Genomic DNA, 53433 nt, shown 5'->3' with positions numbered 1-53433 from the left:
CATACTGAAGCTCTGTGCCCTATGACACTCCCCAGTCCCTGGCAGCCACCAATCCACTTTCTGTCTCTGTGACTGTGGTCATTCCAGGTATGGACGTGTGATGGGGAGCCGACTGGCTGTTACCCTGAACACTAGGCACCTCACCGCTCTGGTCTCTTTATACTTGGTATAATTTAATTAGTGTGCAGCTGTGTGATGCCAGTCCCCAGCCAGCTGTGGTGCATTCAGGGCCGCTCCTGTGGATTTTCCATTACCTGTCACCACTGGGAGACGCTGCTAGTCAACTGGTATTCAGACGCCCACCATGGTCCGGGGCATGTGGAATGGGAACTGCCAACTTCGTAGCGAACTTTGTGCATCACAGTAGCAAGTGGACCGCATGGGGCGGGGTTCTGCTCAGTGAGCCCGGCCTCTCAGGCATGAAAGCTGTGTTCAGAGCTGCCGCCGCCTCTGCCAGTGATGGTTCTGGAATCTTTCCTCTTCTTCTTTTTCCATCGGCTCTGAAAGATCTCTTCTTCTTCTTCTTCTTCTTCTTCTTCTTCTTCTTCTTCTTCTTCTTCTTCTTCTTCTTCTTCTTCTTCTTCTCTCTCTCTCCTCACGTGCCACAGCATGGTGTTGAAGGCAGCTGACAACTTCTGGAACCCACTAGTTATCAGGCTCCTTTACCTGCTTAGCCATCTCGCTGGCCCTTCTCTGAAAGATTTCTTTCCAAATTGGTAGGCCTTATACCCAAACATGTGCTTATTTAAAAGAAAAAATAGTGTTGGAGGCTGGAGAGATAGCTCAGTGGTTAGGAGTGCTTGCTGTCTCCAGCAGCCTGAGGAGTTCCTTTATCCTCTAGAGACTTTCTTCACTCAGGTAAAGCTGGATCCTTTGCCAAAAAGGTGAGCTGATGTGAATCAGGATTGGAGTTCATTAAAAGATTTAAAAACAGGGCTTAATGGAAAGAGGCACTTGGAAGCCGGGCCACGGTTCCATATGCTTTTGATCCCAGCACTCAGGAGGCAGAGGCAGGTGGATCTCTGTGAATTCCAGGCCAGTCTGGTCTGCAGAGTGAGTTCCAGGACAACCTGGGTTAGCTACACAGAGTAAATCTGTCTCGAAAAACAAAAGCAAACAAACAAACAAAGCCCTATGACTGGAAAGACGACTCAGTCGTTACGAGTGCTTGCTGCTCTTCTAGAGGACAGGAGTTCTGTTCTGAGCATCATAACTGCCTGGAACTCCAGTTCCAGGGGATCTGGTGCCCCCTTCTGATTCTTATGGGTGCAGACACTTGCATACACACACACACACACACACACACACACACACACACACACACACTCAGTACATTAATTAAAAAAGAAAGAAATACTGTCTCTATGTCAGCAACCTTCCCAGCAAATCTTTATGACGTTGTAGTTGATTCCCAGCTCGTGAGAGGCTCCAACCAGACTCCTTTCCCTTCCCACGGCCCCTTCATTTCTTCTTTCTGCCCTGCCTCAGATGGGATCTATGTTCTCAACTCCCCAGCTTGGGCTTTTCCCGTGGGACTCTGAGTCACAGCCCAGAGGGAAGTGACACTGTGACATTTTTCAGAAAGTCGAATCATCAGGCATTGTCTCGCTCACCTCCTGCCTTAGAACACCCTTCCTTGGGCAGCTGCTGCTCCCAGGAGAGCGAAACAAATCCAGGAAGCAATCCTGAGCCTGAGCTGTGCCCAGCATCCGGGCCACCTGACAGGCACTCACTGATCTCCAGAGTCATGAATGAGGAAATCCCATGCTGGCTATTGTAGGCAGTTGAGTCTGGGAGCTGTTTGTTATGCAGCATTATTATGGCCAAAGCTGACTAATACACGGAACCAATGACAGGAGCCAGGGGTAAAGGGTAAGGGAAGCATATGCTGGTGTGTGAGGCAAACAGGAAGTGACGGTTGATGGTGCAGTTCCTTCAGAGCTGAGCAGCAGGAAAAGGACACACACACACACACACACACACACACACACACACACACACACACACAGAGTCATTTGTGAACACTGTACCTGTCTGGTGTCTTTGACCAGTACTGCCAGTGACTGAGAGGTTTCCAAAGAGTTTGATTCCTATGGTGGCCCAGATTTCTCCTTAAAAATAAGAGTAAGGGGAAGATGCTGGGTTTTCTCTGTCTAGACACTGAACAACAGCCCAAGTCTGATGTAATGGGGGCAACACCCTCTGAATTCATCAGCGCCCCCCCATTTTGTTCCCTCAGCTTCTCATTGGCCAGCCCACTGGCCTTAGTTTTCTCTTTTCTTTTCCCAGGGAAACTCTATTCTCACGCTTGTGTAGAAGGTGAATTGGATCGCAGAGCTCAGCAGGTCACTCCATCCTATGACCAACCTGGGCTGGGGCACACTCTCTTACACTCTTTCAGGGTGGCTGGCGACCACACCACGCACGGCACGTGTGTTTGTGACCTTTAGTCGTAGCACGAGCTGGAGCGTTTTCAGCTGGACTGATGCCTTTACACTGACATGCCGCCTTTCCTGCTCTCTTGGACTGTCGTCCTCTGGTTCAGCTTTGCACTCTTCTTTTCAGGCCGAGGATATCCCACACCGAGGTCCCTGTCCAACCCAGTCTGCATTTTTTCTTAGAGTTTGTGTGCAGAAGCCCATCTGTCCCAAGAAGGAATCTTCTTCCTCACCTCCTTTCTAAAGCCAACTCTACTGGATGGAAGCTCTTTGTCCCTGGTTCTGATCAAAGGTCAGCAGAGAGGCAACCAGGCTGGATTAGGAACTTTTCTCTTTGCTGTGACCAAATCTCTCGCAAGAAGCAACATCAGAGAGGAGGGATTTATTTTAGACACAGGTTTGAGGGGATTTAATCCATTATGGCAAGGGTAGACATGATATCATTATTTTAGATACAGGTTGAGGGGATTTTATCCATTATGGAAGGGAAGACATGATGTCAGTGTGACAGGTGAGATAATACAGAGGTTCCTTCATCTTGTATTCTTTCTGAGGCCATGTTAGATTTAACTAGGATTAGATCTCCTTGATGAGAAGCTCCGTGGATTGGTTTAATAAAAAGCTGAACAGCAAATAGCTAGGCAGGATTTCCCGGGCAGAGAGAATGCTGGGAAGAAGAAAGGGAGATGCCAGGGGACACAGAGAACAAGCAGGATGGGCAATACAGAGATGAGGTAATAAAGCCACAAGGCAGAAAGTAAATGAATAGAAATGGGTTAATTTAAGTTATAAGAGCCAGTTAGAAAAAAGCCTAGCTATCAGCCAAATTTTCATAATTAAGAAGTCTTTGTGTCATTATTGGGGAGCTGATGGTCCTGATGAAAAAGTCAGACTACAAATGGTGTCCAATGTGGGACCTCAAATATCCAAACATAGGACCTGAAAAAGCATAAATAAATAAATAAATAACTACATAAATAAATAAATAAATAAATAAATAAATAAATAAAAATTCTGAACGAAGAGCCAGATGTTGCTTCCTAGTCCTGCAGTCTCAGGTGGGCTGGTTTTGGTGGGCTGGAGCCGGCTGCCAACACCGTGTGCTAAGCTAAGCTGCATGGTGGCTTAGGTTTTGCTCATGCAGTCAGAAAGGGTTACAGGTATGTAGTAAAGACAGATCCAGATGGAAAAAAACCCTCTAAACAGGTTACAGCGTGTTTAAAAAAAATGTTCATAGGCTTAAAGAAGAAAAGAAAATAGGTATAGGCATAGAAAAAATAGTTTATAAATAATAAGATAAAGTCTTTAAAGAGAAAATTAAGTAATATAAAAAGGACAAGACATGTAGAGATGGGAAATACACAGGGAGTCTGGATCCTGTAGGGTGTTGTGTTGACTTTAAATTTTTTGATTGGTGATAGGCAAACAATAGCTGCTGAGAGACACTGGATTATGAAAACTCCTAAATTAAACCAACCTATATATTTTAAAAATGTTTTAACTTCAAAATGGAAGTCAAAAAATATGTTACTTTGGGGAAGAGGTTATGCTCTGATGATATAAATCAGATTTGATCAGGGGAGACCTCCTGAAAATCTTGGCTACAGACATAAAGAAATAAACCTAGAAAAACTCAAGACAGGTGACATATATTTTACCTGCTCAAACAAAGAACAAAAATTCATCTTTGGCTGGCTTGTGCACACTGCAGAATCCATACTTGTGTTAATGCAGATATGCATATTACCTTTGAAAGTTTATGTGTTTTCATAGCCAGGAGACCAGACATCAATAAAAATGGGTGGCCCAGGTGATCCAGCCTCCCAGAGTGCCTCTGTTCAGAGTTCTGTATCCAGAACAGCTTCAAGGCTGCTGGCTGAGAAGGTCCAACCTCACAGACTTGATTATTATTCTAATTTCCTCAGGGTCCCCCAAAGATGCCAGCATCCCCAGACAACAGGAAGCAGTCTAGAGAACACAACACCCACATTCCCAAGGGGTGGGGTGGGTGGTTTTGGTTGTTTGGTGGGTTATGGATATTTGTCATCATTTAGGGGGGTTGGTTACAAATTGTTACTGGTCATGGTCAGGGAGAAGGCTAAACAAAGATTAGATTCAGGGATTTTTTTCTGAAGGAAAAAGAGGAATGTAATATAGAAATGATGAGATAAAATGGTAGATTGCTGAGTCTACTTTTGAACAACCACTAGTCTCAAATATTTTACATTGGTATGGATTTTTGCATACTGATACACTTTTTTTTTGAGACAGGGTTTCTCTGTGTAGCTTTTGGAGCCCTTCCTGGATCTCGCTCTGTAGACCAGGCTGGCCTCGAACTCACAAAGATCCACCTGCCTTTGCCTCCCAAGTGCTGGGATTAAAGGCGTGTGCCACCACTGCCTGGCACTAATACACATTTAAGGTTATTTTTCTTATACTGTATATATGTTTCTTGTTTAAGATATTGTACCTATACAGTTCATTTAAAAAAAAATGTAATGTACTTGAAAGCTATTTAGGATAATAAAGAAATACAGGTTAATAGTTAGTCATCTATTACAATTAAGTTTATAATCATGTTACATATGTTTTCAAAGTCATACAAAGATATATTTTAGATAGATAGGCCATCTTCAAAGACTTCAGAGTCCTGCAGAATATGGCATTTAAAATGTTTTAGTAATAGAAGGCTTTTCATGACAGTGAGACACATCTGCTCCTGGCAGCACCAATTTACTTCAAAAAAGGATGATGGGCATCGAAGAACCTCCATATGGTGTTTGTGGAACACCATTCAGTTCCACATAATAGCCACAGATTCCCCTGCTTTTTTTGTGGCAATAGCTAGCCATTTGGGCAAGAAAATGGCCTTGCCTGGATGGCTGACAGCATGCTGTTCAAACTGGACAAGCAGGACACAAAAGAAGGCAACTGCCAAGACGAGGCAGGACAGTCCTTCCGAAATTCCTGCTTCACAGAAAAGTCTGTCAGATATTCTAGATCTGTAGGCCAGAGTTGGATGCCCCAACATTACAGAGGAAACTTGAGTGACTGTCCATGCAGCCAGAGGTTTCTGTCATTTCTATAGTTTTGGAAGTTGCTTGTTCTGCACTTCCTGTTTACTCAGATAATATTATATCCTTCTCGGGTCTTTGATGCAGTTGAAGATTAGATAGTTATAGAGTTTTCCTTAGTCATGATAGAAAGTAAATTAGGTACAAAACTCTGGACTCCTCAAGAAAGGATAGTTAATGGAGTATTTTCTCTGAATTTGCCAAATACAAATGGACTGGACATTGCGAATGTAATTCTTACTTGATAATTGTTTCTATTGTATGTAGTTTTATTATGTTAGAGCTAAAACTTTTCCTTTTCATTTAGACAAAAAGGGGGAAATGTAGCTGAAAGTTTTCCTGTGTCCTGCCTGGCCAGTGGTTGGGACAAATCTCTTCTACTTGAGCCTCCCAAGTGAGCACACAGAGGCTTATATTAATTACAAACTGTATGGCCATTAGCTCAGGCTTATTACTGACTAGCTCTTACACTTAAATTAACCCATAATTCTTTTTTTTAAGATTATTTATTTATTTATTTATTTATTTATTTATTTATTATGTATACAGTATTCTGTCTGCACATATGGCTATAGGCCAGAAGAGGGCACAAGATCTCATTACAGATGGTTGTGAGCCACCATGTGGTTGCTGGGAATTGAACTCAGGACCTCTGGAAGAACAGCCAGTGCTCTTAACCGCTGAGCCATCTCTCCAGCCCAAATTAACCCATAATTCTTATCTATGTTTAGCCACGTGGCTTGGTATCTTTTCTCAGTTCTGCCTAGTCATCTTGCTTCCTCTGTGTCTGGCCGGCGACTCCTGACTCAGCCTTCCTCTTCCCAGAATTCTCCTCATCTGCCTGCCTTACCTATACTTCCTGCCTGGCTACTGGCCAATCAATGTTTTATTTATCAATCAAATCAGAGCAACACATATTCACAGCATACAGAATGACATCCCACAGTAGGGAAATGTTGTAGAAGAATCTATTTGTAGCTGGGCAGTGGTGGCACATGCCTTTAATTCCAGCACTCAGGAGGCAGATGTAGGCCTGGTCTACAGAGCGAGATCCAGGACAAACACCAAAACTACACAGAGACACCCTGTCTTGAAAAAAAAAAAAAAAAATCTATTTGTACACTGTGAAGATATGTCACTTGGATAGCTTTAATAAAAAGCTGAACAGCCAATAGCTAGGCAGGATTTGGGGGGCAGAGAGGATGCTGGGAAGAAGAAAAGGAGATGTCAGGGTACACAGAGAGCAAGCAGGATGGGCAATACAGAGATGAAGTAATAAAGCCACAAAGCAGAAAGCAAATTAATGGGTTAATTTAAATTATAAGAGCTAGTTAGAAACAAGCCTAAGCTATGAGCCAAGCTTTTATAATTAATAAGTAGTCTTTGTGTCATTACTGGGGAGCTGACCGTCTCTGTGGGAAAAGTCAGAATACACTTACTCTTAACACTCCAAGTGAGGTTACACTTGGGTCCCAAATACCAGAGTGTAGTTCCGTTGGCTGGAATAAAGACTTTCAGTTGACTATAGACTGTCTGAGTGGTCTTCTCCGGTGGGTACCTCATAGCAGCAGGAGAGTGAGGGGTTAATCGCATTACTTCTGAGGCAGAGAGCAGACAGGAAGTGGGGCCATAGAACTTTAAACCTCATCCTCAGTGACCTACTTCCTCCAGTGAGGCTCTGCCTCCTAAATTTGACAAACTTTCCCAAACAGCACTATTAGTTGGAGACCGAATGTCTAAACATACTTACCTACTGAGGAAATGGAAATGGGGGCATGGGGTGTGGGCAGGCTGTCCGCTGACAGGTCCAGTCCACAAGGATCTAGCACCCCTCCTCACAGCAGGCCTGCTGAGCACGGTTAGAGGGTAGCCCAAGGTTGTGAACCTTCCCGGGGGAGGCACTGCCCACAAGTAAGGGGCCTAGGCTCGGGGAGGGTTCTGCAGGAGTCAGCGTCAGGCATCCATGTTACCATGTTGATTTTCACAGTACTGGCTGGTTTGATGGCTCAATAAAACACACACACACACACACACACACACACACACACACACACACACACCTTTTTGGAAAAGGTACAGAAGTTTTGCAGCGTTTAGCTGTTTACAGTTTTTTTTATTAGGCCCCAGGAAGAGTCTGCCCCCTGCTGGCAGATGTTCTCTTTAGAAATGTGGATCACTTCTGTGGGATGTGGTAAGGCACATCTGTCTTCCAGTACTTGGAAAGCTGGGGCAGGAGGAACTCAAGTTTGAGGTTAGCCTGGGCTAACAGTCTCAGAATCAAATCAAAACAAAAACAAGAACAATAACAAAACAATATGGATTACGTAATGCTTCTGTTCCCAATTCGGAGGGCCAAGTACCAATTTCAGGCAACAGAAAAAGCCTGCTCAACTATCCATAAATCTGTGACATCTATCCTCAGCCTGCCTGAATCCAACTTCATGACCCCTATGACCTCACTTTCCTTTCTAGCTTGTACAGAGATGAATGCACCATCAGGTCCATTTTAAAGACATTTCTTTCTCAGGTCCCAGGTCTCGATGTTGTCTTTGCTGCCTAGGGCTATTTTCTCGTGTCTAGCAGGTCCTTACTGGCCTGCTCTCTTCTGAGCATCATTTCTAACTGCCTTTCCGTCTTATCAGATGGATCTCCCTCTTGGGTCTCAGTAGGAGAGAGATGGCACACTTGACTCAATGGGGTGGCTGCGGATTGTAGTAAATGGCTATTTACGAAGGCGCAGCTTTAAGGGATGGGGCGGTGCCCAGGGCTGGAACAGCAAAAGCATATTCCTACTTCCAGGCCTGCGGGGGTCCATGAAGGAAGCAGTTACAGGGCATTTCTCTGTCTGTCTGTCTGTCTGTTTGTGCATCCATCCATCCATCCATCCATCCATCCACCCACCCACCCACCCACCCACCCACCCATCTATCTATCTATCTATCTATCTATCTATCTATCTATCTATCATCTATCTGTCTGTCTATATGTCTGTCTGTTCATCCATCTGTCCATCTATCTATCTATCCATCTGTCTATCTGTGTCTCTCTGTGTGCGTGGACAGCGGCCTCAAGGAGAGGACATGGACAAGACAGACCACCATGGGGAGCTGGGGGAAGAAGTACCCCACATTTGCTTCCCTCCCCTTCTCTCCTTTCTTCTGTGGGAGCTGGGGGTTGGGGATGTAAGCACCTGTAGGTCAGTTTCCCAGACACAAAACAGCATGGGGGCTGTGGGGAGTGGATTCAGAGGGCAAAGGAAGCCTGAGGATGTGCACAGGTTTCATTACCCGCCGATCATCCCTCTAACGGCACAGCAGAGGCTTTCTAGTCCCTATTGGGTTAATTTTAGTACTCAAGGAATCCCACGGCAGCCCCACCCACTTCAGGCTTCTCCCTCCCCACCCCAAAGAGCACAGGCACTCCACTCGCCCGAGTGGATACCCTGATCCGCTTGTCTGGGTGGATACCCTGATCTGCTTTACGTATTGCACATGTTAAATATGCTTTAGCATCGTGGGTACTGATTTACATTACCCTGGCATCCTAGAATAAAGGTACTTCCCCTTCTTTCTCTCTTTCTTTTCTTTCTTTTTTGGCACTTCTGGGAACACTCATCATCTCAGATCTCTCCTGGGCAAGCTGTCAGTCAGTAATGGGAGTGACGATGGCCTGGCTGGTACCGAGATGACAAGTGGACTCCATCATTGCAGAGAGCACACACGTGACGGCCTGGGATACGGGGCTGAAGTGAGGACCCAGGCTCACTACGAAAACCAGAGCAAGGAAGTCGGGTTCTGAAGTCCCGGTACTAACTGGACTGGCTACTCCACTGCCCCCCATCCCCGTCTGTCTCTTTATGAAGTGAGAAAATGAAGGTCTGGCTCTTTTACGCGGGTACTGGGAATTGAACTCTGGTCCTTGCGCTTAGGGAGTAAGCACTTTCTGCCGGAACCTTCTCGCCAGCTCCCAAGGCTGTGTTGTATTCACCTGGGAGTCTCTGCACTGAACTGTTCGTGGAACTCGGAAGATAGGTGATTACGGGTCCTTCCTGACCTGAGTTGATAGTAAATCTGGAGATGAACTGTCCTCCGCTGTAGATCTGGAGGCTGGATCTGGGGTCAGTCGTACTTTCTCTTTCTCACCCCGTTTTTTGTAACTCAGCCTGCCACTCAACACGCCACCCACCCCGCCCCGGTGAGGCCCCAGCCTTGCCGTGACAGAGCGGGCATCCTCTTCCCCATGCCTGGGGTTACACTGCCCTCTGGTGGACACCGATGGTCCAAACGGGAGCCGAGACTTGCGGTGGGTGACCTTTTTCTGACATTGAGGAAGAAGGGCTTCTGTGGGAGGTTTGGCAGTGCTGCTGGGCCTCCAACCCCCGCTTTAGCTTGCAGCTCTCGGGCCTGAACAAACACACGGCCTTCTTACCAATGTATGCGACGCCTCAGCCATCAGATAAAGCCCGACTCAAGTTTCTGTTCACGGCATCACTTCCTGTTTTGCCAAGACCCATGCGGGAAGAGGGAGAGTTTATCTGATACCTTTCTCCTCGGCTGCTGGTTTTCTCTTATCCCCAGACATCTAGATTTTGCTCCTGCTGCAGCGTCTCTCAAGGATGGGGTTGCAGGAGGTGTGGGAAACCAACCACCAGCTGCTCTCCCTGTCCAGGGTCTGCAGCTGTGCACGCGCAGCCCGCAGCTCCTGCTTCCCTGCCTGGAGCCAAACTCCAGGTCACTGAACTGAGGAAGCTGGGCCCGGTAAGAGTGAAGGTCAGGGACGTGCAGGCTTAAGTCAGTTCCTCTCTCTGCCCCCGATCAGATGGCAGGAACCCTATAGGGATCACAGAATGTTGAGGACAAGATCTTCTAGGCCTGGCAAACTGAGCTGAGTGCCCAAGTGCCAGAGGTTTAGCGTTCTAAGTCCTTTTGAAGCCAGAGACTTACAGCTCTCAGGTTGGAGGCTAGCACTCAGCAGTTTTGGGAATCCTCCGCTTCTGGAGGGGGTGGCAGCAAATGGCACCTTCTGTGGTTACAGTTCTTGTTCAGGTCTCAGGTTCCGGGACCCTTACTCACGCAGCAACTAATGTCACGCGTGTTGTGCTCAGGATGTTGGAATCTTAGTGCTCCACAGCTTTCTGGAACTTTCTCTCCAGCTTTCTTTTGTGGTCTATTGCTGTTATCTCCACTGTGGCCTGCTTCACCGATGTATCCTTCCTTCTTCCCGTTACTAGATGAGTCCACTCGGCTAAGGGAGGAGGCATGAAGGCCTAGGGAGACGGCTCCGTCTGTGGAGAGCTCTAAAGCCTGAGTTTGATCCTCAGAACCTGTCTTGAAAAGCTTGGAGAAACCGGCCTGTGATCCCAGCACTAGGGAGGCAGAGATGAACGGATCCTTCCGGGTTTGCTGGCCAGATAATCTAGCCGGATAGGTAAACTATTCAGTGAGAGACCCTCTATCAAAAAATAACGGGGAAAGCTGGCCAGTGGCGGTACACATCTTTAATCCCAGCACTCAGGAGGCAGAGGCAGGCAGATCTGGTCTACAGAGTGAGATCCAGGACAGCCAGGGCTACACAGAGAAACCCTGTCTGGGAAAAACAAGAACAAAGGGAAATAAGGTTGAGAGTGACTGAAGAAAACACTTGCCATCGGCCACCGTCTCCATGAATGTGCACGCACACGCACACACACACACACACACACACACACCACACACACACACACACACACACACACGCACATACACACACACATACACACACACCACACACACACACACCACACACACACACACCACATACACACACACATACACACACACACACCACATACACACACACATACACACACACACACCACATACACACACACATACACACACACACACCACATACACACACACATACACACACATACCACACACACACACACCACATACACACACACACACACCACACACCACACACCACACACACACATACACACACACACATACACACACACCACACACACACACACACATACACACACATCACACACACCACACACACACACATCACACACACACACACCACACACACACACACACCACACACACACACACACACACACACACACACACACATCACTTGAGGGAAGCCTTTTTATTGGGCCTACCACTGTAATCCAAAGGCAGCACACAAGAATGTCTCCCACCTGTCTGTTCACAAAGGGAGCTGAACACTTGCATCCACAGCCACACATGCGCCAACCACAGCCGACTCTCATGCAATGAAGGACTATGCTTGTGTTGTGGACGCGTCTCGAGACCCCCCAAGCAAGACCACCACAGAGCCAAGATCCGATGCAAAACACACAGGGGTTTCTTGATAACAAGCAAGCTTGGGCTCGGTCCGTGTCCAACATCTGACACAGCGGGTGGAGGAGGACGGCCCTGAGCTCTCAGGGTGAGGGGTTTTCAAAGGGAAAAACCGCAAGCAGGGTGGCACAAGCCTTGGCGTCATATGGTTGGGTGAGGGTATGTAAACTTTGAATTTACTGGTTGGGGGTTACAGTTATCATTTTGGGGGCAGGCCTGGACAAGTCCCAGGCTCTGTCCTCGAGCTGCCATGGAGGCTGGCTGGCCTTGCACGTTCACATTGACCCATGCACATAGTTCTAAGTTGCTGAGGGGTCCCAGACAGTAAACAACTGGCTGAACCTTGAGCAGTCAGAGTATGTGCAGAAAGGGAGCTAGCGCAAGGACTATGTCTTTTGTTCATGGCTCTCCAGAGACTGCTTGCTCAAGTCTCCGGAAACTGAAATTGAGGCCTGATCTCCGAGAGAGGACTGAGCAGTCTGTTATGGCATCTGCTTGGTCCCTTCACTTGCACCAGTTACAGGTTCTCGGCTGGGCCCCCGGGAAAGCGTCCCTCTTCTGGTCTTGGTGGGAAAGGCAAGATCCTTTGAGTTTACCAGAGCTTTTGATGAGAGTGAGTTCAGGGCAAGCTGTTGGGAGCAGTCATGGGCGGGGCAGCGCCTCCAACAGCCAGAGAGCTTCAGCAGCCAGCGGCTGTGGTTGTGGGTAGCTGCACAACTTCCTCAAGCCCCTGGAGTGTCAGAGTGGCCACTGCCACCACCGGGGTGGCCCGCCGGACTGTGGATGACAGTCCTGCCCAGCAGTCAGGGCTCCTGGGAGAGAGCTAACACAGTCAGTGGAGAGAGAGTCAGACCACCTGATCCCAGCACTCAGGACACAGTGCTCTACACAGAGAGGTCCAGCCTAGCTGGGGCTACCTAGTGAGACCGTCTCAATAAAATAAAACAAAAATCAGGCTACTCTGGCCCCCAGAAGGGATGCTTACAGTAAAGACTTACCATTAATGTGAAAAGTACTTCAGCTGTAATGAACAGTACCTTAGTAATGCTCCACTTCCGCTCCGGGGAGAGCTGGGGCCTTCTAATCTGTCTCTTGCCTGGGACCTTGTGGACCCTGCTAGGAATTCTAAAATTTTATTACATGTTAACATTTATTAAAATCCAGTCCTGTGAAACTCACACTATTCAACCGTGTTTGACCTCACAGGTGGCCCTTCCGTCTTTTTTTATAACCCCAGCCGCCGGGGCTCCTCAGCGAGGGGTGTGGCCTGGAGAGCACCTCCCCCACCTACGCACAGTTCCAAGAGTTCCAGTCTGTCGTTGCTTTTTACAGTCAATGAAAATATTAAAAATAAACCACCCTGTGGAGATGGCTCAGTGCTTGCTCCATGAAGGTGAGGCCCTGAGTTCAGATCCACAGCCCGCTAAGGGCCATGTGCCCTCTTAGGAGGGGCAGAGATAGGTAGATCCCCTGGGACTCCGGGACTGCCCGGCTGTCACAGAGGGTGAGCTCCAGGGTCAGTGAGGAGCCCTGTTTCAAAAAATAAGGTGGAGAGCAATGGAGGATGACACATGACCTCTGGCCGCTGCATGCACGTGCATGGGCTAGTGTGCGGCACACACACGTGCACACACACATGCATGCAGCACACGCACAAATGAGTATTTAAATTAATTAAAACATTCGTATTTTTTCCCACTTAACCATAGGAGAAAGTAGGTCTCAATATAAATTTAGAAACTAAGCTTGAGTTGGAGAAAAAAAAATCCCCAAATCCAACAACTTTCTATGTAAGATATACTAGGGGAAAGGGTTAGAAAGATAAATTTCAATCTATACCATGGAAAGAATGATGGGTTTGTGAGGGTGACTCCGTTTTCTGGGTGACCTTGAATGAGCCTTTGCTCAAAGTCAGTTTTCTATTTTGAAAAGCGCAGCTGGCTGTTGAAGGATCCAGCAGCGAGCCTGGCCCAGAAAAAGGCGCTGTGAATGGTGGGTGAGCCCTGCCTAATCAGGGCCGATTCTAAACCCGCATCTGCAAGCTTTGCGAAGGATGCGTCGCTCACGGCCACTAGAGGTTACAGGAGCAGCGGAGACGGTTGCTAGGAAAAGACCCACAAGTTGAAACAAAATCCCGAGGTTCTGCAGCCCTTAGGCCTGAGACCCCCATCTTCAAGCCAGGCCAGGGCGCGGGGTGCAGGGAGAGAGGCACCAAGAGTAGCGGGTTGGGGCGGGTTGTCCTGGCAACCCTGGACCGAGCCTTGCAGGCGGTGGCATGCGCCCATGCTTTCGCTTCGCATCCTGGCATTCGGTAGTTCGGCTGCCGGTTGGAGCGTTGATCGGGGCCATATCCTCCATGGAGTCCTCCAAGGGTAGATCAAGGGCTCCCCCAGGGCAGTGGGTGTAGGGCCGGGAGGTGGAAAGGAGACTCTGGGGCTGGGCGGGACGAGGACTCTCTGGAGCCCTGAGTCGGGAGGGAGGGAGGGCGGGGTGGTGGGGGTAGGGAGAGTTGGTATCCAAACCCAGGAACACCACGAGGCCCCTGCTCTGCCTCATGACGATCAAAGGCTCAAGGGGTATGTTGGCTTTGAAAGACAGCCTTTCTAACAAGACGCTTTGTCTGTCTCCGGTTGCTTTTCATGTTTAAAATCACCACGCGCGCAGGGGAACCCATGAGTGCTGGAAACGGCAAACCCGGCTGCCAGCTTCCTTCCATTTCAAGAGCGGCCTGTGCTAGAGAGCTGGAGAAGGTTCCAGAGAAAAGTGACTTGGGCGTGACCAAGGTGGAAAGGAGATACAGTTGAGTCCTGGGTGGGCTTATAACCTCATAGCCTGTGGCTTTATAGTCTCCCCGCCTCCCCACTCAAAAACTGCTACCCCCTTATGTAGCCCAGGCTACCCTGGAATTCTCCATCTTCTTGTCTCAACTCCCCAAGTGCTGGGATCGTCATCAGCCTCTGTCGTTCCAGGCTTGGCTCATAGCTTTAGAGTTTCTGTTCATGCCCCTGTTACTTTGGACCTCTTGGTGGCGTATCATGTGGTGACGGCACATGTCAGATCAAAGCATCTCCTCTCTTGGTCAAGAAACGGTGATCCCCCAGTGGCCTCTTACAATTGTTTTTTTAAGACGGTCTTTATTTTATATGTGTGTTTTGCCTGCGTGTTTGCGTGGATGTCTACCTGCTTATGCGCCCGGTGCCAGCAGGCGTTAGGGGGGGGGGGGCGCTGGATCCACTGGGACTGCAGTTATGGATGGGTGGGAACCACCACGTGGGTACTGAGGATAGAAATCCAGTCCTCTGCAAGGGCAACAGCAGTCTGAACTGCTGAGCCGTCTCTCCACCTCCGCGATCTCCCAACAGTGTGACTTAAGGGAACTAAGTCTTTAAAACACAGGCTTCTGGAGAACATTCCAGATCCGAGCTAGCGGGAGCTAGTTAGGGGACATACACAATCAACTCACGTCTATATTCAAGATCTGATCAGGCAGAGAATAGTGCAAAAGGAGGAGCCACAGCTGGCGTGCTCACACCTGCCATGCCCACACTCAGGAGGTGGAGGCAGGTGGATTAATTCAAGGTCATCCTCAGTTACATAGCAACTTCAAGGCCAGTCTCGGCTACCTGAGACCCTGTCTGAACAACAAAGACAAAGCAGAGATTTGAACGTGTTGTTGACTGGAACTCCAAACAGCTGGGAAGTAAAGGGAGTCAGAGGTTTGAGCTGCCCGGGCTTTGGTTAATAAATACCGAGGCTGGTCTTCGGCCTGGTTCTGCTTGCCTCCAGCACCTGTCCACATCCATTTTTTTTCTTGCTCAGATATTAGTAGATATATGGTACTGCTTATTGGCTGGGGCACTTAAGGTGGAAACTGTGAGCACTCTGAGGCAGGTTTAAATTAAATAATGGCTCTTACTCTGTAATTGGCTCTTAAGGCGGAAGAGGAACAGTGGAAACAAGGTTCTCTTGAGGGCGCAGAGGCTAGAGGGCCGCCACAGTTTCCCAAAAACCCGTTCAGGGTGAGTCCAGGCTCAAGCCAGGGTGCTGCAAAAGGAGCTGGAGAAGCCTCGTCTTGGCCCAGCGGAGCCTTGTCCCCGGTCTCCTAGGTCCCAGGGCTTCGTTATCTGATTCTCCTTCATAACCTAGAGAGAGGTGGGAGGGATCCCTAGCCTCAACTATAAACTGGGCTGAAGGAGCTGGAGGATTTCGAACCATCAACTGCCCAACACGGCAAGGATAGCAAGGAAGAAAGAGGGCTGGGATCCTGCCTTTCCTCCCTGCACCCCGTTTCCTCCTCCCTTCCCAGTCTCAGGTAGTTCATATTAGCAGAGGGTGCCCCTGAACCCCTGCCCCACCTCCTGAGGGCTGGGATCACAGGCGTGCTCCGCCATTATCTGGTCCTGTGCGGTGTTGAGCCCAGGGCTTCATGTATGTCAGGCAAGTGCTCTGCCAGCAGAGCTACCTGGGAACTTAACTTTAAGCTTCCAGAACTTTGTTTTTCCAATTTGGTTTGGAATAAGGAGGAAGCCACTTTGAGGGTGAGCTAGCGAGGACCTGTGCTTTTTAACTGGATGTTCTACTCTCAATACATCCTTTCAGAAGACACGTCTAAGGTTCAGCTTAACAGGTAGTCCAGGGCTGGGTGGTGGCCCACACCTTTAATCCCAGCACTAGGGAGGCAGAGGCAGGCAGATCTCTGTGAGATCGAGGCCAGCCTGGTCTACAGAGCAAGATCCAGGACAGGCACCAAAGCTACACAGAGAAACCCTGTCTCAAAACAAACAAACAAACAAACAAACAAACAAACAAACAAACAGAAAACCAGGGAGTCCAGGTCTTGTGGAATGGAGGGGCCAAGCTAGCCACTTGTACAGTGAGTGGGTATGTGCCTTTTTCCAGCAGGGAGGGCCCGTGACTTCCCTTACTACTGTAGATCTTTAGCTTGCTTGTTGAGCAGAAGAAGCAGGAAGTAGGAAGCTTTTTTTTTTTTAATTAAAAACACTCCATATTAAGCCAACATAGTTTGCTGAATTATTCTTCCCCTGCCAGACAGAGGGATTTGAGTTAGCCAAGAAGAGAAGCGTGAGGAGCAGACTTCATCTATGTAAGGTGTTGTTCCTGCCCAAAGATGTGGAAACTCCATGAGTTTCACAGATGGCACCAAAGACATAGACTTTCTTCCAAATTCCCTTTCCCCCTAAATTCCTTTCTGGTTTCCAAAACCTTCTTTTGGTCTTTAAAAAGAAGAATTTCCACTTAAAAAATTATTGTGGCAGCGGGGCGGTGGTGGCGCACGCCTTTAATCCCAGCACTCGGGAGGCAGAGCCAGGCGGATCTCTGTGAGTTCGAGGCCAGCCTGGGCTACCAAGTGAGTTCCAGGAAAGGCGCAAAGCTACACAGAGAAACCCTGTCTCGAAAAACGGGGAAAAAAAAAAATTATTGTGGCTGGGCAGTGGTGGCACATGCCTTTAATCCCAGCACTCAGGAGGCAGAGGCAGGAGGATCTCTGAGTTCGAGGCCAGCCTGGTCTACTGAGTAAGTTCCAGGATGGCCAGGGCTACACAGAGAGACCTTGTCTTGAAAACCAAACCAACCAAACCAAACCAAGCCAAAAATGTGTTGGTAGTCACAAAAATGAGTGTAGTCACACATGGGTGCCAGCAGAGGGAGCTAGAGTTACCGATGGTTGGGAGCCTCCTGAAGAGGGAGCTGGAAACCGAACTCAGGTCCTCCACAGGAGCAGCAAGGGCTCTTAACCCCGGGGCTATTTCTCCAACCCCCACTTTGCTTTTTTAGATAGTGTCATCTTTTCTCGTGCTACAGGCTACAGTGTTTTAGAGTCATGGCTTCCTTGGCATTCATTACGGCAGGTTTCCTGAGGAATGGTGAACTTCTGGAGGAGCGTATGAATCCCGAGTTTATTATTCCTCACCACAGCCTTTGAGCTAGGCAGCAAAAGGTGGCGGGAGCTGGGAGCTGGGAGCTGGGCGTGGGGAGGTCTGCCAACACTAGTAATGGAAGGCACTCTGCCTGTGCCTGGCCAGGGGAGGCATCTTGAGGCTGTGTTCAATGCTCCAGCCCACTTTTGAGATCCTGTAGTCAGCTTGAAATGGGGACCATGACAGTTAGCAGAGACATGGCTCTGACCACCTTGCATCAGACAAGCTTTCCCATCCCAGAAGCTTTGGATCACTGTTTCATTAGAGTGTTGCTACTGTAAAACTTACTAAGAAAGCTAGGAAGTACCCTAACTTTTAGGTGTAACTCACTGTTCACTGGTGTGGGGGATGTAGGACTTTTAAAATCTCCCTGAATCCTGCTGGTCATGGTGGTGCACACCTTTAATCCTAGCACTTGGAAGGCAGAGGCAGGAGGACCTCAGTGAGTTAGAGGCCAGCCTGGTCTACAAAGGGATTTTTAGGATAGCCAGGGCTCTGTTACACAGAGAAACCCTGTCTCCAACCACTCCCCCACCAAGAAAAAAACCCTCCCCAAATCCCAACACAGACAAAATACTTGTGAAGGGACAAGACCTTCTGACGTTATTCACAGGGGTCAATTACTTCTGTGTGAGTGAGTGAGAGAGAGAGAGAGAGAGAGAGAGAGAGAGAGAGAGAGAGAGAGAGTGTGTGTGTGTGTGTGTGTGTGTGTGTGTGTGTGGTGGAGGTCAATGGACAACTTTTAGACCTTGCCGAGGCAGGGTCTTTCCTTTCTTTGTACTCCAGACTACCTGGCCTGTGAGTATATGGACAATTCTCCGGTCTCTGTCTTCCATCTTACTGAAGGAGTTCTAGAACTAAAAATGTATGCATGCCACCACATCTGGCTTTAAACTATATAACTGTATAATTATTGTTATTGTGTGTATATATTTGTGTGTGTGTGTGTGTATGGGTGTGGGTGTAGGTGTTTGTGTGTGTGTGTGTGTGTGTGTGTGTGTGTCTCACAATGCGTGTGAGGAAGGCAGATGACAACTCTGTGGTGTGAGTTCTCTGCTTCCTAGTTGACGAGGATTCCGGGGTTGGAACTCAAGTCCCTGGGCTTACAGGACACATGCTCGTCCCCGCTGAGCCACCTTGCATTTCTGAGTTAGAGCTAGCACCACCAGCTCTTCAGGTAGTGAGAGGTGTGGTGCAGTGGTCATCCATGTCCTTCCTGTGTGGGCACTGAAGCTTGAAAAACGCCTCCATAGCTTGGAAGAACATTCTGGAGACAAGGGAGAAGCATCCATGTTTTCACTGCACTGAGGTCACTATTAGGTAGAAAATGTGGACATCAATGGCTGAGATGGAAAATGACTTAGAAGCCAGATTTTTGAATAAGGTGTAACATACCATAACCAATTATTCTTTGTATGTGCACATGTGACAGTGTGATTAAAACCTATATCCAAGTCTAAAAGAATACCTCAATAGGGATAAAGTAAAAATTCCAGGTCAGTGGTCAGGGGCATTTGCTACTCTTGCCGAGGAGCTGAGTTCAATTTCCAGCACCCACATGGTGGCTCAGAACCACCTGTAACTCCAGTTCCAGGGGATCTGATGCCTTCTTTTGGCCTCCTCAGCAACCTGCATTCACATGGCACATATACACACTCTGCTATGTTATGCCTAGATCTCAGGGACCCCTAAAAGACCTCAGGGACCCCCAAAAGACCACCATGGAGACCGAATCCTGTATGTAAAAGCAAAGAGCTTTTATTCTTTTCAAGCTCCGAGCTTGGTCTCTCTGTCTGTCGGACGCAGTGGTGGGAGCAGAGAGCTCTGAGCTCAGGTGGGGCAGAGTTTTTATCATAGCAGAGGTTGGGGTGAGGGGATTTCCAGGGTCCAGGACCCTGATTGGCTGACAGTTGTCTAGGGTATCTGTAAAACAAAAACAGGTGTGTGCTAGATTCCTGGACATCTGGCCACCTTATCTAATGGTTGGAATGTTTGGGATGTCAGGTACTTTCCCATCCCTGGGTGGATCCCTGGATGGTGTCAGCTTAAGGTTTTTCCTGGATCTGGGTGTTGCCTGCCAGTAGACCTGTCACAGAAGCTGTGTCTAGGCCCTTAAGCCTGTCGTGGCAGCTGTGTGGTCAAGCTGTTTTGCCCCCCACCCCCATTCTACACGTACATACAGATAAAATAAAACAAAATGAAAAAAGGTTCAACTCCAGGCCATGAAGCATCGTGTCTTAATTGACAGCCCTTGTTCTTTGTGGTTCATAAAACAATGTTGTTAAAATTGATGGTGCCGGACAGATCTCTGTGAGTTCGAGGCCAGCCTGATCTACAGAGAGAGTTCCAGGACAGGCACCAAAACTACATGGAGAAACCCTGTCTCGGAAAACCAAAAAACAAACAAACAACAACAAAAGATGGTGTCTTATACTCAGTGAAATATAGTATTTGCATGTAAGAATCCAAGTTTCTAATTACTGTTTTAGTTGAATCCCACAGGTTTTGATGTGTAGGACCAAAGTTCATTGAAAGTTAATGTGGTTTCCATTATGATTTCTTTCTGATGAATTATTCAGCAATGTGGTTTGAGCTCCCAGGCTTACGGTGGGGTTTTGGCTTGGGGCTGTCTCTATTATTGATTTCTGATTGTGTTGCTTTGAGGTCTGAGTGGAGTCTATATGCTATTTTGTTGGCTCTTTCGTGGCCTAGTATAAAGGTGGTTCCTTCTCTGGTTGCTGGAGACTGTCTTGCCCTCCTCATGGCTCTGTCCCTTTCCTAGGCCTTGACTATGGCAGCTATTCAGCCCTCTGGCCACCATTGGCCTCGCTGTACTAAGGCTACTCTGGGTTCTGGAGCTCTGGGAGTCTATAACTACCGCAGGCCTCAGGCCTGTGCCACACCCCAGAAAACCTGAAGATGGGGTGGAGGATTTTGAAGAGAGGAAGTAGCTCAGCTGACCTTTGATGTTTGTATTCACAAGTAAAATGCTGGGAAGGGTGTGGTGTGTGTGTGTGTGTGTGTGTGTGTGTGTGTGTGTGTGTGTGTGTGTGTGTCCACCCTATCTCAATCACCAGTGTGATCTGGGAAGGGTGTGGTGTGTGTCCGCTCCTTTCACTTATCCTCCCTTCCCCTCCCTTTCCATCTTCTCCTCTTCCTCATCCTCCTTCCTCTCCATCTCTGTCTTTCTGTCTTTTCTTTTCCCTTCCTTCCTTCCTTCCTTCCTTCCTTCCTTCCTTCCTTCCTTCCTTCCTTCCTTCCTTCCTTCCTTCCTTCCTTCCTTCCTTCCTTCCTTCCTTCATTCTTGCCTTCCTTCCTTAATTCTTTCTTTTTTCTTCTTCTTCTACTTTTTTTTTTAAATTTTTCAAGACAGAGTTTCTCTATGTAGCCCTGGCTGTCCTGGAACTCACTTTGTTGACCAGGTTGTCCTCAAACTCACAGGGATCCTCCTGCCTCTGCCTCCCAAGCATTGGGATTAAGAGTGTACACCACCACAGCCTGGCCTGTATGATTTTCTTACCACGAGCGATTACACTGTGTTATTGAGTTTCTGTGCTCTATGAAGTTATGTACAAAGAAATCCAGTGTCTACTCATTTGACTTTTAAAAAAATTGATTGAGGGGTAGAGAAGTGTCTGAGCCAGGCAGAGGACTTACTGCTTTTGCAGAAGAGTCCACATCAGGCGGCTCACGACCATCTGTAACTCTAGCTCCGTGGGATCTGATGCCCTCTTGTGGCCTCCATGAGCAGCAGCACACATGTAGTGCACATACAGACATGCAGGTGTGCACATGTACACATAATTAACAACAATAAAAATAAATCTTAAAAAAGTAATTAAACAGGGCACATGCTGATGTAAAATGGTAAAGAACAAATTGACTTTTATAAAATATAAATCATACAGCAAAATAAAAAGAATGGTTCATCTTTCCATATGACAGCCACAGACTTAAAGGACTCTTTTGTCATTATGGGTGGCTAGGAGGGTTAGAATTATTTCCCTTCTTTTTCTTCTCCCTCCTCCTGGAACTCTTTATGTAGCTGAGGGCAACCTTGAACTTTTGATTTTCATGTCCCTACCTCCCAAGTGCTGGGATCACAGCATGGAGCACCATGCCTGCTTTCTTCAGTGCTGGGGATGGAACCCAGGGCTTCCTGCACACCAAGCAACCGACCTACAGCCCCAGCCCATGTAATTCTTTTCATTTATTCACTCAGATGCTGCTTGAGATCTGAGTCACCTTTGCCAGGCGCTATTCTAGATGCCACGGGGGGGGGGGGGGAGGCGACAAAGTTACGTTTGTGAGTGAGTGGTTAATAATGGGAGGTGACTTGTGGAAGTTTCGGAAGGCACTTCTTCAGGTCATGAGCCAACTTCCGGAGAACGTGCCAAGGTGTCCACACAGTGAACAGCGAAACCCAGCTGCTTCAGAGTTCTCCTCCACTCAGTTTAGAGCAGGTGAGCTGTGTGGAGGCACAAGCAGTCTGGATTAATGCCCCGGATTTCAGACTCTGGCACCACAGTATTGTTGTCAACCTTGGGTCTAGATTAGTTTTTTCCTGAATGTAGGCATGTGCATAATCTTTTGAACCTGTTTCCTCCTCAGTGTGTGTGTGTGTGTGTGTGTGTGAATGTGAGTGCTTATGAGAGCTAGATGAGATAATGTGTTAACACGACCCCAGGACACAATAAATACTAAATACTAGCTGCTTTAAAATTGTACTTAGCGTATGTGTGAGTACAGGTGTGCTTCTGCCTGGTGCCCATGTGGAGGTTAGAGGACAACCCTCAGGAGTCACTGGTGAGATCTGGGGATTGAACTCAGGTTGTCAGGCCTGGCCGCAAGCCCCTTTACCCACTAAGCCCCCTCACCAGATACCCCTCCCCCATTTTTCAAATATAATTTAGGAAATAAAACAGACTGTCAGGTATTTCATCAATATACTTAAATGGAGACCCTGTGTTACAGATGCCAAGCACGGTGATGTTCTAGAATCCAAGAGTTCCTTGACCAACAAGATGGCCTCTGACAGAAGGGCCAGTCTTTCCTCTTCTGATGAAGCAGGTCTGAGAGTCACTGAGCCTCCAGGACCCACTGGGGTGGTGATTCACTCTGAGTAAGTAAGGGTGTGTGTGTGTGTGTGTGTGTGTGTGTGTGTGTGTGTGTGTGTGTGTGTATGTGTATGGGGGTGTCTGTTGAGATTTTGACACTATTGGGGTGAACTATAGCAAGAAGTGGATAGTCTGAGATCAGTGTGCCCTTCTAGGCAAGAACTCTAGAGCTAGGCTACCCAGGTTCAAATCCCAACTCTTCCACTAATGGTCTGTGTGAATTCGAGCAAACTGCATCGTTCTCTAGGCCTTCGGTTTTTTTGAATCATTTATTTATGTACCCCTCCCCCATATGTGTGCCTGCATGCCATTATGAACATGTGGGGGGTCAAAGGGACAACTTGAGAGAGTTACACACACACGCAAACATACAAAAGAATGAAAGAAAATGAAGAATGAGCATCCTAAGAGATACAATCAAGACTATAATTACCGGGGCTGGAGAGATGGCTCGGTGGTTATGAGCACCAGCTACTCTTCCAGAGGTCCTGAGTTCAATTCCCAGCAACCACACAGCAGCTCACAAACAGCTATAGTGGGATCTGATGCCCTCTTCTGGCATACATGCAGATAGATCACTTATATACATAAAATAAATAAATCTTAAACAAACAGACACCCCTGCCCACCAAGAACAACAAACTTCTTAAGGCTGAGGATATAGCTCAGCATAGAACACATACTTGCCAGAATGCCAAGGCCCTGGGTCCAACCTGGGTCCTTTGTAAAAATGATAAAAGAAAAAAATCAGAGTGATAGAGAGATGTGCACACTTCTTATGAAGACCACAGACTTTCCAGTGCTGTACCTCCCGTCACTCCTTCAAGCAATACAGGAAGACAGGAAAAAGGAAGAGGACATAAGTGGACACGGGAAGAGAACGGAGCCCTCACCTGCACTCTGGTTGAAGTCTCTCACTGGCTGAGAGCCAAGAATTCCAGCGCAGAGGCCTGGAGAGGTGCCTCACCTGGCTTTGGTTCCCAGAACCCACAAGGTGGCTCACAAACAACAGGAACTCCAGTTCCAGGGGGTCTGATGCCCTCTTCTGGCCACATGGGCACTGTGTGTACATGGTACCTTACATTGCAGGTAAAACACTCATACACAAAAAATAAATCTTTAAAATACATATAACAAAACAAAGGAATTTTATCCCTATCTATCTATCTATCTATCTATCTATCTATCTATCTATCTATCTATCTATCTACCTACCTACCTACCTACCTATTTATTTTTGTTTTTCGAGACAGGGTTTCTCTGTGTAGCTTTGCGCCTTTCCTGGAACTCACTCTATAGCCCAGGCTGTCCTCGAACTCACAGAGATCTGCTTGGCTCTGCCTCCCGAGTGCTAAGATTAAGGGCAAGCGCCACCACTGCCCCACCTTATCCCCTTTTAACTGCACAGTGAAGTAGCATTAATTACATTCATAGTGTCTTACAACCATTGCCACTGCCTATATATTTTTTTAATTATTTGTTTTTATTTTATGTACATTGATGTTTTGCCTGCTTGTATGTCTGTGTGAGGGTGTCAGATCCCCTGAAACTGGAGTTACAGACAGTTGTGAGCTGCCATGTTGGTGCTGGGAATTGAACCTGGGTCCTCTGGAAGAGCAGTCAGTGCTCTCAACTGCTGAGCCATCTCTCCACCCCACCACTGTCTATTTTCAAAACAATTCACCAATCCAAACACAAACTCTGTGTCCATTGAGCAGTGTTCTTTCCTCGTCCACTCCTAGAAACTTCTCAGCTACCCTCTGTCCTTGTATTAGTAGAGTCGTATTGATTTGTTCTATGTCTGGCTAATTTTTACTTCAGATAATTGTTTCAAGGCTCACCCATGTGGTAGCATGTTGCAGAACTCCACTCTTTGTAAGGCTGAGTTTTATTCTTACGTGTAAGCTGAACTTCATCTGTTCACCTACCTGTTGCTGGATACTTGGAGTTATTTTCTGCAATGCACAGCCATAGACCAGTGCCTTCCTGAGTTTTTGTTGTCTGTTCTTGTGAGTACATACACAGGGGTAGAGTTGCTGGGTCATGGAGCAATTCCATGTTTTACTGTATGAGGAGCTAGTACTTTGATTGCTTTTTAAAAAATGTTGGTTTAAATATGTATGTATGTGTACCATATGCATGCCTGGTGCCTGTGGAGGCCAGAAGAGGGCATCAGATTCCTTAGAATTGGAGGTATAGGTGGTTGTGAGCTACCATGTGGGTGCTGGAAATTGAACCCAGGTTCTCTATAAAAACAGCAAGTGCTCCTAACTGAGTAGAAATCTCTCCAGCCTGTTAATTTTAAAAATTACATTTAATTTATTAATTAATTTGGTGTGTGGCTGGGTGTATGCCTGGAGGCTAGAGGACCACTAACAAGAGTTGGTTCTTACCTCCTGGAAACATGGGTTACCAGGGATCAAACTCAGGTCCTCAGGCAGCAAGCAGCTTTACCTGCTGTTGGTTGTTTTCACTCTTTACTCTTTGGTGGTCCACCACCCAGCTGCCAGATAAATCACACGGAGTCTTATTATTACTTATGAATGCCTGGCCTTAGCTTGGCTTGTTTCTAGCCAGTTTTTCTTAAATTATCCTGTCTACCTTTTGCCTCTGGGCTTTTATCTTTCTCTATTCTATATTCCTTTCTCTCCTTCTTACTCCGTGGCTTGCTATGTAGCTGGGTGGCTGGCCCCTGGAATCCTCTCTCCTTTTCTCATTCCTTCATTTCTATTCCCAGATTTCTCCTCCTATTTATTCTCTCTACCTGCCAGCCCTGCTTATCTTCTCTCCTCCCTTGCTATTGACTGGTCAGCTCTTTATTAAACCCATCAGGTGTTTTAGACAGGCACAGTAACACAGCTTCACAGAGTTAAACAAATGCAACATAAAGGAATGCAATACATCTTTGCATCATTAAACAAATGTTCCACAGCATAAACAAATGTAACACATCTTCAAATAACATTCTACAACATTTACCCAATTGTTTGTTCTTTCTATCTCTATGTATGCATGTATGTATGTATGTATGTATGTATGTATGTATGTATGTATCTATCTATCTATCTATCTATCTATCTATCTATATTTATCTATATATTTGGTTTTTCCAGACAGGGTTCTCTGTATGTCCCTGGCTTTCCTGGAACTCACTCTGTAGACCAGGCTGGCCTTGAACTCAGAGATCCACCTGCTTCTGTCTCCTGAGTGCTGGGAGGCATAAGCCACCACTGCCCAGCTAACCTGATTGTTTTAAAGCATGGATATTTTGAGTAAGTTTTAGTACCTTCAAGTTGTGAGTCAGTAAAACTGCTCAGGGACTTTATAGAGAGTGAGGCCAGTCCTGTTGCTGAGAACTCATGTGCTGCTAATACAGGATTAGTTTGATTCTTCAGTTTGAGCAGAGAGGCCATTCTAACCCTGCCACTTGCCTTCCAGCAGAGCTGTGGAGATGGGTCAGAAGTCCTCCTCCTCCTCCTCCTCCTCTTCCTCCTCCCCTTCCTCTGCACAGTCTCATCGCTCCTCTGAGTTTTCACTGCCTGGATTCCAGAAGGAAAAATATCCTGAGGAATTCAGCCTACTTAAGTCACAGACAAGTGAGTAGGCCCCAGGCCTTCCTCCATAGGCCTCTGCTTCTGGGGCCTTTTCAGAAATCTGTCATATTATGGGCCAAGTCACGGAAGACCTCCCCTGCCCAGTGCCAGCTCTGGCATGTTTCCTCTTGGGTCCTCATGATGGCTGTGTGTGTGGGAGGTATGTATAGTCATATGGTTTTCACAGGTGAAAGGACTTAGTGTAAGTGCCACAAAAAGTATTAAAGCAATATAGAAGTGTATGGACTACAAACCCCTCTTACTCAGTATTCTCCAACCATATTCTTCCTCATAGCCGTGAAGAGCTGACTTTTGAAATATCTACACTGTGTATGTATGTATGCACATAATCCAAAAGCAGCCATATGTTGTATAATGCAGCTTTGGCCAGCAGTGGCCTGCATACATGACAGCGTTCCACCAAAATATGATGTGGCTGAAAGCTTCCCATTGTCTGGTGATGCCATAACTCTCCTAACATGGTAACACACACGAGACTTGAGTCTGTGGTGATACTGGTGGTGATACTGGCCAGTTATATTAAGGCACAGCACACACATCATACCTGATCATGATAAATAACTATACCACTGGCTTAGATATTTAGTGTGCTGCACTATACCATCATTATAAAGTGTACTCTCTCTACTTATTACGAGAAGTTAAGGGGCTGGGCAAGGGAACTTAGCGGACAAAGGCCCCTGTGTCGGAGTGAGTCTGGAGGAGGAAGAGGAGGAGGAGGACTTCTGACCCATCTCCACATCTGTGCCGGAAGACAAGTGCAGGGTTAGAATGGCCTCTCTGCTCACACTGTGTCCACAGTCAGGAAGGGGAGGGGTGGTGTGGGAATGGCTGGTACTCAGCTTGTTTCTCCTTTTCATTCAATCCAGGATGTAGTCCACACCCCAGCCTTCCTACCTCAGCTAACCCAGTCTAGACACTCTCACAGACGTGCTCAGAGATGTGTCTCCTAGGTGACTCTGGATCCCATCAAGGTGACAGCAGCAGCTCCCTCACTGACCTCTCTGTGTAGGTCTGTGTAAGCACACTGTGGTGTTCAAAGAAGAATGAAGCAGCCCGATGACACATTTCCCCAGTCACTCAGTGGCACACATGTAGAAAAACTGAGTTGTGGTATACACAGTATACCACAGTATACCACCTTTAATCATCGCAGAGATCACAGACCTTTTCCTGCATCCATGCTTTAGGTCTATGTGACTGTTTGCATTAGTTATTTTTCTATTCCTAAAAGATCATTTTTATTTTATGTGTATGAGTGTTTGTTTGCATGTATGTGTGTGCACCTGGTCTGTGTCTGGTGCCCATGGGAGCCAGAAAGGGGGTATCAGATAAATAACTATACCACTGGTTTAGATATTTAGTGTACTACACAATACCATCTTCTTTGGAACTGCAGTTACAGATGGTTGTAGGCCATCATGTGGGTGCTAAGAACTGAACCTGAGTCCTCTGGAAGAGCAGTCAGTGTTCTTAACTGCAGAGGCACCTCTCCAACCCCAGTATTAGCTATACGTCTGTTGCTGGGATAAAATGCCACGACCAAAAACAACTTAAAGATTTATTATAGCTTACAGCTCCAGAGGGATAGACTCCAGAATGTAGGGGAAGGCATGGTGGGGGAGGCAAGGAGTAGGAAGCAGAGGGGTCACATTTTACCCCTACATAGGAAGCAGTGGGGACAGAGAACAGGAAACAGGGCAAAGCCATAAATCCCCCAGTAACGTACTTCCTTCATTAGGGATTGGGATGGGGTGGGTTAGAGGACTGAGGAAGCGGAGAAGATTGATCAGTAGGCAAAGTGCCTGCTACACAAGCATGAAGATCAGAGTTTAGATCCCAGTACCCATGTAAAAAGCTGAACATGAGAGCCCGTGTGAGCATGAGAGCCTGTGTGAGCCTGTGTGAGCATGAGAGCCTGTGTGAGCCCGTGTGAACATGAGAGCCCGTGTGAGCATGAGAGCCCGTGTGAGCATGAGAGCCCGTGTGAGCCCGCGTGAGCATGAGAGCCTGTGAGAGCCCGTGTGAGCCCATGTGAGCATGAGAGCCCGTGTGAGCATGAGAGCCCGTGTGAGCATGAGAGCCCGTGTGAGCCCGTGTGAGCATGAGAGCCTGTGTGAGCATGAGAGCCCGTGTGAACATGAGAGCCTGTGTGAGCATGAGAGCCTGTGTGAGCATGAGAGCCTGTGTGAGCATGAGAGCCTGTGTGAGCCCGTGTGAGCATGAGAGCCTGTGTGAGCATGAGAGCCCGTGTGAACATGAGAGCCCGTGTGAGCATGAGAGCCCGTGTGAGCCCATGTGAGCATGAGAGCCCGTGTGAGCATGAGAGCCCGTGTGAGCATGAGAGCCCGTGTGAGCCCATGTGAGCATGAGAGCCCGTGTGAGCATGAGAGCCCGTGTGAGCCCATGTGAGCATGAGAGCCTGTGTGAGCATGAGAGCCCGTGTGAACATGAGAGCCTGTGTGAGCATGAGAGCCCGTGTGAACATGAGAGCCCGTGTGAGCATGAGAGCCCGTGTGAGCATGAGAGCCCGTGTGAGCATGAGAGCCCGTGGGGTGTGAGCATGAGAGCCGTGTGAGCATGAGAGCCCGTGTGACATGAGAGCCCGTGTGAGCATGAGAGCCCGTGTGAGCATGAGAGCCCGTGTGAGCATGAGAGCCCGTGGCCATGTGAGCATGAGAGCCCGTGTGAGCATGAGAGCCCGTGTGAGCATGAGAGCCCGTGTGAGCCCATGTGAGCATGAGAGCCCGTGTGAGCATGAGAGCCCGTGTGAACATGAGAGCCCGTGTGAGCCCATGTGAGCATGAGAGCCCGTGTGAGCATGAGAGCCCGTGTGAACATGAGAGCCCGTGTGAGCATGAGAGCCCGTGTGAGCCCATGTGAGCATGAGAGCCTGTGTGAGCATGAGAGCCCGTGTGAACATGAGAGCCCGTGTGAGCATGAGAGCCCGTGTGAGCCCATGTGAGCATGAGAGACCTGTGAGCATGAGAGCCCGTGTGAGCCCATGTGAGCATGAGAGCCCGTGTGAGCCCGTGTGAGCATGAGAGCCCGTGTGAGCATGAGAGCCCGTGTGAGCATGAGAGCCTGTGAGCATGAGAGCCCGTGTGAGCATGAGAGCCTGTGGTTCAAGTCCCAGCACCCACGTGGTGGCTAACAACTGTAACTCCAGTTCCAAGAGAATCAATGCCCTTCCCTAACTCCCAATGTGCACCAGGCATGCACGTGGTTCACAGACACACAAGCAGGCAAAACACCCATATACATAAAAGCAAAAATAAATATTGAAAAAGATGAAAAAGCAATTGAGGAAGACATTGATGTTGACCTCTGGTACATAAACACACATACATGTACACACACACACACACACACACACACACCCCACAAGAGTTCATAGTGAGGTTATCTCTAAAAGCCGAAAGAGTGTGAGGACTGGAGAGACAGCTCAGTGGTAACAGCACTGGCTGCTTTTCAGAGGACCTGGGTTTGGTTCTTGGCACCACATGGTGGCTCACAAGTGCCTGTAACGTCAGTGCCAGGAAGATGCAAGGCCCTCTCTGGCCTCTGCGGACACTGCGTGCCTGTGGTGCACATAACATATTTGCAGACAAATGCACGTTTTTTAAAAGTGTACATGTGATAAGCTGTAGGCCACTAGAACCTGGGGAGTTTTTACATCTTGCCATCTAATCGTCTCGAGTGGGGGGAGCAGGGCTAATGGAAAGGTTTCTGGTATCTTGCAGAAGATGGGCAGCGCCCTGAGTGGACATTTTATCCAAGGTTTAGCAGCAATATCCACACCTACCACGTTGGAAAGCAGTGCTTCTTCAGTGGGGTCTTCCGGGGCAACAGGAGGTCTGTGGCAGAGCAGACGGTGGACAAGAGCCTTGGGAGGAAGAAATATGGTAACGTGCCTCATCCCATCAAGGACGAAACAAACACACAGCAAGCCCTTAGTTGTGGCTCTGTGGACTCTGTTTTCTCTGCCAGGGACAGCTCTGCAGGGTCACCCTGCTGCCCACAGTGCACACAGGAAGACAGAGAGCCCAGCTCACAGGTGACAACCTTCTGTGAAGGGCTCGGAATGCATGCTGAACCTCACTTTCATCTTTCTCTAGCTCTTATAAAATGCTAATGTGAGATTTAAGTCACCAAATGAGTCACTTCAGATCCTTATTAGTAGACGCCTCATTGAAGTCCGAGGACAATCACGTACATTTCCGTTAGATATCACCTGCCATGTACATTTAAAGCAAGCCTTAGCATGTCACACACAATGTTATTTTTAATTTAATCAAAGGTAATGAAGGTAAAAATATTATACATACACCATAGCTAAGCCATGTATCACCTTGGATCATAACCTGGTGAGTCCTTTGCTCCAACTCCCTCAGAATATACATTTCAAAAGATCCTGAGAGGTTGCTGAGCACCAGAGGGCCATTTATGGCCCTTTCTTATAGGAATACCCATGTAGGAGGTGGCAGCCAGCGCCTAAGTGATGACTAAGATTTCTGCAGAAGCTATGCAAAGAGAAATAAGTACCAACTTCTCTTGTAAAACTCATGCAAAGGGCAAATGGATTTTCAGGTTGAGGCTTGGATTTACCTGGAAAAAGGGCCATCCTGGGGAAGCCGCAAGCGTGGCCCCTGATGTGTTTCCTCCCAGGAGTCCCATGCCTTGCCTACATCCTAAACTTCCTATTCAAGAGAAAATGCGGAGCCACAGAGACAGCTCAGTGGTGAAGAGCCCGGGATGCTCTTGCCGTGGGCCTGGTTCTATTCCCAGCGCCACGTGGTGGCTCACAGCTGTCTGTCACTCCAGTTCTAGGGGACCTGATGCCCTCTTCTGGTCCCTGTGGCCACCAGGCACACAGGTAGTGCACAGACATACCTGCAGGCAAAACATTCGTACACATAAACTTAAAAGATTAATTTTTAAATTAATGGCTGCTGCACAAGCGTGAGGACCCAAGTTCAGATTCCCAGCACCCACACAAAAGCGAGGTGCAATGGTCATTTCCTGTAACCCCGGAACTGGGGAAGCTGAGACAGGAGGACCCGTGAGAGACTGAGTAAAAAAATAAGGTGGAGAGCAATTGAGGAAAACATCCAGCACTGATGTTTGGCATCCACGTGCGAGACCACACATGCATATTGTGCACCTATGTGCACTCATGTGCACATATACAAACACATACATGTACGTATACTACACACCCAAGTACATTTAGAAAGGGAAATGTATGACATTTAATTGAGATCCAGAATGTATACAGTTTACTTTTTCCTCACTCAAATATTTTACTGTTTTTGTTATTTAGAATTGAAGCAAGAGTGTTATACAGATGGACCACCATGATAAGCAGAACTTGATGAGTTTAGCAAATACCTAACGTTCAATACCTAGTGATAATTACTTTCCTGTTTTGAAAATATAAATCATGGAATAACATGGTGCTCAGTTGGTAGAGTGCTTGCCTAGCATGGACCATGCCCTGGCTCTATTTCCTGCACTGCACACATCAGATGTGGTAGCACATGCCTGTAATTTCAGCAGTTGGGAGATGTCGTCATCAGGATTAGGCGTTAGAGGTCATCTTCAGCTACACAGTGAGTTCGAGGGCAGCCTGGGACACATGAAGCTCTGTCCCCAGACAAACAGAGTTCCACCCAGAACATCAGATTAGTGCATGGCTCAGTCTTCGTTAGAGAAACTTCTCGAAATGAAAGGAAGTTAACACACAGACCCACGACTGGACAAGGCGCAGAGAGAGAGAGACTTGGGAGTGATCAGGTCTGAATGGGGTGTCTGTATCATGCTCCCCATCTCAAGGCTCAGTGATATATGCAGGAGAAGAGGCAGAAAAACTGTAAGAGCCAGAGGTGGTGGATGTCTCCAAAAGGAAGCATGTTCCTGACACTACAGGGCAGAAGCACATATGAACTTACAGAAGACTAGGCAGCATGCACGTGACCTGCACAAGCTCAAGCCAGACAAGGACCCCAGCACGGAGGTGGGCATAATTCCCACCCTCACCAAGAAGCTGCCTGAAACTGGTGGCTGGGAGAGGGGAAATCAGTTTTCTTCAATGGAGTGACAGTGGGCGTATCAGCCACATGCCAGGGCAGGCCCATGCTCAGGAGTGCTTAGCCAACACAAATTAGATTTCTCTCTCTCTCTCTCTCTCTCTCTCTCTCTCTCTCTCTCTCTCTCTCTCTCTCTCTCTCCCTCCCTCCTCCCTCCCTCCCTCCCTCCCTCCCTCCTCTCTCTCTCTCTCTCTCTCTCTCTCTCTCTCTCTGTGTGTGTGTTTAAGAGAAAGACATTACATGAAGTTAGGGAGAATCTAGAAGGAGTTGGGGGAGGGGAAAGAATATGATTAAAATATATTGTTTAAAATTCTTAAAGAATAAATAAAAACATTGAAAAAAATCAAGGGGCTGGAGAGATGGCTCAATGGTTAGGAGCACTGGTTACTCTTTCAGAGGACCTGGGTTTGTCCCTCAACACCCACATGGTGGCTCACAGCCATCTGTAACTCTAGTCCCAGAGGATCTGACTCTCTCATGGCCTCTGAGGGCATTGCACACACTGGTACATAGACAGACACGCAGGCAAAACACTCATATACACAAAATAATAAAATGTTAAAAGATCAAAACAAAAGCTACATGTCTTGCATGTCCAACAAAACCAACCAACGAATCAAACAAACAAACAAACAAACAAACAAAAACCTACCAAGCAAGCAAATGTGTATAGTTGTTTTTTTTTTCTTTTTGTTTTGTTTTTGTTTTTTTTTTTGACAGAGTTTCTCTGTGTGGCCCTGGCTGTCCTAGAACTCACTCTGGAGTGCTCGGATTAAAGGCATGACCACCACTATCTGGCTTGTGTGTAACGTTTTATAATCTATAATGATAGAATACTTTTTCTGTTCGTTTAGGGTTTTTGGAGACAGGGTTTCTCTGTGTAGCCCTGACTGTTCTAGAACTCACTCTGTAGGCCAGGCTGGCCTCGAACTCACAGAGATTTGCCTGCCTCTGCTTCTGAGCTGGGCTTAAAAGCATTCGCCCGACTCCTTTGCATTTTTTTTACGGTGCTGGGAATTGAACCTACATGCTAGCTGCATGAGCTAGATTCCCAGCCCTCCATGTTTTTTTAAAAAATTTTAAGTTATTATTTGAAAATTTCACACACGCACATGGTGTGTTTTGGCCATACCTTCCCCTCACTCCCCACCTCCAATCCTCTTGGACCTCCATTATATCTTCTTCCCAACCTTTTTTTAAAAAGTTAAAAAAAAATTTAGCTATTTTTTAACCTTCAACTGGGGCTGCCCATATGTGTGAGGTCATCCACGGGTGTGGGGAACCGCCAGAGGCCATACTCTTAAATAAAAGTGACTCTCCCTCTTCCTGCAGCTATCTGCTTCCAATAGGTCCTCAGCTCTAAGGCCTCAAGCTGCTCCGACTCATGTGAAATTTTAACTGGCCTGATCTTGTGCAGATGTTGCCAGCTGCTGTGAGTGCATGAGCCACAGCCATACCACCTCCAGGGGACGGTATTTCACAACCTTCCTCCTACCCTCTGGCTCTGACCTTCTTTCCACTCCCGCTTCCCCAGCCCTCCATGTTTTACAATGGTCATGTCTGATAACCCAGTGCAGTGAACTCAACTTTCCTAAGGCAGGGTAACGAGAACTCCGTCTCTCAATAAACACGAAGATACTTGACGTTCACTGTCTTGTTGCTTGCTCACAGCAAAAGGGCATTGGCTTCTGCCTTCCATGTGATGTTTTCAAACGTTTCCCACAGATATTGATCCCAGAAATGGAATTCCAAAGTTAACACCAGGGGATAATCCGTACATGCTCCCAGAGCAGAGTAAAGAGTTCTTCAAAGCAGGGGCAACTCTTCCACCTGTCAACTTTTCACTGTGAGTGCATACTTGTTCCAGAGGAACTTTAGGGACTGTAAAGGGATCGAGTCTCTTCTGCTGTATGTAAATTATTGTTGTTATTTATGTATTTATGTATTTTGATGTGTGTTATAAGCAACTATTTGTGCAAGCATGCACACTCACATGTGTGTGTGGCGGCCAGAGGACATTGAATATTTTCCTCTGCTGTCCCCACCTTATGCTTTTAGACTAGCCCTCTCTGACTGAACCCAAAGCTGGACATTTTGGCCAGGCCAGCTGGCCAGTGATCTCCTGGGATCTGCCTGTCTCTGCCCCCTAACACTGGGGTCACACGCACACACAATTGTGCCTGGCTTTTATGTGGGTTCTGGGTATTTGAAACTCAGGTCCTGTTGCTTTTGTAGCAAGTCTCATACCCACTGAACCATCTCCCTAGTCCTTGCATAGAAATTATTTTTGAAGGGGTGGATCACATAAGATGTGATAGAGTGAAAAATTCGTTAAAAAGTTCTTATTTAGTTCATTTGTGCCTATACACACTGTGGAATTGACAGGATAAGAGATACAAGAAGGACTGGGATATAGCTTACTGGTGGTGCGGACATAGGCAAGGCCTTCATTTCAACTCCCAATACAACAAAAAGGACACTCTACTTTAAAGAAGCTATCTATCTATCTATCTATCTATCTATCTATCTATCTATCTATCTATACATATGTATATATGTATGTATGTATAGTGCATCACTGGGTGGGGGAAGGAAGAGGAACAGTGGGGAGGGAGGGGGCAAGAAGGGGAATAGAGAGTTGAATATGAGCCAACTCCAATGATACACATGTATAGAAATGTCTTTTTTTTTTTTTTTTTTTTTTTTTTTTTTTTTTTTTTGGTTTTTCGAGACAGAGTTTCTCTGTGTAGCTTTGCGCCTTTCCTGGAACTCACTTTGGAGACCAGGCTGGCCTCGAACTCACAGAGATCTGCCTGCCTCTGCCTCCCAAGTGCTGGGATTAAAGGCGTGCGCCACCATCGCCTGGCTAGAAATGTCTTGAAACCCATTATACTGTACTTTTAAAAGCTGATAGAACAAGAAAGAAGTAGTTGTTTATTGGTCTGATTTCTATTACCACATACTTGAAGGCTTCGGAGCTTTCCTACCCAGTCTGACTGTTAGTGACTAGTACACAGCATGGCGTTAAATGTGGAGGTGAACTTGGGAAAATACGATCAAAGAGAAGAGTCATCCAACTAAAAGGAAAACAGTAGTTATATTATATTGAAAATAGCTAGAAAACCAGTCACCCGAGAGTCAATGATCTTGATGAAACACAACAAAAAAATTAAACATTATTCCCTGTCCAGTTTTGAAGCCCACATGTGACAACTGATACCAGAAAGTAGGTATCATAGTTTGGGAATGATGATGTGTTGCTCTCCATGCTTAAAGTGGTCATTGCCATTTTATGGTTGTTTTTATTGTTCTCTTTCAGGGTTCCTTATGAGAAAAAATTCGATACATTTATCCCATTGGAGCCACTTCCACAAATTCCCAAGTGAGTTTCCTCACCAAGTTTCTATGATACTATCTCTGAGAAAATGACATCCTTTTCTCCCATGGAGGAGCCTGTAGAACGTCGAACCATGGGGACCCTTTGTGTCCCAGCAGCGGGGGCAGTGCAGTATATAAGATGGACACAGAGGTCAAGTGTCCGTGGCATCTGGCAAGGAGAGGGGGACAAATTCTACACAGGACACTAGCTAACTGCCAGATGCCACTGTGTGCTTGAGTATGCATGGGAGGGGAGTCAACATGGAGCAAAGGGGCTGATAACACCCCGTTTCCAGAGTATTATCATAACATTTGAGTGTTCTGGGAGAGAAAAACACATGTTTAATGATTGTAACTGGGAACTCAGTTAGAGCTTCAAAACCAAAGAGAAACCCAATAGAACACCCCTATATTTAAGGGAAGGACAATCTCTCTGTTTTTATACTAAGATTAAAAAAAAAAAGATATGCGTGCATGGAGGCACACATGCCATGTGTGAGGGAATTGGTTCTTTCCTGCTATGTATAGGGTCTCGAGGACTGAACTCAGATTTTCATGCTTGGCAGCAGAGGTCGTTACTTACTGAGCCATCAGTGGCCCGAATTTCATGCTTATAGAATTAAATATTTTTTAAATTAAAAATTATGTGTGTGGGTGTTTTGCCTGCATGTATATCTGTGTACCATGTGTGTGCCCAGTACCCAGTGATACCAGAAGAGGGTTTTGAATTCCTTAGAACTGAATTTCAAGCCACTATGTGGGTGCTGGGAATCAAAGCAGGGTCTTCTGCAAGAGCAGCCAGTGTTAACTACTGTGAACCATCTCTCCAGCCCTGATTTCACACTTTTGCTCTGCCCCAGTCTGAACCTCATACATTTACCTCTCCTCACTCTCTCTTTTCGAATATAGTCTCATGTAAGTATGGTGAGGTAGGCACATGTTCCCGAGTCTCACATGTCGAGATTCCGTGGGAGTACCCAACCTCAGAGCTCGGTGGAAATAAAAACCTTTGATTCTAAACTTGGCACCTCTAATGCCTTCATTATACTTCATTATTCCTTATAACATATAATTAGGCTCCTCATGTCTGTACTTTCTTTTTTATAAACGCTATTCTAGAATACTCAAAATACCAGCAACTGCCTAATCTTACCATTCTACCCAACTATTTTAGTTTTTTGTAAATATATGCAAATATATCTGTATGTATAAATCATAAAATACCAAGCAGTTTGGTTTTTCTAACCTATTACATTGTATTTATTTTGGTTTTTCCAGACATGGTTTCTCTGTATAGCCCTGGCTGTCCTGGATCTCACTTTGTAGACCAGGCTGTCCTGGAACTCACAGAGATCTGCTTGCCTTGCCTCCCGAGTGCTGGGATTGTACTTTCAAAGAACAAACCACTGTAGACTAGGTGCTTGTTTGTACTGAGGGCAATCTACAAATCAGGAGACAAAAGGGCTCCCATTTCAGGAGCTGTTGCTGGAAATACTACTTACTGTTTCTTAGATTTAGTCCCCTACTCCCTCAGGACACAAGTAGTCGAAAATCTTTTTTTTTTTTTTAATGTTTTATAAAATCTTTATTGACAAATAATTTACATAGTATACAATTTGCCTCTTTGCACAATTTGATAGACTTTAGTTCAGCATCCTCATAGGCCCATGACACCATCACCACTTTCTATTTTAGAACATTGCTGTCTTCAATTTCATACACACATATAATGTATGGTGATTACATTCCACCTTATTTTTTTAAATGAATATAGTATTTGCAATTGTAACCATTTTTAAGTTCACAATTCAGTGGCATAAATTACATTCAAGATATTAATTACACTCATTATATTAATTAATTACACGCATGATATTAATTACATTTGTGGTATTCATTGATTACATTCTCCGTATTCATTCAATATCTATATTTATGATATGATTTATTACATTCATGATATTATGCCTTGATACTACTGTCCGTTTGTGGGGTTTTTCCATCACACAAAACAGAAACTCTGTACTTAGGAAATCATTGCTCTATATTCCTTTCTTCTCCATCTTGAGATAACATCTAATCTTTCTGTCTCTATGAATTTGTATATTTCATATATTTCATGTAATACCATTCTATAGTATTTGTCCTTTTTTGAATGTAAAAACATTTTATGTACAACTGCAGGAGAAATAATACACAGATATTTTGAACATAAAAACAGGTTATAATTTAAAAGTTCAGGGTTATTTGAAACAGGAAAATATTTTCTCTGTAGAAAATAAATATGATAACATTTCCTAATAAGCCCTTTTAAGCCAAATAATAGCTGAATTATACATATAAATATTGATTAGATTCTGGGATACAGAAGAAACCTATCTTCATCTGTTCAGAGAGCTATGTTTTACTTAAGTTGTGTAAGTGAGATTCCTATTCTTATTCCTCTTCACTGTTTGATTTACATCAGACATTTTTCTATAGGCTAATTCATACTCTAAAAAAATTTTATCCTCCCCTCCTGAAAGTATATCCAGCATATTCTTTCATCAGATTGATCTAGTATAAATTCTTATCCTAATAGTTAAATACTTTTCTCTGCTGAGTAGTACTCCAGTGTGTATATGTACCACATTTTCTTAATCCATTCTTCAATTGACGGGCATCTAGGTTGTTTCTAGTTTCTGGCTATTATGAATAATGTTGCTATGAACATAGTTGAGCATGTATCTTTGTGGTATGATTGAGCATTCCTTGGGTATATATCTAAGAGTGGTATGGCTAGGTCTTGAGGAAGATCAATTACCAATTTTCTGAGAAACTGCCATACTGATTTCCACAGTGGTTGTACAAGTTTGCATTCCTACCAACAGTGGAGGAGTGTTCCCTTTGCTCCACATCCTCTTGAACATAGACCGTCATTAGTGTTTTTGATCATAGCCATTCTGACAGGTGTAAGGTGGTATCTCAGAGTCATTTTGATTTGTATTTCTCTGATGACTAAGGATGTTGAGCATTTCCTTAAATGTCTTTCAGCCATTTGAGATTCTTCTTTTGAGAATTCTCTGTTTAAGTCTGTAGCCCATTTTTTAAATTGGATTGGTCAGTATTTTGATGTCTAGTTTCTTGAGTTCTTTATATACTTTGGAGATCAGTCTTCTGTCAGATGTGGGGTTGGTGAAGATCTTTTCCCATTCTGTAGGCTGTCTTTTTGTCTTATTGACTGTGTCTTTTGCCCTACCCAAGCTTTCAGTTTCAAGAGGTCCCATTGATTGACTGTTGCTCTCAGTGTCTGTGCTACTGGTGTTATATTTAGGAAGTGGTCTCCTGTGCCAATGCATTCAAGAGTACTTCCTACTTTCTCTTCTATCAAGTTCAGTGTAACTGGATTTATGCTGAGGTCTTTGATCTACTTGGACTTGAGTTTTGTGCATGGTGACAGAATGGATCTATTTGCAATCTTCTATATGTTGACATCCAGTTATGCCAGCACCACTTGTTGAAGACACTTTCTTTTTTTCCATTGTATAGTTTTGGCTTCTTTGTCAAAAATCAGGTGTTTATATGTGTGTGGATTAATGTCAGGGTCTTCAATTTGATTCTATTGGTCTGTATGTTGGTTTTTATACCAGTACCAAGCTGTTTTTATTACCATAGCTCTATAGTAGAGCTTGAGATCAGGGATGGTGATGCCTCCAGGGGTTGCTTTATTATACAGGATTCTTTTAGCTATCCTGGGTCTTTTGTTTTTCCATATGAAGTTGAGTATTGTTCTTTCCAAGTCTGTGAAGAATTGTGTTGGCATTTTGATGGGGATTGCATTGAATCTGTAGATTGCTTTTGATAAGATTGCCATTTTTACTATGTTAATCCTACCTATCCATGAGCATGGGAGATTTTTCCATTTTCTGATATCTTCTTCAATTTCTTTCTTCAGAGACTTAAAGTTTTTTTTTTTTTTTTGGTTTTTCGAGACAGGGTTTCTCTGTGTAGCTTTGCGCCTTTCCTGGATCTCGCTCTGTAGACCAGGCTGGCCTCGAACTCACAAAGATCCGCCTGGCTCTGCCTCCCGAGTGCTGGGATTAAAGGCGTGCACCACCCTCGCCCGGAGACTTAAAGTTCTTATCATACAGGTCCTTCACTTGTTTAGTTAGTGTTACCCCAAGGTATTTTATATTACTTGTGGCTATTGTAAAGGGTGATGTTTCTCTGACTTCTTTCTCAGCCCTTTTATCATTTATATTAGGGCTACTGATTTTTTTGAGTTGATCTTGTACCCTGCCACTTTACTGAAGGAGTTTATCAGCTGTAGGAGTTCCCTGGTAGAATTTTTGGGGTCACTTATGTATACTATCATATTGTCTGCAAATAGTGGAAATTTGACTTCTTCCTTTGCAATTTCTATCCCTTTGATCTTTTGTTGTCTTATTGCTCTAGCTAATACTATATTGAAATTGTGTCTCTATGCAGTTGAAAATCTTATCTAGAGACTATTGGTTTTTTTTCCCTCTTCTTTGACAGGGTCTCATGTAGATCAGGCTGACCTTAAACTCACTATGTAGCCAAGGATGACCTTGCATTTTCAGTTGTGAGCCTAGCCTTTAACAGCTGAGCCATCTCTCCAGCCTGACCTTGAATTTTTGGTCTTCCTGCTTGCACCTTCCAAGTGCTGGGGTTACAGACATTGTCATACCTGGTTTATGTGGTGCTGCGGATCAAGCCACAGTGCATGCTAAAACAGCACTCTACCAACTGAGCTACACCTCCTTCTGTCACTGGTACTTTTTTTTGGTTTTGGTTTTTCGAGTCAGGGTTTCTCTGTGCAGCCTTGACTGTCCTGGAACTCTCTTTGTAGACCAGGATGGTCTCACACTCACAGAGACCCACCTGCCTCTGTCTCCTGAGTGCTGGGATTATGCACCACCATACCTGGCTTAACATTTTTAATTTCTAGAAGTTCTGTGTGACTTTTTACATTATTTATTGTGTGTATGTATGTGTGGGTCCTGGGGATGGAACTTGGGCTGTCACAGTTGTTAAAGGCAAGTGCCCTTATCGACTGAGCTATCTGACTGGCTCCCCATCTGATTTTTTATATCTTTTATTGATTCACTTGTTTTCCTTAAATACTTCAGAATAGTTATCATAGTTGTGTTGGTATTTTTGTTCGATAAATGATTTCTGTCATTGCTGGGTCTGTTGTTACTGACTGATTTTTTCATCTTATTATTGATCACAGTTTCCTGATTCTTGGCAAGACTAGTAATTTTTGTTTGGATATAGAACATTGTGATTTTATGGTGTTCAGTATCTGGGTTTTGTTATCTTTTAAAGAATGTTCATCTCTATTCTGACAATCATTTGCAATTTGGTATGATATTTTGATATTTAGTTTTTGAAGTGGTGATGCTTTTGAGTATGTTTTGACTATTGTTAGGACTTTTCTAAGGATAGTTTAGAGTAACTAACCATTCCCTTTGGAGTCTCTACAAAATGCTTGGAGTAATCAATGAAGAGTCTTCAACTTAGTTGGTGGGATATAGAAGGATTTTTCAGTCTTCTGTGAAAGATGGAAAGAATTCAGCTCATATCTTAGAGGGTTTATTCAGCTTATACTTCCATATCACTGTTCATCACCAAAGGAAGTCAGGGCAAAATCATGGAGGCAGGAGCTGATGCAGAGGCCATGGAGGGGAGCTGTTTACTGGCTTGCTCAGTTTGCTTTCTTATAGAACCCAGGACCACTGGCCTAGGGATGGCACCAACAAGAATGCCCTGGGGGCCCTCCCCTATCAGTCACCAATTAAGAAAATACCTTACAGGCCTGCCTACAACCAATCTTATGAAGACATCTTCTTAATTGAGGTTCCCTGTTCTCCGATGATGTTTGCTTGTGTCAAGTTGACATAAAACTATCCAGCACAGCTCACAATAGACTAATTTATTGTTCTATGGCATCCTGCCCTATGCATGCATGTCCTAACATCCAGCAAAGCTCAAGGGGACTGCTGCATACATTTTGGAAGCTCATTTTCTATGCAGCTCCTCCTTCCCACAGCTTTGCCCTGCTGTTTCTGTACCTTGCAGCTTCTCTAATGACTTATCTCTGGCTTGTTGAGAACATTGTGCTTTTGTCTGCTTGGATTGTCTATTTCAATTATGAAACAAAATTTGCAGGTGGCCTTTTATTTCCCATGTCATTGGATGAATGGGTTTTATACAATTGCATTACTCTCATTATCCACATCTATAAATATTAAGATTACACTTCTCATTCTGTTTCATTTGCATTTAGCTGATATATCTTGTCATTCTTTTGCTTTTGAATCACTTTGTATTTAGGTCTGCCTTTTTAAATATATATATTTACATATATATTTAAAATACTTATTTATATATAATTTACTTATTTCATCTGTGCGTGCATATGTGTGTGTGCGCGCGCGCGTGCGTGTGCTTATATTTGAACGTGTACATGTGAAGATTAGAAGTCAACCTTAGGTGTTGGCCATATTTTTATTTTGAGACAGGGGCTCTCTACTGCCCTGTAGTTTGCTGATTGGGCTAGGCTGGCTGGCCTAGTGGCTAGCCACTAGGATCTGCCTCTATCTGCCTCCCCAGTGCTGGGATTACAAGTAGACACCACCACATCCTGCTTTGTTATGTGGGTTCTGAGGATTGAACTCAGGTCCTTGTGGCTGCATGGCAATCACTTTACTATTGTGAGATATCTATCTATCTATCTATCTATCTATCTATCTATCTGTCTATCATCTATATCCTTTAAAAGTTTATGTGTCAGAAAAAAAGAACTAGAACCAATAAAGACAAGTAGCCCTAGTGATCCAGCTCTCAGAATGCCTCTGTTGAAGTTTCCTCAAAATTCTGTATCCAGAACAACTTCAAAGCTGCTGGCTGAGATGGTCTAGCCTCGTAGACTATCCAGTCAGAACTTCAGATAAGCCCATTACATAGAGACTGGACAAGCCAGCTTTCCCAGGACTTGACCATTATCCCAATTTTCTCAGGGTTCCCTAAAGATGCTGTCACTCCCAGATAGCAGGAAGCAGTCTACACAAACCCACATTCCCAAGAGGTGGAGTGGTTAGTTTTTGGTCATGCAATGGATTGTGGATGTTTATCATTGTTTAGAGGGGGGGTTGGTTACCAGTTGCTGGTCATGGTCAGATAAGAAGCTGAACAAAGGAGATTAAATTCAAGGATCTCCTTCTAAAAGGAAAAAGGGGGTTATAATACAGAAATGCTAGGATAAGAGGGTGGATTGTTGAGTCTGCTTTTGAACTTGTCTCAAATATTTTACATTAGTATGAGTTTTTGTATATTGATACAAATTTAAGGTTATTTTTGTTATACTGTATGTATGTTTCTACTCTTGTTTAAAGTATTGTACATATGCAGCTCATTTAAAAAGGTAATGTAAATTTCTAGTCCTTCAAACTTATTATTACAAACTATTTAGGATAATTAGAGAAATATAGGTTAGTAGTTAGTCATCTAACAATCAAATTTGTGACCATGTTAGGTATATTTTCAAGGTCAAATAGATATATTTTCTATAGACATATGGTCTTCAAACACTTCATAGACCTGCAGAATATGGCATTTAAGATGTTTTAATAATAGAAGGCTTTTCATGACAATGAGACATGTCTGCTCCTGGCAGCACCAATTTACTTAAAAAAGGATGATGGGCATCAAAGAACCTCCATATAGAGTTTGAATTCTTTGTGGCAAAAGCTAGCCATTTGGGCAAGAAATTGCCCTTGACTCAAATGCTGACAATATGCTGTCCAAATTGGACAAGCAGGGCACAAAAGAAGGCAGCTGCTGAACTTTGCCAAGACAAGGTAGGACAGTCCTTCAAAATTCCTGCTTCACAAGAAAGTCAGATATTCTAGGCGTGTAGGCCAAGGGTGGATGCCCCAACATTACAGAGGGACCTTTCTGTATATGTGACTGACTAGGCACACAGCTGTTTCTGTCATTTCTATAGTTTTGGAAGTTGCTTGTTCTGTACTTCCTGTTTACTCAGGTACTATTATATCCTTCTTGGTTCTCTGATAGGGATTGAAGACTAGATAGTATACAGTTTTCAGTGTTACCAAATTCAGAAAAAAAAAACTTACATAAGAGATAAAAAGTTTATAAGGTTGAGAAACATAACAGCTTAAGTTGTTTATCTAAGATGTTTTTAGGTCTAAAAATACATTTTTAGGATGGTAATACAAGTTACAATAGAAAATGGTTTAGGTATAAAACTTTGGACTCAATATAGGATAGATAATACAATAATGTCTCTGAATTTGCCAAATACATATATGTACTAAACATTGTGAATGTAATTCTTACTTGATAATTGTTCTTATTGTATATAGTTTTACTAGGCTAGAGTTAAAACCTTTCCTTTTTATTTAGACAAAAGAGGGAAATGTTGTGGGATATTTGTGCACTGTGTGAAGAATATTGCTATTGATTGGTTTAATAAAGAGCTGAATAGCCAATAGCTAGGCAGGAAGTATTAGCAGGACTTCTGGGCAGAGAGAGGAAATAGGAGATAGTCAAGGCACAGAGGAGATGTCAATGAGACATGGAGAGAGTTGGATATACAGAATGAAAGAAAGGTAAAAAGCCACATGGTAAAACATAGATTAAAAAAAGCTGGCGAATTTAAGTTGTAAGGGCTAGTGGGACAAGCCGAAGCTAAGGCTGCACTTTTATAATTATCAAGCCTCCATTTCATTATCTGTGAGCTGGTGGCCCAAAGGAAAGTCTGACTACACTTTACTCAATGATCTATCTCCCCAGCCCCCTGATGTGGAGGCCTCCTTAATTTTGTGGGCATGTAGTGCCTTATCTATTGGTGGTGTTTGTAAATTTAACATGGCATACACTCAAACTCATCAGGATTGTGTTTTTCCTCCAGCTTGCCTTTCTGGGAGAAGGAGAAGGCCAACAACTTGAAGAATGAGATCAAAGAAGTCGAGGAGCTGGACAACTGGCAGCCACCACCACCCTTTCTACACAGTTTTTTCTCCTCTGGTAGGTTCAAGAAATCTCAAAAAATGATAAAACCTGGAGTTCAGAAGAACAGTCTTTTGGGAGGCTTCATTTGGAGCTCAGAGATGGCAGAGCCTCTCCTGGAGTGGGTGTTCTGCCTCAAGGGGTCCTCTGGGCAGAGGTCCCCACACCATGCATTGAGCATTGAATGTATTGGTTTAGAGCTGTTGGGCTTGTAAGGGAACACACTCTTTAATGCTGTACCTCTATCCACAGGTGCTTCAAACTTTCCAAGACATCCCTGAGCAGAAATGAGCCCCCAAGCATGCACTGACTGACCTCCAGCCAGCCTCTGCCATTGCTGGGTTTTTCTAGTCTTTGTTTTTGGCATTGTCCTAAACCAGTTATCTGACTCTAGTGAGGGATCACTATGATTTGCCTTGTTTAACTGTCAACTGTGAAAACTTGCAAAATGTGTAGAGAAGTTGCACCAACCATAAAGTAGACACCAGCATATCTTTCATCTAGATTCTACCATCGACAGCATTTATTCCAGTTCTCTCTCCCTCTCCCTTTCTCTCTTACTGGTTTCTGACCCACTTGAGAGCTAGTGATACACATCATAATCCTTTACACCTTCAGACCTCATACCTCAAGTGTGTGTCTCGTGAAGTGGTGGGTATTTTCTACCCAGGGTATGCAAATTTCCAATGCAAGGTATTTGGCACTGACAGTAATTATATACAGTTCACATTTGGTTTTACTCAGATACATTTGTTTTCTCAAGAATGCTCATAGGTCAGTGGTAACAGGTAAATTCCTCAGACTGCTACGACAGAATACTAGAGATTGGATGGTTTATAAACAAAAGGAACTTCCTTTTCATAGTTCTAGAGGCTGGGAAATCCAAGGCCAAGCTGCTGGTGGATTTGGTATTTGGTGAGGCACTGCCTTCTTGCCACTTTCTAAGGGAAAAAGGGTTATTTGGCTCACAGTGCTGGAGGGATCCAGTCAGCCACAGTGGAGAAGACATGGCAGCAGGCAGGGAAGGCACTGTGGTGGGAGCAGGAGGCTGGCTACTCACACTGTACCCACAGTCCAAATGTGAGCAGGAAGAAGGACCAGAGCATAAAGCCAGGAGGTCTGCTCCAGTGACCCACTTTCTTCCCTGATGCTCCCCTCCTAAAGGATCTAATCTCCTCCTTAAAGACCCCTTGAGAAGAGACCAGAATTACCTTTTTTTTTTTTTTTCTCCCGAGACAGGGTTTCTTTGTGTAGCTTTGCGCCTTTCCTGGAGCTCACTCACTTGGTAGCCCAGGCCGGCCTCGAACTCATAGAGATCCGCCTGGCTCTGCCTCCCGAGTGCTGGGATTAAAGGTGTGCGCCACCAACGCCCGGCTTCAGAATTACCTTTTACATGGACAGTTCCCACTAAATTGCTTCCCTTTATACCTTGCACTGTCAACGTCCTATAAAATTTCCTTCCTTCCTTCCTTCCTTCCTTCCTTCCTTCCTTCCTTCCTTCCTTCCTTCCTTCCTTCCTTCCTTCCTTCCTTCCTTCCTTCCTTCCTTAAGACAGGGATTTTCTGTGTTTCCTGGCTGTCCTGGAACTCAACTCTGTAGACCAGGCTGGCCTCCAACTCAGAGATCCATCTGCCTCTGCCTCCCAAGTGCCGGGTGGTGGTGATGCAAGCCTCTAGTCAATTTTCCATGTCTTTGTGTCTGTATTAGTTTCATTTCTTATTGCTGTATCAGATGAAGCAACTTAAGGCTTATTTTGGCTTACAGTTTGAAGGAATATAGTCTTATCATGTCAGGGAAGGTACGGCAACAGTACTATAAAGCAGTTGGTCATATTGTATCTACAACTGGGAAAACAGAGAGAGAGGAGGGAGGAAGAGAGGGAGAGGGAGAGGGAGAGGGAGAGGGAGAGAGAGAGGGAGAGAGAGAGGGAGAGAGAGAGGGAGAGAGAGAGAGAGAGAGAGAGAGAGAGAGAGAGAGAGAGAGAGAGAGAGAAACGCTTGTGCTCAACTGGATTTCTCATTTTTATTTTACCTATGACTCTAGCCCATGGGATGATATTGCTCACATGCAGGGTGGGTTTCTCTCCTCTCTTAAATATCTCTGGAAACATCCTCAGAAACAGACAATCTTCTAAATCTATCACCACAATATGACCAATCACTACAGGGACCAAGTCATATCCAAACTATAGCAACATTAAACTCCACAACTCCATAAAAGATTTATGGACATTCTATAGCATCCCACAGTACTTTCCAAGTTTTTGGTGGGAAGGATTAGTTTGGTTGGACTGTTTCCTTTGACCTTGAACATTTGGCTCCCAAAAGTTAGGTCCGTGGTGGCACTGTTTACAGAATTGACATGGCAAAGTATTTTAGAGTTTTGCTCCCAAGGCCATGCAGCAGCTCTTCAGAGACTCTTCTTGCTTTATTGGACAATCCAGACAATATATTTGAACACATGAACGCCTCCACCTTGACTGAGGAATATGCCAGATATGGGTGGTGCAATTTTTAGTGACCTGATGGGCCAGCTTCCCAGTGGATTTGGAAAAGGATAGGGAAGTCAGAGAGATGGCTGGTGTCCTTCCAATGCAGAGTGATGGTCTGATCTCACACTAAGTATCTGGGAGGCTACTGTTGCCTTGAGTGTCTGTATGCTGAGGCTCCTCCCCGTAAACTCTGTGAGAGACTGGAGTAAAAACAGAGATTTCTGCTAGAAAATGAGGACAGAATGGATGGTTAGAGCAAAACTGCACTAAAATGAGTTCTTTTTAAATGAAATTTCAAATAGAACTCGGAATTCTGTGTTCATATTATCCAGATTCAGCAGCTTAATGTGACCATAAGAGAGAGGACATAGGAGATGGAGGGCCTAAGGGAGCCTTTGGGATGATTTAGCTGTGGGTGAGGGGAGAAAAATGGTCACAGGGAGATAGGGCCCTGTGTAGCCCATAGCCCACCATTGTATAACTAGGAAACAAAACATACCTCCTTCTCATTGGGCACAGCTGGGGGATGTACAAGTAAACTGTTTGTAAGCCAAATCTCAACTCCTATTTACCCATTGCTCAGTAAGCTTCCTATATACCCACAAACATCAATCTGGTACTATTTCCTGAAATAAGAAATTCATGGGTTTTCCAGGAGAAGTTCAACATCTGTAGTTGGACTTTTCTTTGGGCCACCAACCAGCTTCCAGATAAAGACTCCGAAACTTATTATTAATTATGAATGCCAGGCCTTAGCTTAGGCTTGTCTCACTAGCTCTTTTAACTTAATTTAACCTGTTTCTCTTCATCTATGTTTGGCCTCTGGGCTTTTAACCTTTCTTTTGTTTTGTATGTCCTACTTTCCTGCTTCCTCTGTGTCTGTCTGTCTGGCCCTGGTGTCTCTTTTTCTTTCTCCTTTCTTTCTCCCCTGAGCCTAAATTCCTCCTCATATTTATTCTTCCTGCCTGGAATTTCTGCCTATCTCTCCTTCCTTGCTATTGGCCATTCAGCTTTTTACTAGACCAGTCAGGTGCCTTAGGCAGGCAAGGTAAGAAAGCAACCCATCTTTACATAGTTAAACAAATATTTTGCAACAAACATTGGGCAAACTGATTTTAGATGCCTGTGATACACACTGATGAAAAGGGCCTATGATATCGTTGGCATAAAAGTCTGGGGGCTAAGTAGATGCACGTGAAAAAGAAAATCTCTGTGAGACATATGGTTTCGGGGTCTAGTGTTAATGACCAGATTAGGATATTGGTCCCAAACAGAGAATGAATTCAAATGACTCTTGAATCCCTAGGGCCTGAGGAAAAGCAGATTCTCTTTGGGAACACTGTCCCACCTCAGGGCACAGGAAACTCTAGAAATGAGACCCACAGTGATGAACTCAAGAGAAAAAAGAAAAACTACAACTGGAACCACGACATGGAAGGGCTGGTAGCTGAAACTCAAGCCAGATTAGGTGACTCAGACTGTTTTGCAGGGACTGGGGAGATGGCTCCACGGTTAAGGGTGCTTGCTGCTCTTCCAGAAGACAAGAGTACAGTTGTCAGCACCCAAGTCGGGAGGCTCACAACCCCCTGTAACTCCAGCAACTTCTTCTGGCCACATCGGATATCCTCACACGTGTTGCACACACATGCACGCACATATACACATAAATAAAAGATAAATCTTGAAGAATGTTTTGCAATATGGTATTAATTACCATGGCAGGGTGCAAGCAATTCATTTTGCAGTAAAGATACTAGGACAGCAGTTTGCCCAGTGACGGCTAATGAGTAAATGAGAGGAAGGGTCTAGGGATGCCAATCTGGGGGTTGGGGATGGAGCTAGAGAGCTTGTCTTAAATTGAGTACACTTATTTGGGGGAGATTATGAGGACTATGGGTGGTGACAATACTCTTCCTAACTATGCCTTGATGTTGCTGTTGACTTTCATCCCTAATTTTAGTCTTTTTCTGTTTAGTCTCTTGGTGTTAAAAGATAGGTGAGGGCTAGCAACATGGTTCAACAGTAAAAGCACTTACCGAGCAAGCCCAGTGACATGATTTTGATCTCTGGAAGCCACTGTGGAAGGGAAGAACCAACTCCTGGAAATTCTCTTCTGACCTCCACATATATGCTATGGCTGCAGCATCCCTCCCCAGTAATAAATAAAATTGAAAATAGTAAAACAAAACAAAACAAAACAAACAAACAAACAAACAAAAACAACAGGTGAGACAGAAACAGATATTTTAGGTATTTTCCTCAGGTAAGTAAATGTCAATTTAGTCAGATCCAGTTCCAGGTGATTACGGTGGCAAAATGGAGAAAGATGTAGCCTAAAATTCCTTTGTAAGTTAGGAAGACCACTAGAGTCTTTCCAGATTTCCTTTGTAAGTTAGGGAGACCACTAGTGTCTTTCCAAATTTCTGGACTCTCCCAATTGTGTTTCTTGCATGTCAATAGGTATTATGTGAAAAAGGGTTTCTGTGTCAGATCAATTTGGAAGTTCTTTAAAAAAGCAAAGAAGAGCTGGGGAGATGGCTCAGCAGTTAAGAGTGTATACCATTCTTATAGAGGACCTGAGTTTGGTTCCCAGCACCTACCTGCTAGCTCACAACCGTCTGTAATTCCAGTTCTAGGGCATCTAATACACATGCATGCAAAACAATCATGTGCATCAAATAAAAAGAGTAAATCTAAAAAGGAAAAAGAAAAGTATATTATCTTCTAGAGCTGCCATGGCATAAAAAAAGAAAAGTGGGTTCTGGGCTGGAGAGATGGCCCAGCTGTTACAAGCACTGATTTATCTTCTAGAGGACCCAGGTTCTGGTCCCAGCACCCACCCACATGGTGGCTCACAACAGTATGTAACTTCAATTCTAGGGGATCCAAAGCTATCATCTGGCCTCCTTGAGTACTGCACAAATGTGCACAGACATACATGCAGGCAAAACACCCATACACATTAAAAAAAAAAAAAAAAGTAAAAATCTTTGAAAAAAAGAAATGGATTCTCTCTTGACTGCAAAGCAAGAGTTGGAAAACAAGTTGTTCACAGGGTTGGGTCCTTCTTGGAGATTGAGGGGAAGAGTGCATTTCATGCACTCTTACCTCTAGTGCAGCAGTTCTCAACCTGTGGCTCACAACCCTTTGGGGGTCGAGTGACCCTTTCACAGGGGTCACCCAAGACCATCAGAAAACACGGATATTTACATTATGATTCATAACAGTAGCAAAATTAGTTATGAAGTAGCAATGAAAATAATGTTATGGTTGGGGGGTCACAACAGGAAGAACTGTATTTAAAGGGTCGCAGTGTTAGGAGGGTTGAAAACCACTGCTCCCGTGTTTGCTGGCAAAATTAGGTGCTCTTTGTCTTTGAACCATCATCCCCTACAACTGCCTCATTCTCCACATACTGTTTATGTTGTGTATCCAAGTCACTTCTTTTTCTATCAAGCAATATCTGAATGTTATCTTCAACATTTATGGATATTCATTTTATAAGATTGCTTTCAGCCTATTAGCTGTTTCCAGCAAATGGTTATCATAATACATGTACAAACAGTCATGCATGATTCTTGGGTCAGGAGCATGGAAGAGTAGATAACTCAAAATTACAGCTGTGTGCTGTGGGATCCTTCTGTACACAGTGAATGTGTATTGCTCTAATTGGTTAATAATAAAGCTGTTTGGGCCAGTAGCCAGGCAGGACAAAGTTAGGCAGAAAAACCAAACTGCGGGGGGGGGGGGGGGGATGAAGAAGGGCGGGTTGAGAGAGTTTCGAGCCAGATGGAGAATGAGTCAGACATACAAAATTAAATGGGATAGAGGTAAAGGCTATGAGCCTCAGGGCAGTACATGGATTAATAGAAATGGGGTAAGTGGTAAGAGCTAATTAGTAATAAGCCCGAGCTAATGGCTGGACATTTATAATATAAGCCTCTGTGTGGTAATTTGGGAAGTGGCTGCCAGGTATTTGGGAACAGGAAGGACAAAAAGCTCAGCCTCCGTTTACATATGGCACTCCAATGTGCTGCATGTTCATCCACATAAAGCCTGAGAAAGCTTAAAAAGAAGGGGGGGGGGGTTCTAGACATACAAAAATGGAGCCAAGAGCAGCTTCTTAGTTCATGTCTTCCATGTGGGCCACAGTGCAGAGACGTGTCCCCTGGCTGCGCTGCGCTGTGCATCTTGAACTGCACCATGGCTGACCACCAGTCTCACACAAGGCACAGTACAGAGTGCATAGGGGCTTAGGGCTTTTGCTCACACAGACAAAAGGGGTTAAAGATACACAGTAAAGACGATTCAGACAAAAAGGCCTCTAAACAGGTCACAGTGTGTTTGAAAAATATGTGTAGGCTTGGGGAAGAGACGGTCCTATGTTTAAAAAATAATTTAAAAACAATAAAGTCCTTAAAAAAGAAATAGAGTAATAACAAAACTATAAGCCATGTAAAGATGGAAATATACAGAGAGTCTGGATTCTATATTCTATTGTATTTTCTTTAGATTTTGACGATTAATGGGCAAATGGTAACTACTAAGAGACATTTGATTGTAAAAGGTACTAATTAAACCAAACTATGTATTTAAAAAAATCTTGATTCCAAAGTTAAGTCATAAGGTATGTTACTTTGGGGAAGAGGTTATGTTTTTCTTTCCACAGGAATTGAGAGGCTATGGATTCATTCTAGGTTAAAAAAAGTCAGGTTTGATTGAGGAAGACCTCCTGAACTCCTAACTACAAAAAAATATTATGTTTGACTGGCTTATGTACAATGCAGTTTATATTTGTATTAATACAGAGATGTATGTTACCTTTAAAAGTTTATATATTTCCAGAGCAAGAGGATGAGACACCAATGAATATGATGGCCCAGATGATCCAGCATCCAGAACAGCTTCAAGGCTACTGACTAAGATGATCCAGTCCAGTCTCACAGAATACTCCAGTCAGGACTTAACCATAATCCTAAATTTTCTCGGGTTCCCTATAAGATTACCAGCACCCCCAATCAGCCAGAAGTAGCCTAAAAACTACACCTACATACCCCCAAAATGGATTATGGGTGTTTGTCTTTGTTTAGGGGGTTTGGTTACAAATTGTTATGGTCATAGCCAATCTCTGAAAGAAGAAAGCAGGATATGTTACAGAAATGATGGGGAAAAGGATATATTATTATGATGAAAAAAAAAGGGGGGTAGATTATTGAATCTACTTTAATCCAAAAAACAGCTGTTAATCTTACATATTAACACTGGTATGGATTTTAGTTTATTGATAAAAATTTAAAGTTATTTCTGTTATTGTATGTACATTTCTACTTCTGTTTAAGGTATTGTGTTTATACAGCTCAATTAAAAATGTAATGTATAATTAAGAAATACAAATGAATAGTCACCTATAATAGTCAAACTTATAGTCAGGTTAGATATGTTTTCAAGTTATACACAGATATATTTAGATAGATAGTCTTCAAATACTTCAAAGACCTACAGAATATGACATTTAATATGTTTAATAATCTAAGGCTTTTCATGACAGTGAGATATCTGCTCCTGGCAGCACCGGAGTTTACTTTCTTTGTGGCAAAAGTTAGCCACTGGGCAAGACACTGCCCTTGCCTTGACTGTTGACAGTATGCTGTCCAAATTAGATAAGCAGAACACAAAAGGTGACTGCTGAACTTTGCCAAGACAAAGTAGGACAGTACTTCAAAATTCCTGCTTCACAGATAAGTCTGTCAGATATTCTAGGCCTGCAAGCTGAAGATGGATGCCCCAAAGTTAGAGAGAAACCTTGGGTGACTGTCCAGGCAGCCTAACATCTGTCATTAGGTAACATTTCATCCTTTTGGGGTCTTTGATGGAGTTGAAGACTAGATAGTCATAGTT

The 53433-nt window shown here is 44.9% G+C and overlaps 1 protein-coding gene across 4 annotated transcripts; it reads left to right on the top strand.

Annotated features, from left to right (window-relative positions):
- Positions 1–14056: 14056 nt before the first annotated feature.
- On the top strand, positions 14057–52667 carry Spats1 (spermatogenesis associated serine rich 1). Of its 4 annotated transcripts, none has more exons than XM_037199587.1 (9): positions 14059–14240; positions 14533–14667; positions 22782–22929; positions 26363–26520; positions 30282–30443; positions 34353–34473; positions 35947–36009; positions 44947–45062; positions 45297–45543. In XM_037199587.1, the coding sequence occupies exons 1-9, from the start codon at positions 14144–14146 to the stop codon at positions 45323–45325; spliced, it is 1029 nt and encodes a 342-aa protein (XP_037055482.1). In that variant the 5' UTR covers positions 14059–14143; the 3' UTR covers positions 45326–45543. The 4 variants fall into 4 exon arrangements, with proteins under 4 accessions (XP_037055480.1, XP_028746539.2, XP_037055482.1 ...); XM_037199586.1 differs by lacking the exon at positions 45297–45543 and adding an exon at positions 52381–52667 and having other exon boundaries at positions 14062–14240; XM_037199585.1 differs by having other exon boundaries at positions 14057–14240; positions 26366–26520; positions 44947–45543.
- Positions 52668–53433: the final 766 nt, after the last annotated feature.

Source organism: Peromyscus leucopus, chromosome 16_21 (genome assembly GCF_004664715.2).
Source record: "Peromyscus leucopus breed LL Stock chromosome 16_21, UCI_PerLeu_2.1, whole genome shotgun sequence".
In the NCBI taxonomy this organism is placed as follows: Eukaryota; Metazoa; Chordata; class Mammalia; order Rodentia; family Cricetidae; genus Peromyscus; species Peromyscus leucopus.
Note: the sequence above shows the minus strand (reverse complement) of the source record. Positions and strands in the feature narration are given on the sequence as shown.

Coding starts and splice junctions, on each gene's coding strand:
- Spats1 (XM_028890706.2), top strand. CDS start 14,144: ATGCGCCCATGCTTTCGCTTCGCATCCTGGCATTCGGTAGTTCGGCTG. Junction 14,241..14,532: donor CTCCATGGAGTCCTCCAAGG/GTAGATCAAGGG, acceptor CCACGCGCGCAG/GGGAACCCATGAGTGCTGGA. Junction 26,521..30,281: donor CCTACTTAAGTCACAGACAA/GTGAGTAGGCCC, acceptor GGTATCTTGCAG/AAGATGGGCAGCGCCCTGAG.